This window comes from Pinus tabuliformis, chromosome 1_1, assembly GCF_031772625.1.
Source record: "Pinus tabuliformis cultivar Carrire ecotype Pingquan chromosome 1_1, CPIR1, whole genome shotgun sequence".
Taxonomy (NCBI): Eukaryota; Viridiplantae; Streptophyta; class Pinopsida; order Pinales; family Pinaceae; genus Pinus; species Pinus tabuliformis.
This window is the reverse complement of record NC_142297.1, coordinates 97,179,599-97,251,687: the sequence shown is the minus strand read 5'-3', so window position 1 is coordinate 97,251,687 and position 72,089 is coordinate 97,179,599. Positions and strand designations below refer to the sequence as shown.

The 72,089-nt window shown below is 37.6% G+C and overlaps 1 protein-coding gene across 1 annotated transcript; it reads right to left on the bottom strand.

Annotated features, from left to right (window-relative positions):
• Window positions 1-19,445: 19,445 nt before the first annotated feature.
• Window positions 19,446-21,207, bottom strand: LOC149211834 (uncharacterized). The gene is made up of 3 exons (XM_089390483.1): window positions 20,133-21,207; window positions 19,947-20,039; window positions 19,446-19,774 (listed from the first exon to the last, which is right to left on the bottom strand). Exons 1-3 carry the CDS (start codon window positions 20,259-20,261, stop codon window positions 19,577-19,579), a joined length of 420 nt encoding a protein of 139 aa, XP_089246609.1. The 5' UTR covers window positions 20,262-21,207; the 3' UTR covers window positions 19,446-19,576.
• Between the last annotated feature and the right edge of the window lie 50,882 nt (window positions 21,208-72,089).

The following is a 72,089-nucleotide window of genomic DNA, read 5'->3' as shown; positions in this document are numbered from 1 at the left end:
AATAGGTGGAGCTGGTACTGGATTGCTTGTGATAATCATTGTACTTTGTAATGTTACATGATTCAATCAATATAATATACAAATAGTGTGGGGTTTTTAGCGAGATGCTTTCCCCGGGATACATACTGTGTTAATGAGTTTGATTGATGCTTCTATGTGCGCCTGTGAATGTTTCTGCTTCTGTAAATTGATGATCAACGTAGAGGAGGTTATGTATTATGCATGTTCCGCTTATAAGTGTATAATCAAGATAATCTCTATGAATATGTGTCATATTATTCAAAATTTCTACATGGTATCAGAGCTAGCTGATTTGTAGAAGAATTTCTACAAAGAGTAGTGATTTTTCCATCGCAGAGGCCATGAAGAAGAAATACAAGCTGGAAAAGAAGAAGAGGGGCTATGTAATCTCCAGTATCAACAACAAAGTAGTCAAGGTGGAGACTCAATTACTGGCAGGTAAAGTTATGCGGAAGTGTCGTGTGGGTGAGTTACCCGCGCTGGTGGTGGCACTTGGTGGGCAGTGCGTGGAGGGGGTCCAAATTAACTGGTCTGAGTTCTTATATAATGAGTTCCTGGCGAGGCATAAGAACAAGGAAAAACATTCCACTACACATGGATTTTACTGTCCATAGTGCTGGTGGCAGGGGAATTGTCGGAGGACAGCCAGTTCCCCACAATTGACAGGGATCTATCGAAGGCCACGAAGTATGCTTCTCTATGGGCCATTGTTGGGTTGTTTTATATTCTTTCCACAACCAGCTGATGTAGTTAACCGGGGGGTCAGAACGGGGGTGGATCCCCCCCTTCGTTGCACTAATTGCGTAGCGGGGGGTCACAGGGGATTTGAGGGGTATAGGAAATAGTTTGGCTGTAGAGATTGTGTTCAAGTATGGGGTTAGTACAAGGATCTATAAGGATAGAGTGTGACAGCCAAAGTGAAATTGTCTTGCCAAAGAACCCTACATATCATTCAAAGACAAAGAACATTGACGTTCAGTAACAATTTGTGAGGGATATGATAGAAGACAAAAAGGTGTTGCTGGTAAAGGTGGACACTTTGAAGAATACTACAGATGCATTGACAAAATATGTGAGCTCTGAGAAGTTCTCTTGGTGTAGAGAAACAACGGGTGTTGTAGGGTTGGATAAATGACTAAGCTCTCCTGTGGCCCCCTGTGGAAAGAAAACAACAAGTGGGATAATGTTGGGTTGTGTTATATTCTTTCCATGACTAGCCGACGTAGTTAACCGGGGGGTTAGAAGGGGGGCGAAGCCCCCCATTCATTGCACCGATTGCGTAGCAGTGGGGTCACAGGGGGTTTGAGGGGTGCAGGTAACCCCACTCTATGGGGTCTAGGGCAGCGCCCCAGAAAATTTTGTTTTTGGACCCTATATTAGGTTGGGCGGACCTACCTATGGTTTTGTGTATGATTTTTCACAGATGGTTTTGGATGCGATGGTTTTCGGTCCATGGTATTGGATGCTTCAGCATGCATAAATATGTATTGTAACATTGAAAGGAACATAATCAAAAATCAAGCTGGTAGCCCCAGTTTTGGGATCCAGGGGAAAATATTTATGTATATGTGTTTTATGTGTTATGCTCTCGCTATTGTTTATTTTCTGTGTTTTAGAATTCGTATGAAGGTAATTTATGTACGGGGTTAAAACCTACATTTGGCATCAGAGCTATTTTTGGCTTCAAGGGGATGCCTTTATTGCTTAGGGCGTTTGCTCGGGCCTATTGTAAACCCTGTTCAGTGGGAGATCTCCGAGATCGATTTTGGTGGTGAAAGAAGATGGTGAGCGGTGGAAAGATAGAGATCGAGAAATTTAATGGTTAGAGTTTTGAGTTGTGGAAACTCAAGATGGAGGATCTATTGTTGGATAAATATCAGTGGATCATGGTAGATCCGGGTACTAAACCAACAGGAGTGTCTGATGAAGAATGGAATAAGTTGGATCAGAAGGCAAAGAGCATAATACGATTGTGTGTCTCAGATTCAGTATTGCTGAATGTATCAGGGGAACCTATGGCAAAGGATTTTTGGGACAAGTTAGGGACTTTGTACCAATCTAAGTCTCTGGTGAATAAATTGTTCCTACGTAAAAAGATGTATAACCTGAGGATGAAAGATGGAGACTCAGTGACAGAGCATCTGAATGCTTTTAATACTGTGGTAAGTCAATTACTATCTGTTGATATTAAAATTTTAGATGAAGATAAGTGCATCAGTTTGTTATGTTCTCTACTAGATTCGTGGTTGCAATAGGTAGCAATGCAACTACCTTACTGTATGATGAAATAGTCTCATCCTTGCAGACTGAGGAAATGAGACGGAAAAATATGGAGAGCCAAAATGGTGATGCCTTGTCTGTATGAGGACAGTGTTATGAAACCAGCTCAAGAAAAGATAGAAAAGATAGATCAACGCCTTAGAATTCAGCCTCTTCAAGGGGGCAACCTCCTTTACATTACATAAATGAAAAATTCTTGGATGATACAAATGAAAAGACCTCGTTTCTATATATAGGAGTCTAAGGGGTCATAACATAATCAGAGCTGACATAACAATAATAATGTAAGGGCACAATAATAACAATAGTGGGCTTCTATGGGGCACAATAGTAAAAATATGGGCACTACATGGGTACATCAATATAATAAGTGGGTTATACTAATAACAATAAGGGGTTACACTAGTAGTATAGGGGCCTAACATGCCCCTCTCCTTCAAAAAGCGTTGTCCTCAACGCTTGAGTAGTTCTTGATGCTTCTGTATAAAATTCTTGTCCTCCCATGTGGAATACTCAGCGGGTAAGTTCTTCCACTTGATGAGATACTCTGAAATTGATCAATTTCGTAGCTGTCGGGTTCTTGTTTCTGTGACTGCTCCAGGTTCCAATATGATTTTTCCTTCCTCTTTAATTTCTGGCAATATTGTTTGAATTGGGATCTTTTGCAACTTTTGAATAAGTGGCCATACTTCTTCTTCCTTCTTCCATTCATCCCTTGCTTCGTTTATCCAATCTGGTTGGATAATATAAATAGCACAAAATAATGCTTCCACATCCTCATCCTTGAAGAGTCTTCCCATTCGGTAAGGTCGCCATTTTTTAAGTGCCTGTTGTTTCGTTTGGTTTTGCACCGAAGTGGCGTTATCCTTTAAAAGATGGAGAACTTGTTGTTGATGCTTGATGTGATCTTTCACTGCTTGAACCTTTTTCTTCTTGATATGTCCTTCTATCTCTAGAGTTTGAGGAGTGGTAATTTCTTCCAATCCTTTACAAGATATGGTCGGATTTATTTCTTGATGCTCGATGTAATCTTTCACTTCTTGAACATTTTTGTTCTTTATATGTCCTTCTATCTTGATAGTTTGAGGAGTGGTAATTTCGAACAATGAATTACAAGATATGGTTGGATTAATTTCTTCTTTCTCGATGTGATCTTTCACTTCTTGCAGCTTTTTCTTCTTGATATGTCCTTCTATCTTGAGAGTTTGAGGAGTGGTAATTCTTGCCAATGCTTTACAAGATATGGTCTGATTCATTTCTTCTTTCTTTGGGGTGGGGTCCTGGCGTATATCTTCTTCTTTTGTTATTTCTTGATCCTTTTCTTCCTCCTCTTCATATTCTATGTAAAATAATTTCTTCTTAGCACACTTATGAACTTTAGTGCATTTGCTATCACAGTTGTAACAAAGCCCTTTTTTCTCTTTTTTCTTCCAATTGTTGTGGTGTAACCCTTGTAGGTTGTGGAAGGCTAGGAGAAACAACACTTCCATCTTTATAGTTGTGAGGGGTACACTTCCTGGTTTCCATAATTTTTCTTTCTACTATGTCACAAAGCCCTTTTACTCTTTCCAATTGTTGTGGTGTTGCTCTAAAGAAGGTGTTGCTCTTTGTATCCTCATAATGTGCTATCATTTCCTCTGTGAAAATTGACCACGTAACAAGTTGTTTACGAGAACAAAGCCCTTTGTACCATAAAAATTGATCTGGTTCTAAATATGAATATGAAATATGTACCTTTTTTAACAGTTGTACACCATGTATATCAAAATATTGCTCCATCTGAAGTATCCAATTTACCGGATCCTTGCCATCAAACTTCCTCATCTTGCTTTTTCTTGATTTTAGGAGCTCTACCTTGAAACGACTGTAACTCTGTACTTTCATATCTTTAAGTTCTGAAATTGTGACCTGTAGTAGCCCTCTGTGTCCTCTTTCCAATGCCACCAGTATAATCCAAATTGGATTCTCCAAGAAAGAGTTAAGCACAATCTCCCAAGATGACCTGATTATAAACTAGTTCAGTAGAGCTAACTTGTATGACGTGCCACGAGTCACTGTTTCAACCTTTGGATCTGAAAAAAATATACAAGAAACTGTAGTCTGTCCTATTTCTGTACCTTCTTACGAAATTTCAATCTGATTCCCAGAGAGAAAGTTATGACGATTTTCCCCAAGTCACTGGTTTTGAATGTAATTCAGGAGTCTGAAAAAATACCAACTTCCTTAGATCATATCTCCGCAAATATCGTGCTAAAAGCTCTGAAATTCGGACCTATGGTTCAACGCGATTTCTTCTCAAATGGGTTTTTTTTGCGACTTCTGAAACATTACAAAAAAAATGTTATAGCGAAAATTCCACGATGACCTGTTTGGAGCAGCGAAACCCTAGAATCCAAAGCTCTGATACCAAATGTTATGAAACCAGCTCAAGAAAAGATAGAAAATATAGATCAACGCCTTAGAATTCAGCCTCTTCGAGGGGGCAACCTCCTTTACATTACATAAATGAACAATTCTTGGATGATACAAATGAAAAGACCTCCTTTCTATATATAGGAGTCTAAGGGGTCATAACATAATCAGAGCTGACATAACAATAATAATGTAAGGGCACAATAATAACAATAGTGGGCTTCTATAGGGCACAATAGTAACAATATGGGCACTACATGGGTACATCAATATAATAAGTGGGTTATACTAATAACAATAAGGGGTTACACTAGTAGTATAGGGGCCTAACAGACAGTCCCAGAATAGAAACAAAAATAATTCATCGAGTAGGAGATCTAAATCTAGAGTAAGATCTAAATATCTAGGAAAACTTGTAAAGGTGGTGTGCTGGAAATATGGAAAGGAAGGGCAATACAAAAGGGAATGTAAATCTAAAGCTCCTAATAAAGGAAATGGATATGATGACGCTCCTTTTGCAGAGGTGAAAACTACCTCAGATGAAGGTGGGGTTGTGTACTTGGATTCTTCAAGTACACATGTAGATCATGAGGCATGGTTGATTGACTGAGGTGCATCCTTTCACTTCACTCCCCGTAGATAGTGGTTCTGCGAGTATGAGAAATATGATGGTGGTGATGTCTTCTAAGGGGATGATAGGAAGGCCAGAATCATTGGTCGTGGAAAAGTAAAGTTGAAGTTGCAAGGTGAAAGAGTTAGAACACTTCCTGGTGTTCTGCATATTCCTACATTGGCCAAAAATATGATTTCTGTAAGCTAGCTAGATGGTGCAAGTGTAAAAATAGTGTTTAATAAGGACACCCACAAGATGGTTCAGGGATCATTGGTATTGATGCAGGGAGTTCAGATTGGAACTCTTTACAAGCTACAAGGTAGCACTGTTGTTGATGGGTGCAATAGTTTCGTGGTTCCTGAAAGTGGAGCAGAAAATCTAGTGGTCTCTGGAGAGAAAACCATGTTGTGGCATCAAAGGCTTGGACATATTGGAGATAAGGGCCTTCGAATACTTCATGGTAAAGGTATGGTAGAAGGTATGAGTAATAGCTCTCTGGATTTTGATTTCTATGAAAATTATGTATATGGGAAGCAGAATCGGGTGGGTTTCCCCTCTAATGGTAAGAGGGCAAAACAAATATTAGAACTTGTGCATAGTGATGTGTTTGGACCTGTGAAGGTTCCAACACTAGGTAAGTTTATGTACTACGTATCATTTATATATGACTTCTCAAGGAATACATGGATATATTTCCTTAAGAAGAAATCTGAAGTCTTTGACAGGTTTAAAGAATTTAAGGCTCTGGTAGAAAACTAGACAGAGAAGAAGATAAAGGTGTTGAGGACAAATAATGGTGGAGATTTTTGCAGTAAGGAATTTGAAGAATTTTGTAAGAAGTGTGGTATAACATGACAGATGACTACTCCATATACACCTCAACAAAATGGATTTGCAAAAAGAATGAATAAGACGTTGATGGAAAGGGCAAGAAGCATGCTCATTGGTGTCGGGTTAGGACAAGAATTTTGGGCAAAGGCGATGGAGACTGCATGTTAACTGGTCAACAGATCACCTTCATCAGCGTTGGAGGATAAGACTCCACAAGAGGTATGGAGTGGTAAGAAACCCTCTCTTTCACATCTTAGGGTATTTGGATGTGATGCATATATACATTTTCCAAAGGAGAAAAGAACAAAGTTGGATAGTAAATCTGAAAAGTGCATCTTTATTGGATATAAGGATGGTTTGAAGGGTTATAAGCTTTCGAACCCAGTAACAAGGAAGGTTGTGTACAACCGAGATGTGGTGTTCAGAGAGGTGAAAGATGTTATTAAGCATGAAGTCCAACCAAAGGAACCTGAGAAGATATAGTTTGAGGTTAAGGAGGAAGATTCAAACTCTACTACAGAGGAGGAATCAGAAGATGAAGAGCCACAAACTCTGGGTGTGAGAAAATCAGTTCAAGAAAGAAGGCAGCCAGAAAGGTATAGTCCATATGCTTTCTATTCGAATTTTTCTTTATCTATTACTGATGATGATCCCAGAACTGTGAAGGAAGCAGTAGATTCAGAGGATGGAAATCTCTGGAAAGAGGCCATGGTTGATGAAGTGACATCTTTGCACAAAAATGAGGCATGGGATCTGGTGGAGTTGCCAGCTGGAAGGAAACCCATTGCTAGCAAATGGGTGTTCAAGAAGAAGACAGATGGAGAAGGAAAGGTGGAGAAATAAAAAGCTCGGTTGGTAGCAAAAGGTTATTCCCAGGTGTCGAGAATTGATTTTGGTGATATTTTTTCTCCTGTTGCCAAGGTGGCTTCTATTAGATTACTTCTATCTGTTGTTGCTGCTTCTGATTTTGAGGTAGAATAGATGGATGTGAAGATAGCATTTCTTAACAGGGATTTGGAAGAGGAGATCTACATGAAGCAACCTAAAGGTTTTATGGTGAAGGGTAAGAAAGAACGGGTATGCAAGTTAAAGAAGTCTATGTATGGGTTAAAACAGTCACCAAGGATGTGGTATCAGAAATTTGATACACTTATATGAGGACTTGGCTTCACGAGAAGCAAAGCAGATCACTGTGTGTCTTTTAAATTAATTGGTGACCATGTTATTTATCTGGTCTTAGATGTGGATGATATGTTGCTGGTTGGAAATGACAAAGAAATTACCTAGGATTTGAAGACCCATTTGTCCTCCAAATTCAACATGAAAGATCCTGGTGCTGCATACTATATTTTGGGCATGGAAATTAAAAGAGATTGGACAAAGAGGAAGATCTCATTAAACTAGAGGAAGTATGCCGAGACAACATTGCAGAGGTTTAATATTCAGGACAGTAAACTGGTGAAGGTTCCTATTCTTGTAGGTGTAAAGTTATCTGCTGAACAGTGTCCCAAGACACAAGAAGAGGAAGAGGGCATGCCCGTTGTTCCATATGCAAGTGTAGTCGATAGCCTGATGTATGCGATGGCCTGTACTAGACCAGACATTGCAGATGAAATGGGAGTATTGAGCAGGTTTATGTCAAAACCAGGGAAGGAGCACTGGACAACAATGAAGTGAGTTTTAGGTATTTTCGTGGCACTAGTGATTATGGTTTGTGCTACCAAGGAAGACCAAGATTGGGCAGAGTGTTGGATATTCGTGGCTTTGTTGATGTATACTAGGCTTGAGATATGGATCAAAGAAGATCTACAAGTGGGTATGTGTTTAACCTATTTGGAGGTGCAGTCAGTTGGATGAGTAAGAAACAAGCTGTAGTGGCACTATCAACTACAAAGGCAGAATACATGGCAACCACTCATGCAAGAAAGGAAGAAATTTGGTTGCAGATATTGTGTTCAAGTATGGGGTTAGTACAGGGAGCTATAAGGATAGACTATGACAGCCAAAGTGTAATTTTCTTGGCAAAGAACCCTGCATATCATTCAAAGACAAAGCACATTGATGTTCAGTAACACTTTGTGAGGGATATGATAGAAGACAAAAAGGTGTTGCTGGTAAAGGTGGAAACTTTGAAGAATACTGCAGATGCATTGACAAAATATGTGAGCTCTGAGAAGTTCTCTTGGTGTAGAGAAACAATGGGTGTTGCAGGGTTGGATAAATGACTAAGCTCTCCTGTGGCCCCCTATGGAAAGAAAACAACAAGTGGGAGAATGTTGGGTTGTGTTATATTCTTTCCACAACTAGCTGACGTAGTTAATTAGGGGGTTAGAAGGGGGGCGGAGCCCCCCTTTGTTGCACCGATTGCGTAGTTGGTGGGGGGGGGGGGGGGGGGGGGGGTCACAGGGGGTTTGAGGGGTACAGGAAACCCCACTCTATGGGGTCTATGGCAACACCCCAAAAAAATTTGTTTTTGGACCCTATATTAGGTTGGGCGGACCTACCTATGGTTTTGTGCATGATTTTTCTCACATGGTTTTGGAAGCGATCGTTTTCGGTCCATGGTTTTGGACGCGATGGTTTTCGGTCCATTTTATTGGATGCTTTGGCATGTATAATGAAAAATCAATTTGGCAATCCCGGTTTTGGGATCCAGGGGAAAGTCTCTGTGTATATGTGTTTTATGTGTTATGCTCTCGCTATTGTTTATTTTTTGTGTTTTAGAATTTGTATGCAAGTAATTTCTATACGAGTTTAACACCTACAACCACTAAGGATGTGAACCAGTTCCGCGATAGTAAGATATTCTGGGTGTTCATGGAGATGAACATCAGAATGGAGATTAACTACAAGCCGTGGTTATCACCCACTTTCTACAACAGCATGCAAACTTTTAAAGAATTTAAAGCAGACTTCCACAACATATATCTTAGAGTGCGCAAGGACTCAACCAAGAGCTACCCTTCATAGCCACCAATGATGTGATTTTCTATGTACTGGAGACATGGCCACCGGAGTGGCATGGCCCAGACATCGCGGTAGTGGAGAAGTATGTTGTGCAGAAGAAGAAAGAGGAGGCCAAACTACGCATGGCATAATTGGAAAAGAAGAGAAGGCAAGAAGTAGTGGCAATAAAATCCCAGGAGGCACAGGACGCTACGCATACAGCAGCTGAACAGAAAAAGGCCACATCAACAACAGCACAGGAGACAACCAAGAAGGTGCACAAGGGCCAGAAGTCACCTTCGCATGGGAATGAGAAAGAGATGGAAACAGTGGAAGAGGAGGGCAGCGCGAACTCACAAATAGTTTCAAAACAACTGAAGCGTCAGTGCCCAAGCAAGTGGACAGGTCCATGCAAGAAGGTCAAAGCATTGAAGCTGACTATCAACACAATCACCCTTACAGAGGGGGATTTGAACGACATAGGCAAGACGGTGTGTGACGTCACCTCCAAGGCCCTCTAGAACATCATGTAAGAGAATCAGATTGTGTTGGGGGCCCTCCAAGAACAGCTTCAGGAGTTGCAGGTGCACACTCCTCAGGCTAGTACCCTTTCGACCAGCCTCGTAGTGGGGACAACTGTAGACGAGAAGATGTTGTGTGCTCAGAAAACAAACATAATAGTGCTACCAGAAGGGGCACTGGTTAAAAAAAATGAGGCCGATGGGCCTAAAGTTAGTTCACTCAAAGGGATAGGGATCAACATGGCTACGCTCCCATAGGAGATTCTTTATGTTCTGTAGGATGGGATTGCTGCAGAACTACGGGCTAGGGAGAGTTGTGCATTGCAAGTGTTGGGCAAGAAAGAGATCAACATGGGGCAGTTGAGCTTGCAGCATGATGAAGTGGTGTCGTAGAACAAGCAGATGGTACATGTACTAGAAGAATCCTGCCAGATGGTCCCTGAGTTGGCCATCCTAGCAGACACACTAGCAGAGGCGCGCATCCACATATTAGCCGTAGCGATGCGTGAGGCGCGAGAAGAAATGACCAAGGTTTAGCTAGAGCTGAACCTTCAGATAACAGAGCTATGGTTGAAGGTGTAGCCGTCCACCCCTCCAGAATTCAGAGAATAGCGCACCAATGCTATTACATCGAGGATGGAAGAGATCAACAGTGTAGTAAGGGACTGCACCAAAATGTTGGAGGATTCATTTGAGGTCCTAACCAATCGGCAAGAGGACCCTAACATCCAGCGCTCAGAGACAGATTCACGTGAGCTCTAGCAGTAGTATGACAGCGTCAAAGGGACCAGGCAAACGGTGGCCCTCACTCAGAAGCTCACGCGAATGCACCAGGCCAAAGCATTGAAAGAGTAGGTGGACTCAACACGACATAGAGAAGCATTCTTGAAGTCGCGCGTTCAGCCTTGGATCGACGAGGCCTTCATCATTACAAAAAAAATTGAAGGTAAGCTCGCGCAAATGTAGGGGACATAGGAACAAATGCAGGGAAGCAGTTCCGACATCGGGGCCTCAGAACAACGTATATAGGAGATTTAGTAGGCAACCACTCAATGCGCTACTGACCTTACAGTTGTTTGTGCAGAGTTGGAGGGTCTCCACGTGAAGATCTCCACACCGACAGAGTGCCTCGAGGGCGAGTCACGATGTTTGTGTTGGGGGCTTATTGGGCGTGGAATCCCCCCAAGGCATGTTTTGGGGCCTAAAGCCCAAGTTTCGACTAATTCCATTGTAAAGACTCTGATTTGTGGGCACAGAGTGTGAAGCCATAATAGAGTCACAAGGTTGTCTACCCTTGTTTTTGTAATATAATGTTAGTTTGAAAGATCTACCCATGGTCTGCGGACCATGGGATTGTATAAATAGAGCGAGGTTTTAAGTGTAGAAAGAAGAATCTAAGATGAAGAGAGGAAATTGATGAAGCATTGAGTCAAGTGTAAATCATGTCTTTGGGTCTTAGAGTAGGAGAAGGCTCTGCAGTTGAGTGCGCAGAGGCCTAGTAGTCCACAGCTGAGTTCGGAGAACCCTGCAGCTGAGTGCATAGGGCAGGTCGATTCTATAACCGTTGGAATAATTAATAAAGAGAAGTTTTACCATATTTCTGTGTATCTTTTCCTATCTTATGTATTATTGAGTATGAATTGTAAATTTACTGTTTATTTACTGCACGAACTCATATGAATGTGCTAAACAAGTAAATATAACATAAGGTGTCCGATTGCGCAAAGATAACTAACATGTATAAGAAGATAAGTAATATCTCGGGTGTGATTTAGGGAAATAGTGCAGATCGATGCTCCATCAGCATGAAAGTCCCTCAGCCTCTAGTTAGGGTTGTGCAAAGGTGAATATATCAGGGCATGAAGGCCAGGAAAGTGCGCGAAGGGACTCACAGTTGGACCAAACCAAACCCTCAGACATCTCAAGGGTGCGGAAACCTGGTTCCAACACCCCCCCATACTACTTCGGGTGAGACCTCAGTCCACGCTCCACGGACTGTTGCCGAAAGGGCCAGTAGTATAGGGATTTGTTTGGCTAATTAACTCCAAACCTGGGTTAGGCCCCAACAAGCCAACAAACATTACGTTATAACAAAGATTGTCTTGAGATGAAAACCACAATCAACCATCGTGAATTATGGTCAACCATGGTCCAACGTCGCATTGTAACAAAGATTGTCTCAATATGAAAATCAAAGATGGTTAAGGATGGTCATCGATATTTATTTTCCGATTTATAATATTTATCATGGGGTTTAAAACTTAGATTTATAATATTAATCCATTAGGGTTAAAATATCAATCCTTTCCATTTTTAATATTGACCCCTTGCATTTTTTGATCCCTTTGTTTTATAATATTTTTCTCTTGGGTTTATTTGTTCTTTGAGTTTATAATACTAATAATTCCTTTGGTTTATCATTTTATCCCTTCGGTTTATTAATCCCTTGACTTTAAAATATTAATTGCTAGGGTTTATTAATCGTTTAGGATTTTAATATTAGTTTGTTGGGTTTATTTATTCCTTGGGTTTATTGATTGCTTGGGTTTATTAATCATTTGTTTTTATAATATTAATGCCTTGGGTTTATAAAATTAGAAATGCATTGGATTTATTCATCCCCTTTATTTATAATATTAATAATCCCTTGGATTTATAATAATAATAATCCCTTCGGTTTATTAAACCCCAATATTAAGGGTTTAATCCATTAGTTTTATAATGTTTGTCCCTTTAGTTTATTTATTCTTTGGGTTTATAACACTAACAATGTCTAAGGTTTATTGATCACTTGGGTTTATCATATTAATAATCATACGACTTTATTAATCCTTTGTTTTTGAAATATTAATTCCTAGGCTTTATGAATCTCTTCTGTTTGTTATATTGATCACTTGTGCTTCTTGATCCCTTAGATTTTTAATATTTATCCCTTCGGTTTGCTAATTCATTGGGTTTATAATATTAAACGGTTGGGTTTATTAGTTCCTTGGGTTTATAAAAGTAATAATCCCTTTGGTTTATTAATCCCTTGAGTTTAAAATATTAATCCTTAGGATTTATTAATCTCTTTAGTTCTTATATTGGTTTTTTGGGTTTATTAATTCCTTAAGTTTATTAATCCTTTGTGTTTATAATATTATTTTTTTGGGTTTACTATTTCCCTTTGGTTTACTATTTTCTTGGGTTTATAATATTAAATGATTAGGTTTATTTGTTCTTTAAGTTTGTAATATTAATAATTTCTTGGGTTTATCATTTATTCCCTTTGGTTTATCAATCCCCAATATTAAGGTTTAAATAATACTCCTAAGGTTTAATATTAATCCCTTATGTTTGCAATGTTTATCTATGGTGCTAGTAAATTCTCAGTGCGTACGCAAACCATTCATGTAGCCTGAGATAGCGGGTCTAGCCACAAACAAACAATCTATGGAAAATCTCCTTAAGCTAGAATCAATTAAGAGGGCCTACCTCTTAGAATGCTATTCCACGTGGTGATGATCCTGCTTCCTCACTCCAACTATCTTCTGTTTCCTTCCTTCGAATACCTGAAACAAGTAAACAACAACAACAACAAACGTGATAGCATACAATATTGTATTTAGCCTACTTAATAGGCTAGGGAACATTAAGCCATCAAGATGTAAAATGACACTTCATGTAGGAAATCAATCAATAGTTGCATTTATATAAATCAAAAATAGATTACAACCAGTGCCTTGACGTTGTTGGTCTCCTCCAACATATCTGGGTTCCCACACTTCTGTTAGCACTTCATGGATAGCCCCGAGAATGGAATTTTTAAGGCCTCTTTCCTTATAGTCTCAAACCAAACCAAAATCACACTATTCTCCCTCAAACATACAATAGAAAGCTACAAGCTATAGATGACTTGCGCATTATTCAAACTTGCTCCAAAATTCCAACTAGCTTTTTCTTGGGAAAAAGAGAGGTTTTTATAGCTTGGATGGATGGGAGATGGTTCTCTCTCATCATGGCAGAAGTTCTTATCTCTTGAGGTTGTTCCATCCTAATAAGGGAAAGGACCCAAACAGATTTCCTCAACTCTATCTGGGTCAACCATCTACCAAACTTCCATTACGAAGCTTCTAGACATCAAAGCTTCGGCTCCTTATTTAAAAAACCTTCCAAAGGAGGATTGGTGCGACTGAAAAAGGGTTCAGTCTCTCCATACGGTGCTAGGGTTAGTTTTAATCTCTGCAAATTGGCAGGAGGAGGAAACTAGTTAGTAGCAATGGTCTTGTAAACTGGGATAAAAGGAAGATTCCTGGGAAATGGTGTAAAGGGGAATTATTTTGCTCATGAAGAGGACATACTTGGAGTTTTTTCATGATGGGAAAGCATGTCAGGTTCACTGTAGAGGTCCTCCAGGATCGTAGATGGGGAGTACAGGTATAGTGACAAAATTTCATGTAACAGATGCCCCCTAAAGCGTGAAGGCCGAACTAGAGTGAGGGGTGAAATGCTTTACAAGTAGAAGTGGGGAACTAGAGTTCGTCATCAGAAAACCTACAAGTAAGAATAGATACATATACATCACTGAAAACTCTAAATAATGATACATGAATCGTGGTATGGATGCAACCATCCAAAGAATGATCATGTAAATGGATCCAAGGCATCAGCACAACCATCCAGTAGAAAGGATCATAACGAAACCAAGGTATGGTCGCAGCCATCCAATAATGAGAAGGATCACGTATAGCAACTCATGGTATGGTTGCAACCATCCATCTGAAAGAAACATGTATATCAACATGACCATGTCACATCGCCTCACATTCTAGACTTGTGTAATCTTAGCTCAGGGTCTTGCACTCCAAACGACCCGATCAAAGTACAAATCCTAACATGTGAATGAATGTGTTGAAGTCGAACATGCTAGGAAGTCGCTTGATTACCGGTCAATGATGTGAATCGTTAAAAGCGTGAGAGAAACCACCAATAATAACAATGGCTCTTAAGGTACCAACATCACAATTCATTGGGTGTGAATAAGGAACTGAAGTTGAACACCCATGAAATTATTCTATCGAAGGCCAACGATGAGAACCTATTGTCGAGTGCGAAGAACTTTCATTGAGGCATGCAAGCTCTAAGGTACTGGAAAGGAGTTTCTAGAACAACTTCCTGGATAATGAGCTGAAGTCGACAGGAAGCGATCCATTGAAGGAAGTTCATAATAAATCCTTCATCATTGGTACGAAATGGGAAACACAATGAATGAGAGTAATCCAAGATGATCAGACAATGTACAGGTAGGAAAACTTCTCTTGAACATATGGATGACATGACTCCGGAGTTTGGCAACATTTGACATCATAGGATCAAAGGTCATGGTGACATGGAAAAGATCATATGAGAGGTTTAAAATGGATAACCTAGAACCCAGGGAGGCAAGTGAAAAAGTGAGGATGTCCCAAAACCCGACACGAAAAGAAGATGAGTGTCAATGTTCAAGATCGACAGGTTGCCTCAAATGAATACAACTAATGAAATACTTCCATTTACCCCCACCATTTCTAGTAGGTACCCCAATTATTTTTTATCACAAGCTTGAATGGGATATCATATGCTTGCACTTGTAAGTTCATACTTCGGACGAATCCATCCTAGTAAGTTTTACGAGCCCTAGGAAGGAGTAGCTTGCCCTTGTCATAATGACAAGTCTGATGTCGTTTAATGTTTTAACGAGTCTGAAAAAAGTGTAACTCAGTATCTTTTTCATGTTTAGATATTTTGAAAAATATATAGAAAAGAAAACTCCAGATGGTCCCTTTTCGTACATTTGTGTCTCTCGAGCCCAAAAAAGTAGAAAATGATACTTGAGAGAACCGCTTGACCATTTCATTCAAGGAGTACCTTTTTTATAAATAGTGCATCCCAACCCAAAAAATGGATAAACGTATACTGGGTGAACAACATTTCACAGCCTTTAACAAGTTCAAAAATGACAATAGCTTGTCAATATTTTTGTGTTTTAAGAGTCGTAAAAGAGCTGCAAGCAGTGCCCCCATTTTTATTCTCTTTAACGGGTCAAAATAGGGAAAAAATACTCGGCAATCTTTTCATATTTTACGAGTTAGAAAAGAGCTTAAATATGACTTGTCCTGGAGGAACGATGATATAAAGAGTAGCAACTGGCTCTGGAAATGGAGGAACTACTCAAAACATGTAATGGTCAAGAGGCTGGCTAGTAAAACCACTCATCACTGCGGTCCCTCAGGAAAGGAAAAAAAACCAAGTGAAATCATATGATCGGACAAAGAGATGGTGGCAATGGAATGAATCAACCAAGGCTCATCTAGCAAAAATTAGTTGATAAAAACAACAATCACGAGATGTAAATTAGGCATGGGTTCATTTTTGCACAAGCTTGAACCATGGGGAACTCTGCTTGAATTTGTTTTCATTTTTACACAATCTTGAAACAAAAAACTATGCTTGAGGTAAGTTTGCATGCCCCCAACATAATCACTCAATTCGAGGTATATGCCCCCAGGCTTCATTGCATTCAGCTAAGTGGATGGAATGAAGGTTCACTTTCTAGATCTAGGAAAGAATCGACTGGGATTTTACGAGATCTAAATCAAAGACTTGATTTGGAAAAGGGAGTTGCTTCATTTTTTAACGAGGTTGACATAATAAAAGAATTATCCTCGAGACCCTTATTTTAGTTTTTAATGAGCTTGCCGCAAGACAACAAACTATGCTCATCCCTTTTTTCATTTTTTAATGAGGTTAACACAAGACCAAGAACTATCCTCATGACTCCTTGTTTCATTTTTTAACGAGGTTTACACAAGACCAGGAACTATCCTCATGACATGTATTCATGACCCATAAGAGAACATGGCTGCCAAGATGTCTTCACTAGACGGAAGAACCATGCTCTTGGTGGAATACATGTTAATTGGTACCATAGACAGATCGGGTTCCATTGCCCCCGGTACATAATGTACTATACCAACTGTTTGATCATTAGTAGATGTGGAGATAGAACGGGTAGCCACATAATTGACCCATGGCAGGGAAGGTATTTCTTGCAAACAAGAGTCGATAGAGGATGATGGTTGCAGAGGAGGCACCTGGTGACCAATGAATGACAATTTATCAATAGTCACAATTCTCCCTTCGTGCGGAAAAAAACCACACGGAAAAGTGAGGAAACAAGAGCTCCCATGACATAAACATAGTCACATCCAAGGAGAATATTGAAATCTAAAGGACCTTGGACTACCATCATGTCTATATAGACATACTTTCCTCCCAAAGTGATAAGGAACTTCAGAAGGACCCCCAAGGGTTGACTAGTTCCTTTGTTGAAAGCCAACAGATTCTGAGTGACAGGAACAATTTGTGGGGAGCCCAAAGATTTCCAAGTAGTAGAAGACATGATGCTAACAAACACACCTTCATGTAATATAGTGCCATGTACTACCATATGATAGGCTTGTACTGTGATCTGGAAAGGCACATAAGATGGAAGGCGGAAAGCAGTCAATTGACTCCAATTAAAAGAAATGATAGAACTACTTGCACTACAACAAAACCAACGATTTGCACCAGATTTAGCGCCAGATTTTAGTGCAAGTTTTTTGTAATTGTGATGAGCAACCTGGCGCTAAATCTGGCTCTATTGTACAATTTTTAAAGCGTCCTTTTTTGCACTTGATTTTACATCCTTTTTCACGCTAGATTTTGCATCATTTTTTACACCAAACTATGCATCATCTTTTGCATCAAATTTTGAACCAATATTTGCATCTTATTTTATGACAGGTTTTGCTTCTAGTTTTGTGTCATTTTTTGCATCTATTTTTCATTCTCTTTTGCTTCCTATTTTTTTTTCCAGGGGAAAAAATGGTAACCTTTTATTTAAAAAATGAAAAGTTACACTAGCAGATGCATTGAAGCATTTCCATAAGCTGCCCATTTGGGCTCGAGTGCTTTCGCACCCCACGCAACGTTAACAGGCTAACGTTCATAAAGAAGAAGAAGAAAGGAGAAGAGAGAAGGGGGAAAGGGGCAAAAAAACTGATTTCCGGCAGTGAGTAAAAAACTCACGCTTCAAGTTTTTCTCCCCTTTTTCTTTTCGACCTTGCGCCACTCTCCTTGAGTGGGCTCGATCGAAGCTATGACTAACTATGTTTCTGCTTTTGGCGAGGCTGTTTCCTTGTCTGAGTCTGAAGTATCTGAGTGGTGATGCCGTTTGATCCCTTTTGCTTCCTATTTTGTGTCATTCTTTGCTTCCATTTTTGTGCCATCATTCGCATCAAGTCTACACTGTATTTTGAATCCAATTTAACGTCTTTTTATGCATCCATTTTGTGTCAGTTTTTGCATCTAGTCTTACGCCAGATTTTGTATCTAGGCTTACACTAGTTTTTGCTTCTATTTTTGCACCAGCTTTGGTGCCTATCTTTGCACCATCTGTTGAATTTTATTTAGCACCAAATTTTGCATCCATTTTTGTGCCCATTTTTGCATCTTTTTTTGGACCATTTTTTACATCCACATTTACGTTTGATTTGTCTCCATTTTTCCCATCTCATTTTGCACCATATTTTGCGTCATTTGTTTCATCCAATTTTGCATCATTTTTAACACCATCTCTTGCATCTAATGTTACATCATTTTGAGCATCCAAATTTTCATTTATATTTGCATCTTATGTTGAGTCATGTGTTGTGTCCACCTTTGCATCTTATTTTGTGTCTAATGGTACATTCAATTTAGAGCCATTTTTTACGTCTACTTTTGTATTTGTTTTTGCACCAAGTTTTGCATCCAATTTTAAGCTATTTTATGCCCCTTTTTGCACCATTTTTTTGTGTCTACTTGTGTCCAATGTTGCACCATTATTTACACCGACTTTTTCATCCAATTTTGCATTTTTTTGGTGTCTAGTTTTACATCGTTTTCACCATCCAAATTTGCATCTTTTTTTGCCTCATTTTGTGTCCACATTTGCATATAATTTTGTGTCTGAGTTCGAGCCTAAATTTGCATGTGATTAGGAGTCATTTTTTACATCCAATATGGCATCCTTGGTTTCACCTTTTTTCAGCCCCATTTTGCATCTTGTTTTATGTCTTTTCTTACATCTTTTTTTTTTCCTTTTTTGCACCCAAGTTTGCATCCCAAATTTACACCATTTTTTCATCATCATTTGGCATATTAATTTGTAACGTTTTTTGCTTCTTTTTAACGCTCAACTTTGCATCTTATTTTACATCTAGTTGTTGTCTTTTTTTGCATCTAATTTGGTGCCCATTTATGTGTCCTTGTTTTTTCCCAATTTGATATCCTTTTGTATGCCATGTTTTGTTCCCTTCTTTATGTCAACTACTGCACACTTTTTCACTTCTAATTTAAAACACTTTGTATGTCAATTGTTTGCATTTTGTATTAATTCCTAGTTTAACATCAATTTACTTTCAATTTTACATCCATGGTTACATCCGCATTTGACTTCTTATATAGAGTATATTTTTCTTTACATATATGACCCCCTTTATAGATTCATAGTGAAATATATGATAGTTTCTAAATATCATTAAAGCAGATATCACAATTCAAAATCATTTGTAAAGAAATTTAAGAGAAATTGACAACATCCATCCAAAAAAATAACAATGTGTCATTAACAATTTTCAAAACATGTATAAAATAGCAACATAATACTAATAAAATCAGTATTATTTTTAATCAAAACAAGTAAAATTCAAATATGATTAACAAATCAAAATATTTCATAAATATCGTTATTCTACGATAAATTAACAACATACATAAATCAAACTCATCGTATGATTACAAAATAAAAATGTCTCATTGATATAGGGTAAATTCACAACACCCATCTAAACATAACAATGTCATTCTACACAATAATTTCTTCATAAAAAACAATGCATGTGCATGCCTAGCTACCACCACCAAGATCATCCTCATGATCATCTTGACCATCCTCATTACTCTGATCCACATCATCACCAACACCGCAACTATCATCATCATCTCCTCCTTCACCACCATCATCCTCATCCTCATCCTCATCATCTCCTGATATATGTTGAACATAATTTGGATCATCGTCTTGGCAATCATTACCTATAGCATTCTGACAAAAAAAATCAATATTACATGTTAGTATTAATTACATAACACAACACATGTTTTTGTTATACAATGTTAACCATAAAATGAGGTAAGATATAATATCTAATAGTACTAAAAAATAAAATGAAAATATGGTTTAAAATTATATTGGAAATCCAACTAAGATTACATACCATAGAGTCCATCCAAACAACAAATTCAACCCATCTCTTTTGCTGCAGAACCTCCTTTTCCAAATGATTTGGAGGTCTTCCATATTTTAGTTCCTATCAATCAGTAAATAGGGAGAAATTAGACAATAATGACTTTCTTCTAGTACAAAATTTATTAAAAAAATATCACATGTTTAATATACTTACAAAGGTTGTTATCAGTGCTTTTAAACCTTTCTGGCCACTACGATGAGTGACTTTTGTCTTGGTTAACCTCGCCTTGGATGCCTTGTCCTTAAACATAAACCAATTCAATTTATTTTCACACAAATACATGTCTAAGATACTTATAAGTATTAATACATTCTAAATAATGTTTAATGAAAAATTCAATACCTGAATGCTCTCATTGCTGGCTTTTCTTTATGCATCCAACTTCTCATATGATTTTACAAGTTCTTTCCATACTTTAAAAGGTATGTCAATAGGTCTTTGTTTCAGTCTTTGATCTTGAGGCATTTTTTTAATTTTTCTTGTTTGGTTAAAAATTTTGGTTAAAAAAAACTGAACAAGTAATTCACATCAATGGCATGGGGACTCTATGGATATGTGTAAAAAAATGGCTATAAAGAAAAAATCCAAAAAACATATGAGCTCTCCCTTTGATGGTCACTTGGGGCATATGGCTGGAAAGGAACAACTCCATTTTCGAAAATCAAGGACAATCCTTTCTCAAAGTCCTTCCTAATATTTGCTCCAAATGTCTTAAAATGAAAAACAAAATTCAAACGTCATCCTTAAACATCTCCCTTAAATATAACATTGGACCATAAATTCTTCACTTTTATTGTTATCGGCTCTGGAATGATTTTTCTATATGCAATTATATAATGAAATATGTGTGCACTAATGAAAAAACATTGAGTTTCATTTTTCATAATCACAAACAATGAAAAAAGAATCACACGTAACTAGCATCATTTTGGAAATTTTATATTTATTAAAAATCTTTAACATGTTTTCCTCCCATATCTCATAAAAAGGTGTGAAATTTTTTATATACTCTACAATAAGCACTACAACAAAACCAGCGATTTGGAGGTTTTACACTAAGTTTTTCAACATTGAGCTTACTAGGGCTTGCACCACCGGGGTTATTAGTAAGAATCTCATGAGGTTTGCATAGCCATGATTATTAGAATCAAAATAGTAGGATTTGCACTAAAAAACAGTTCATAGAGCTTTCCTGCTGGGGAGAAAATCACAAGTTCAACTTCTGCAGTGCAGATCACCGAGAGCTCGTAAGCTTTCTTCAGCAATCCACCTACGTTTGGAAAATGTAGCCTGCCTGCTGGCGATGTTCTCAATCCTCTTCCTCTGCATCTTTCCCCTCACTATTCTTGTATGTCCTCTTTCGTTTTTCCCTCCAAACAAACCCTCTCAAATTGAGAAAGCAGAACAACTCACTCGATGAGAATCCGAATCCAATTATCGCTTCTAACAATAACCCAATACGATACCAGAAGTGATTACACAAAACCTCATTGACTCTTCATTTGTTTGGAAAAGAGCCAAGCATATACTTCTAACGAGGGTTTCCGTCTCAAGTCTGGCTCGCAGGACGTCGCTTAGTCAATTGCAAGAAAAGTTTTCCACCTGCCTGTCACATATGGTTTGTCACACTATATATTAAAATAAGGTGATCATACTAACAATAAGGTTGTATAGTTTAAAAGGAGGGCTCTCCTGACTGCATTTGGTTGGTTTATAGAAAAGATTGTTCGAATGTGTAATGTGAATGCTCTGCTAACTGTTTTTTAAGCATTTGGAAGTATTAAAACCCCCTAGGATAATTAATGTAAGACCTGTTAATTAATGTGTAAAGATGGCTATTGTCCTTGGGCTACCTTAGCTGTTCGTGTTTAGTGATCTGTGGTATTATGACTCCTCAAGTCACTATTAAACCATGAGAACCATGCCCAGGCAGACTAGTGTGACATTGTGGATGAGAACCAAAACTAGACTCCTATAACCTCCTTTTTCATCCTTTAAATTGCAGAATTAACTGATTGTTCTAGTAATCGTTCTTGAGCACCTGAAGATGTGCACCCTAAATAATAAGAATAATACCCTGTAACATATGAATAGTCCATCCTGTGCATGTAGGATATGCACATGAGGTCCAATAAAATCACTAACCAGAATACCAGGTGTTATTAAAGCCTCTACAGGTTGATATATATGAATGTTACAGTGTGCAGGAGTATGATTCAATTCCATACGAAAATAAAAAACATCTGATAGGATTTCCTTATACCTCATAGGCAAACAACCATTGTCCCTTCTATAGATGAGCAGAATAAGTGCTTGGTTCTCTACACTAAATAAAGACAAAGTATAGTACTTATTGCTGACAAAATAGGATTTAAATCGCGGTTCAATTGCTTGACATTCAGCTGGTCACAGAATTGTAGAGTGCATAATCATAAGTGATGTTGCGAGCCTCATTTCTCAAAGTCTAAGGGTCTTGCAAGCCATAATCACAGCCATGTATGGCATATCTTGTGATTATGGCATTTTATGAGGTCAATTCTTGTGAAGACATTTCAGTTTATAATAAATTTTGAACCTCAACAGAGTTTTGGCAAGACCCGGCTGAGCTAGGACATCAACAACACAGCTGATATGAATGACATAATCTAGCCTCAAGAGGGAGCCTCTTTTGTTTCATCACTCTAACAATCTATGAAGTGGTGGAAAGCATAACAACTTCCCCTTGAATATGACACCTAAACTGAGTACAAATCCTAAATGATGCAGCCCTTGGTGCATGTCTCTCAAAGTATCGATATTTCAAATGTTGAAAGCTCTTGTGCCCATTTGATATGCACTCGATTGCAGTTCCCCTGAAGAAAGAATCTTATAAAGGTGAGGCCATGGCCAATATGTTAGCCATATCCATTGGAGCTGCCATTGCTTGACAACTTTAGTGTGATCAGTCCCACCATGATTCACATGGGCTTCTACTCAACACTGGCTGTTGCTATTGTAAGAGTCTTCAAGCTCGTTGAACCCATAGTATTGATAAGTGTATTCTTTGGGTCTCTGGTTTTCAAATTCTGCCTATGTTTTCCTCTCAGTATCATTATTTCAAATGCTAAAAGCTCTAATTCCCATTGTTGTGTATTTGATTGTGGTTTCCCTGAAGAAAGAAGCTTATAAAGGTGAGCCCAAGGCCAATATGTTGGCCATATCCATTGGAGTTACTATTTCAGCTTATGGGGAGGCCAAGATGAATGCATGGGAGGTGATTCTCCAGTTAAGTGCAGTTGCATGTGAGACTACCCAATTGGTTCTCATACAAATTCCACGAACATCAAAAGGGATTAAGTTGAATCCCATCACATATTTGTTGCTCCTTGTTGCCTTGTTTTTCTCAGCACCCCCTGGGCCTTAGTAGAATACCCATTTCTGATAATCAGGGTCTCTTCCTTTGATTTGGATTACATGACATTTCTGCTTGTGCCTTGGCTCTTAATCTTGCAGTGTTTCTTCTGATAGGAAAGACTTCAGCCTTGACTATGAATGTTGCTGGTCTTGTCAAGGACTGGCTGCTCATAACATAATCTTTGTCTGTAATAAATGAAAAGGTTACAGTCATAAACTTGAGTGGGTGTGGACTGGCTTTTCTGGCTGTCTATTACTATAATCATTTGAAACTTCAAGCTCTCAAGTCCAATGACAACCAACCAAAGTACCTCAGCAGTGCAACTGATGCCAATAATGAAGGAGAAGGTTTGATAATGATGAGTGGGAGATTCTCAATCAGAGATTCAGAACCAGTAGAGAAAAATCAAACTCAAGCTTCAGGATTAGGTATTTAGATCATTAATATTGTCTTGTGCTAGAGATTACTATTCTTGGATTGGCTCCTCTATGCCCAGATCTATTTGCAGGGAACAGGCCAGTCATTCACAGTGAATAAGATAATGACAAGATTAGTGTATAATGATGGACAGGATGGTGCCATGGTGCCAACCTAAATCTCAAGTAAGGAGACATCTGTTCATCAATTTGTCAAGAAGCATGGCCTACAATTCAATTTCTCTAAGCCTATCACTTCTTCCACCTGTCAAATAAATTGTTTCCTGTTTGTTTAGTTGACTATGGTTCTAATAAATATACTATTGTTTGATGTAAAAAGACAAAACAAAACAAAAAATATGGAAAGTTGTGACCCCATTTTCTAACTACGAATTGAAATCGGATTACCATAGTGACCACCTCTGCTTATTGGAATAAAAAAGGGGGTGGGTTATGCACAATCTTCCGTATCATTTGCTATTACCAAAGATAATTAAAGCCACCCTAAACTCAAGTCTTAACTGTGCTAATTAAAGACTAGGATCTGCTAATGACAGATTGCTCACCCGGGGTCTTAGGATCAGCATGAAAATATTGAAACCATATTCCACAGAAGTGAGATCTTGAAACCATCCAGCATTCTCTCCCAAGTTCCCAGCATCTGGGAGATGAAGGTTGGTATTTCAAGTCCTTCACTTTCATACCTCCGATGAGTGTATTATCCAGAACAAGGTTTCGAGAAAGCCAGGCAAAAAAGAAAATCAGAGTGTTTTTTGTATTCGGTAGCATCTGAAGTTCTGGTCTCCAACAAGCTAATCACTCCCACTAGAAAGCCATAATGAAATTTCCATATGTGATCTGTATGTTTCTACACTCAACATCTGCATTGCACTCCTTATAAACCATCTCCTAAAACCACTGTATCAATGCATACTAAGCTCACCAGAAATCTTTCTAATAATGACCATAGCTCCTGTAGGGATGGTATCACCATAATGCATGCCACAGCAGTAACACACTAAAGCCTACTAAAAGAGAAAGCTTTGATTGTGGTGTGACTCCCTAGCATATGTGTTATACAATAATCCACCTCTAGCCCTCTAAGTAGCTCTATAATGTATCTTACAAATAGCATGCACTTTCAGAACCTAGTCAAAGAGCCCCCAACTCCAATGGTTTTTCAGACTGGTTATGATTTGAAACCCTGCTTCGTCTGAAACCCCAAGTGTAGAAGATAGTTTTGATTTTGAAATGCTAATAGTATTGATAGTGGATGTCAACAATATCACTGACTGCCAGAACAATCTGCCCATGCATATGCTCTTCCTTGATTATGATATTGAAGATAGGCAAAGGAAATTATACCAATGAGATAGATCTATGCTTCAGAGAATGAAGATCAATGGATACTCCTAGACTTATTATGGAGACTGAAGACACAGCAAAAGTATGACATTCCTTAGAAGTGAAGTCAGATGATCTTTGGTATCATAGAGATTTGTTCCTTTCACTTCTTCATAGGCACCTTACTAGCTAGTGCCAGTGAGAAGTATCAGTGAGTTCTGAGGGAGCAACATATCTTTTCTTACTATGCCAACTATATGCCCTAGACTTGAATCTAAACGGCGAATTGTCAACAATGGTGTCTTGTCACTTAGTTTTGATTTTGAAATGCTAATAGTATAGACAATATGAGTAATTACAGCAGTTGCCTGTATGCATTCACTAAAAAGAAATAATGCTTTGCTTGCTCAATCGACTAGTAATAGTCCACATCTTACACTTTTGAAAGCTTTCATGTAGTCAAACACACATCCATTGACCACCAACCGTCGAAACATGTATCGTATTATGAACGAATTACTAGATCCCCTCCATAAGTCATATGCAATTATGTTATAACCAACCTAATGAATGCAGAAACGATACAGAATGCTGTGAAATGCGTCTCACTCTTGCTTAGACCCGCGGGTCACGAAGAAAGAATTATAGATCTTATTCATAGCAAGTAGGTGTATACTATGCATCCATGGATGGAAAGACAAATTGCACCGGTGAGACCAGGTGATGCCTTAGAAATTTTTGCATACCTCCCACCCAATCCAATTTGTTCAATTTCTCATCGAAAGTAGCATAGATCACAAGAAAATGTCGGTCACTGAGAACATCAAAATGACTATTGACCCACCCACCCCAATCCCCGAACGAAGTCACTTGTCCGCATCTTGAAAGGATATCTGGCTGTCAAAATGGATGTACTAGGACCCTGACCAGCTTGTGCTTGCCTGAAACCCCCAACTCCAATGGTTTTTCAGACTGGTTATGATTTGAGGCGTTGTGGGGGCCAAATATGATTATGTGGCTAGAATTATAGCTTATAGAGTAGCTTTATGGTATGGTCAATATTTTGAGACGCTAATGGTGGTGACCATTGAGAGGGATAGATCTATAAAGATCTTAGAGGCTAGATCAGTGTGAAAGAGGGAGAGAGCCAACAAGTACCATGGATAGTGAGTAGGTTTCATATCTATAGTCTCTTTATTACAGGATGGTATAACATTACTAATCAGTGAGGCACATAGACCAGTGTACATGTTTCCACCAACAAAGCTCATAACACAAAGACTAATCGCCCGGTTAGATTCTTCCCTGCACCTGCTTTGGCTGGATCGAATCCCTATATCGGGAGTAGTGCCAGCGGGGAGGTGGGCCGGCATCTAGCTAGTTCAAATCATCCATCCAGGCACATCAATCTCAATTTTATGTTTGAAGTGACAGGCAGGCCCCTGACTTATAAAGGGTTCATTCATGCGCTCGTTCTCACTTATTGATCGGATTACCTTATGGATGCTCGACACCTTGATGAGGTCTGACCTAGATCGGATGCCCAGCTATATCGGATGGGCGGTGAGATGAGGGATGTTTTTGCTCAAGCATTGATTGACTAAGCCAGTTTTTTCCTACAGGATTCCAATCGGGGCCAACAAGATAGATAGATTGGGTTGATTCCATCCATAGGTTCAGATTAGTGCGTCACCCTACTTACTATTATTAGGCGACCCCTATTCTTATTTGAGCTCTTCCAACCTTTTCACAATGGCAAGAAATTACCGAATCCATAATGGCTGGCAAGAGCGCCCCCAGCTTATTCCTATAGCTATGGCCAGATCTTCCAATCACCTGGGAAAGCCGAACAAAAGAAAGTGAGGGGCCCTACCGTTCCAGGAGCAATCAGCCAACACACCGGTGCTCCACCTACTGGCCAAATTAGTATAAAAGGAGGAAATTAATACCAGTTCCCCATTCATCCCAGAATTCAGATCTTTTGACCGGGAATAAGAATCTCGCTTGACCAATCTTGCACATAAAGACTCGTTACGTAACGTATCCTCTCTCTTACAACCGAAAGGAGCTAAGGAACCAGTCACTAAGATGGGTGGGGTTCATGAAAGCAGTAAAAGGAGCTAAAGAGGGATCTCCTAGTGTCCAAACAAGACTAACTGCTTAAAGACTGGGATGTTCTAATGATAGATTGCTCACCCGGGGTCTCAGGATCAGCATGAAAATATTGAAACCATATTCCACAGAAGTGAGATCTTGAAACCATCCATCATTCTCTCCCAAGTTCCCAACATCTGGGAGATGAAGGTTGGTATTTCAAGTCCTTCACTTTCATACCTCCGATGAGTGGATTATCCAAAACGAGGTTTCGAGAAAGCCAGGCAAAAAAGAAAATCAGAGTATTTTCTGTATTCGGTAGCATCTGAAGTTCTGGTCTCCAACAAGCTAATCACTCCCACTAGAAAGCCATAATGAAATTTCCATATGTGATCTGTATGTTTATACACTCAACATCTGCATTGCACTCCTTATAAACCATCTCCTAAAACCATTGTATCAATGCATACTAAGCTCACCAGAAATCTTTCTAATAATGACCATAGCTCCTGTAGGGATGGTATCGCCATAATGCATGCCACAGCAATAACACACTAAAGCCTACTAAAAGAGAAAGCTTGGATTGTGGTGTGACTCCCTAGCATATGTGTTATACAATAATCCACCTCTAGCCCTCTAAGTAGCTCTATAATGTATCTCTCCTCGCATCAGTGCCAAAATATGTCGCAGAGAAGCAATGTAGGTTGATGCCATTCATTCAAACCGACTTTGTTGTAGAGGAACGTGTCAGTCAACCTGTGTGTTAATGTTATACATATTGCAGAGGAACAAAGTCTTATACATCGTGAGCCATATGAACTGTGTAGAGCCAAGAGCCATCGGTAATAGAATTGGCAGTAACAACAAACCAAGCAGCTCTGCTACTGCTGTTTAATGAAGCTATGAAGATGAGCTATGTAGAAATTAAATTAAATCTCTGAGATATTTTTTGGAAGAGAATCATCAATACCTGAACAAAATGATGCATCATTACTCTCCATAAGATTTGGCTTATCTAATGGATCACTAAAGTCCAGTACCAAACAAAGAATTCAAGCAAGAAGACATATCAAGGCCTTCTGTAAGCATAGGCATCTTCAATGGAGTACCCATGTTAGAAGGTTCCTGGTTGCTAGCCACTGTGTCTACTTTCACAAGTTGTATATTTTCTCCAACTTTGAATTCTTGTGTCTCTTCAGCTCCATTCTGTACAGATTGTTCTTCCTGGTCATCCTTACTACCATACTTGAAACAAGTCATTCATACTACTGAAATGGAGCAGCCCCGCTGCTAGATAAAGCTCAAACTTGATGAAGATCTTCTTACTGTTATTCAAAACTTTTTGCAGGGTTATGATTTGAAACCCTGCTTCGACTAAAACCCCAAGTGTAGAAGATAGTTTTGATTTTGAAATGCTAATAGTACAGACAGTGGATGTCAACAATATCACTGACTGCCAGAACAATTTGCCCATGCATACACTCTTCCTTGATTATGATATTGAAGATAGGCAAAGGAGGTAATACCAATGAGATAGATCAATGCTTCAGAGAATGAAGATCGGTGGATACTCCTGGACTTGTTATGGAGATTGAAGACACAGTAAAAGTTTGACATTCCTTAGAAGTGAAGTCAGATGATCTTTGGTATCATCGATATTTGTTCCTTTCACTTCTTCATAGGCACCTTACTAGCTAGTGCCAGTGAGAAGTATCAGTGAGTTCTGAGGGAGCAACATATATTTTCTTACTATTCCAACTATATGCCCTAGACTTGAATCTAAACAGCGAATTGTCAACAATGGTGTCTTGTCACTTAAAAAAAAAACTCAACAGTGCCTTGTGTATCTTAAATTCAACAAGTTTATTTATGTTGATCTCTGTAAGATTACAGTCTTCATTAGGAGTTCTTTCCATGGTCATATAAGATGATGCCATTTGATGCTATTGGTTAGATTACATATAAACATCGAATTCTCAACAATGGTGTCTTATCACTTAAAAAATACTCAACGGTGCCTTATGGATCTTAAACTCAACATGTTTATTTATGCTGGTCTCTGTAAGATTACAGTCTTCATTAGGAGTTATTTCCATGGTCATATAGGATGACGCCATTTGATGCTATTGGTTAGATTACATATATATGGAGTATCAATTCCATATTAACTATGCATTAGTGCCAAAATATGTCGCAGAGAAGCAATGTAGATTGATGCCATTCATTCAAACTAACTTTGTTGTATAGGAATGTGCCAGTCGACCTATGTGTTAATGTTATACAGAATGCAGAGGAACAAAGTCGTATACATCGTGAGCCATATGAACTGTGTAGAGCCAAGAGCCATCGGTAATAGAATTGGCAGTAACAACATACCAAGCAGCTCTGCTACTGCTGTTCAATGAAGCTACGAAGATGAGATGTGTAGAAATTAAATCTCAACTAAATTTGGAAGATGAAGATCTTATTCAACTTCTGTATTTAGTTTCATGTGGCAAGATCGAGATTCTTCTAAAGGAACCTAGCATTGCAACAATATCTACAAGTGATAATTTTGAATTCAATCCTCCCTTTTCGCACAAGTTGAAAAATATTAAGATTCCACTTACAGATATGAATGCAAATGAGAGGAATAGAGTGATTGAAAATGTAAAAGAAGGCAGACATTTCTGAATAGATTCAACAATAGTTCTCATCATGAAGGCTAGAAAAATCTTACCTCAGCAACAACTATTGAGTGAGTGTGTTGAACAGTTCCAAAGCACATTCAAGCCCGAACTTAAAGCAATAAAATCCAGAATTCAGGACTTGATCTCAAAGGAGTACCTGGAACGTGACAATGAAAACAATAATTTATTGAGATATATAGCCTAATATCACTGATTGAGATGCAAGTCGAAAACAAATCTGTAATGCAACATATGGTTAATTTTGTTTTATTTTAGAGAAATAAAACATATCACAGATTGGATTTTCCATGTGAGTTCAACTGACTAACATAGAAATACTATGTTTTGCAATAGAGGATGAAGAAGTTTTCCAGGTCAGCTAATCAGTCACCCAGTTCTACCTTAAAGAGGAGGGACTTAGATAATGCACGGTTTTTGTGCCACAACTCATCAGAGGAGAGAACACTGCTCGACTCATGCTATTGTTCCTTAAAAATTGTTTTATGTTTCAGACAGGGAGTTCCATCCCTTCGTCTACAAGGAAATAACATAAAGTGGCAATGGATCGATATAGAAGTTAAAATTATTTGGATCTAAAGGAGTGGTGGTTTTATCCACTACTCCAACTAGTGCCTAAAAAATATAAAATTTTGGATTGGTGGCTGTGAATTCCATTGTCACTGAAGGTAGGTATAGCCTAATTTTGGTGTCCACCAGAAACCTATCAATTACTTTGGCTATACCCTCTTTACTCTTCCTTTCATTACACCAATCTTACAAATAGCATGCACTTTTAGAACCTAGTCAAAGAGCCCCCAACTCCAATGGTTTTTCAGACTGGTTATGATTTGAAACCCTGCTTCGTCTGAAACCCCAAGTGTAGAAGATAGTTTCGATTTTGAAATGCTAATAGTATTGACAGTGGATGTCAACAATATCACTGACTGCTAGAACAATCTGCCCATGCATATGCTCTTCCTTGATTATGATATTGAATATAGGCAAAGGAAATTATACCAATGAGATAGATCAATGCTTCAGAGAATGAAGATCGGTGGATACTCCTGGACTTATTATGGAGATTGAAGACACAACAAAAGTCTGACATTCCTTAGAAGTGAAGTCAGATGATCTTTGGTATCATAGAGGTTTGTTCCTTTCACTTCTTGATAGTCACCTTACTAGCTAGTGCCAGTGAGAATTATCAGTGAGTTCTGAGGGAGCAACATATCTTTTCTTACTATGCCAACTATATGTCGTAGACTTGAATCTAAACAGCGAATTGTCAACAATGGTGTCTTGTAACTTAAAAAAAAAGCTCAACAGTGCCTTGTGGATCTTAAATTCAACAAGTTTATTTATGCTGGTCTCTGTAAGATTACAGTCTTGATTAGGGGTTCTTTCCATGGTCATATAAGATGATGCCATTTGATGCTATTGGTTAGATTACATATAAACATCGAATTCTCAACAATGGTGTCTTGTCACTTAAAAAATACTCAACGGTGCCTTATGGATCTTAAACTCAACATGTTTATTTATGCTGGTCTCTGTAAGATTACAGTCTTCATTAGGAGTTATTTCCATGGTCATATAAGATGATGCCATTTTGACACTATTGGTTAGATTACATATATATGGAGTATCGATTCCATATTAACTATGCATCAATGCCAAAATATGTCGCAGAGAAGCAATGCAGATTGATGCCATTCAGTCAAACTGACTTTGTTGTAGAGGAACGTGTCAGTCGACCTGTGTGTTAATGTTATACATAATGCAGAGGAACAAATTCTTATACATGGTGAGCCATATGAACTATGTAGAGCCAAGAGCCATCGGTAATAGATTTGGCAGTAACAACATACCAAGCAGCTCTGCTATTGCTGTTCAATGAAGCTACGAAGCTGAGCTGTGTAGAAATTAAATCTCAACTAAATTTGGAAGATGAAGATCTTATTTGACTTCTGTATTTAGTTTCATGTGGCAAGAACAAGATTCTTCTAAAGGAGGAACAAAGTCTTATACATCAACCTTGTGTTAGTCAACCTGTGTGTTAATTTTATACATAATGCAGAGGAACAAAGTCTTATACATCGTGAGCCATATGAACTGTGTAGAGCCAAAGACACATCTATATATATACAGAGGATAGTGAGACACATATGTGCAGTGAAGCCTACTATGTCGCAAAGGAACAATGTCTCTATGTCAATGTGATCATTGATGAATGGATGAACAGTGTACAATGTAGTATACAAGAGATGGGAGACTGTAACTGAGAGCAATAACAAGGTCCCTTAAGAACAATAAAGATTTAGAGCGAGAGACTTCCTGTGGCAAGAGTCATGTAAAAAAACCTAAAAACTTTGTAACCAGTCATTACATCAGAGGGAACAACACATCAGTACTATCATTACTGAAACAATCCATCTTTTATCTGGAACAAAATCATACATATCTTGATGAGAGAACACATTCTTGCAGTCTACAAAATCGATTGAAATGTCTACTTCTGTTTCAAGAATAGAATCAGTTATACCTGAACAAGGGAACATATCCCACTACCTCCCTGACCCGTGCACTTTCCTTCTCTCCTGCCACCAATAGCTTCAATAACTTCAATCTAACGATGATCTGGTATTGCTGGCCCTTTTTCGTTCCCATCGCGTCCTTTTCTGTTTTTGGTAATCCTCCCAAGTCCCCTCCTTCCACCTTTTTTCCTATTCCAAATCAGGGTTTTCCAAGAGCGAATGTTCTATGGTCAGCATATTGAAGATGGAGGAGATCCATAGGTTCCAGCGATGGCCCTTTTTCGTTCCCACCGCATTTTTTCTGGTTATCCTCCCAATTCCCCTCCTTCCACCTTTTTTCCTATTTGAAATCGAGGTTTTCTGGAGCGAATCGGAGTTTCCTACCGCGAATGATCTACGAAGTTTTCTGGAGCGAATCGGGGTTTTCGTGTGCGAATGATCTATGATCAGCACATCAAACATGGGAGTGAGATCCATAGGTTCCAGCACTGGCTTTTTTTTCATTCCCACCGCCTCTTTTTCGGGTTATCCTCCCAATTCCCCTCCTTCCGCTTTCTTTCCTATTCGAAATCGGGGTTTTCTGGAGCGGATCGGGGTTTTCTGGAGTGAACGGTCTGGTCAGCCCATTGAACATGGAAATGAGGGGCGGATCGGGGTTTTCTGGAGTGAACGGTCTGGTCAGGCCATTGAACATGGAAATGAGGGGCGGATCGGGGTTTTCTGGAGTGAACGGTCTGGTCAGCCCATTGAACATGGAAATGAGGGCCATAGGTTCCAGTGTAGTTAGGGCAAGCCAAAAAACAAAAGTCATTGTTATTGCCATCTATTGAAATTACAATAATATGTGATAAATACATAAATAAATAAATATATATATATATATATATATATATATATATATATATATATATATATATATATATATATAGATATATAGATATATATATATTCATGATCTCTAATTATTTTTTTAAAGAACTATTAACTTAACAACTAATTTTATAATTCTTTTTATATTTATATATATACATATAATATATTTATATATATACATTATTATATATATATATATATATATATATATATATATATATATATATATATATATATATATATATAGTTAGTTAGTTAGTTATACTTCTATAACTAGTTAATTATACGTTTTTTCTAATATTTATATTTTCTATGTATTTATTAAATAGTTAATACTTTTAGCTATCTATTAACTCAACAACCAATTAAATTAAAATTACTTTATACATATAATTTATATATTTATTTAAAGGTAAGGTCCCTTATTAAAACTAACTTCCATTTAATTTATTAAATAATTATTTTATTTTTTTTATCTTGGTCCCAAGTCAAATTTAACTGTTGATCTAGTTAGCTGTTGGAGGCTCTGCTCAAACTATTTAACATGCAAAGTTGGATCTGATTCTTCAACTTGTCCTGACGATGAACCACACTGGTTGGTTCGAAACGCCTAAACAAATGATATATCTTGTGATTTACGCTGGAAAAAATTCTCGTAAACTACACATTAAGAAAGTTTGTGCACTCCTATATGGATAAACATGCTTATTATCTTTCATGAGTTTCATCAAATATTTAACATATTATTCATCAACTTTATTTAGATATTCATCATCTCCAATTAACAAATATACATTAAGCAAGTTCATGCACTCTTATATCGATAACATGCTTATCATTTTTCATGAGTTTCATTAAAGATTTAACATATTATTCATCAACTTTGGATTTGGCGAGGATGAATTCTAGTATATTACCAAGTGTGTTTTTTTCAATTGTAGTTCTTACTTTCATGATTAATTTGGTTGTAATTTTTACTTCCACGATTAATTTAGTCTAAGTTCTCTAGGTAGTCATTAATGATCTATTCAGTGCTATGTGGGGGTTTTACTTTTCAACAAATATGAAGTATCTATGTTACATTGGGACCTAGTGACCTTGTTGAAAAACCCTAGCAAACATCTTTGAAACCATTTACTAGCACTAGTTGAACCTTTTACAAGTTCACTTGTCATTGTCATTGTTTTTTAAAATGTTAAATATTTTCACGCATGATATACTGAATAGTTAATGGACACTACAAATAGTTTCCACGGTTGATATTATTCTACTTATATGCTCTTTGTAACTGAACAAAATTATTAATCTTGTCTTGAAAATTAGACTTGTAGCACAAAGAAAATGGTTGGGAATTATTTAATGACTATATCAATTCACAACTACTAACAATTGTTTTTGCTTTCTCCTTAAGTTTTGCAACCCAATTTGACTTAAATTTGCTTAACAGTGAAAAAACATTTGTCAATACTTCAGGTTTTACAAAATTCCTATAAACAACTATATCTACTTGGTAATCTAAAAAATATCAACAAATTCACAATCTCATATATTAGTCAGAAGAGGCCATCGTCAAAGTGAATCAAATACCAAGAATGATCTATGTCTGCTAAAACCTATAATCACATTGTTTCCCTAATAGCAACTAAAAACTTCTATACCCAGTTGTTGAACTTTTGAAACCAATTATAAACCTTCAACAAGAAGTAGTTTTCTAACGAGAATTATTGCCATATCTTCCTTGGTTTTACGAGGAAAAAGAAATAAAATTTCATTTGTTATCAAAGGTAAACCAAATTCATTATTTGCATACTTCCAAACCTAGGGTTTCGTATCCAAAGTAAATCCTAACCACATCAATGAAACAAACTTTGTTTTTAATGTATCATCCAAACATTATGTACAATTACAGACTCACCTCTAATCCATTGTTTATAAAAATGTTGAATATTTTCATACATGATATACTGAACAGTTGGACAATGAAAATAGTTGTCATTGCTATTCTTCCATTTATATGCTTTTTGCAACTTATTTGAAAGAGCAATTTTGTCCCAACAATTAGACTTGTAGCATAAAGAACATGGTTAATACATATGATTAGACCAAAAACTAGTTACTACCAAAATTCAACCAAAAAAAATATTACTGCATAAAAATAGAATTAAAAACAAAAAATATAAAAACAAAAATTTCCCAAATTAAAAATAAATAAATGATAAACTTTTTTTTACCAAAATTTAGTGATTTTATTGGTGCTAATACTAACATCTCCATTACAACAAGATATTTTTCTAGTGCTAATACTGCCATTACAACAAGATATAAGAGGGATATAATGCAAAAAGTTTAATAATAATATGTATGTATAAGATGGTCTTCAGACTAGTGAATTCATGATAATCAATGGGACTACAGTCAAAATAATTGGATGTTATTTACTTTTTTACATAGATTGTCAAAATAATTGCATAAATCGGTTTTTTTAAACCAAAATTTAACAAAAACTTTGCTAGTGCTAACATTAGAACCACCATTACAACAAGATATCTTTCTAGTGTTGACAACACCATTATAGTAAGATACCTCAAGAGAGACAGAAAATCTAAAAAGTATGATAGTAATACGTATCCAGAAGATGGTATTGAAACTAGTAATTGTTCACGAATCCATAAGATTGTAAGATCATTATCATTATCATAATCATTGTCATCATCATCACCATCATCCTTGTCATTGTTATTGCCATCATTACATTATCATCATAATCACCATTCATGCCATCATCATCATCATTATGGACATTGTTTGCAATTGTTCATAATTGTAGATGTTGTAAGAAATATCATCAACCCAAAAAATGTGATCAGTGCTAGAAAAGGGTTGTTTAGGACACATTGATATACGTAAGAGAAATAACAACTCTATTTTTGACAGATGATCGATGATGATCATCATCACCACCATTATCATCGTCATTGTCATTTTTATCATCCCCATCATCATCATTAATGTAATTTCTATCGACATTGTTGTAATCATGCATCATCATCATTCATGCCATTATTGTTTTTGATGATGACCTAGATGAAAATGATGATCATGACACCAAAGATAATGCTTATGATTATGACAATGACAACATCTAAAATTGGGAAGATTCGCCAACGTCATTAACATCGTCATCATCATAATCATTGCCATCATCATCATTGTCATTGTAACCACTACCGTCTTTATCATCATAATCACAATTCATGTCATCGCCATCATCTTCATTTTCATCATTGTCAATATTATTGACATTGTCATCAATTGTTCATAATTGTCAATGCCATAAGGAATATCATAAATGCAAAAAATATGATGAGTGTTGGAAAAGGGATGCAAAAGCGAACATAGAAATGGGGGCAACAATAGAAGTAAAATTGGATGAAAAGTGGATACAACATAAGTAGATGCACATCAACATGAAAAACCTGACACAAAAGTGGATGCAAAAGTAGATGCAGTTGTCAATGCAAACTTGGATGCAAACATGAAGGCAAAAGTGGAAGCAAACATGGGTCCAATGGTAGGTGTAAAACTTGGCACAAATTGTGGTGAAACAAATTTGGATGCAACAACGGAAACAAAAGTATATGCAAAAATGGATGAAACAAAAGTGGATGCAATAGGGGATGCAAATGTGGAAGCAAATGTGGTTGCAATGGTAGGCGCAAGATATGGTGCAACAAAAGTGGATGTAACAATAGACAAAAAATATGCAAAATAAGATGCAAAAATGGATGTAAAAGTGGAAGCAAACATTGATGCAACGGGCAAAACAAAATTGGATGCAAAAAATGGATATAATGTAAGTAGATGCAAAAGTAGATACAAAACGACATGCAAAACCCAATGCATAAACCTGACATAAAAGTGGATGCAAAAATAGATGCAATATTTGATGCAAAAGAGGATGTGAACATGGATGCAAAATTGGAAGCAAACGTGGATACAACAGTGAGTGCAAAACATGGTGCAAATTGTGGCATAACAAAAGTGGATGTAATGATAGATGCAAAAAAAGAATCAAAGTATGATGCAAATGAAGATGTAAAAAGGGATGCAAAAAGTGAAATTTAAAATGGGTGCAACAGTGGATGCAAAATTGTGTGCAAAAGTGGATGCAATAGAAGTCGATGCAAAAGTAGATGCAAAACGAGACACAAAACCCGATGCAAATCCCGGTCCAAAATTGGATACAAAAGATGCAAAAATAGATGTAGTAGTTGATGAAAACCTAGATGCAAATGAGGATGCAAACGTGGATGCAAAATTATAATCAAAAGTGGGTGCAAAAGGAGGTGCCAAACTAGGCGCTAATTGTGGCACAAAAATATTAGATGCAATAGTGGGTACAATAATAGATGCAAAAGAGGATGTAAATATGGATGCCAAACAAGAGGGCAAAGTGGATGCAACAAAAGTAGATGCAAAATTTTATGCAAAACTAGACACAAAACACGATGTAAAACTTGGCGCAAAAGGGATGCACAAATGGATGAAAAAATGGATGCAAAAAATGATTTAAAAAAGGATGCGAAAGTCGATGCAAAAGTTGATGCAAGTGTAGGTGCAAAAAGTGGATGCAAATGAGGATGCAAAAGTATGTCAAACAAAATTAGGTGCCAAACTTGATGCAAAACCTGGAACAAAACCTGGTGTAAAGGATGACACAAAACTTGGCATAAAATTTGGTGCAAAACGTGGTGCAAAACCTATTGCAATACCTGGTGCTAAACTTGGTGTAAGATTTGGTGCAAAACTTGATGCAAATTTTGTGTCAAGTTTTGCACCATATTTGATAAATGGATGCAAATAGCACCAAAAATGGGCTCTAGATGCAAAAAAAGAAGTAAAAAGGGACGGTAATTGCTGGTTTTGTTGTAGTGTTGGTGGGGGTATCATATGATTGCCCCCATGCCGTGCAGAAGAAGGAAAAGGACTCTCTTGAACAACTGGGATGGGAGGATCACTCTTTGATTCATGAGAATCTGAGGAGATAAGAATAGCATGAGTTGTATGATCACTACTCTCTTTGGGAATAAAGTGAGCAACTAAAGGTGAAGCCAAGTTGACACTCTTTTCAACCAATGGTCGGTCGGTAAAAGACACAAGAGATTGATGCTCAAGAAGAGTAGGATGGGAAAAAGATGAATCCAAGTCAATCCCTTTACCAACTAGGAGAGTGTTAGAAGAAAGCCTCTGATAGCCAACAAGAAGTTGGGGTTGAGGAGTTGCAAGGTTTTCCAAAACTTTGGAAGCTTTATCCATAAGAGGACATAGGTGAAGAAGATGCTCTCCTTCACATAACCTACTGGGGAATCTAATCTTCCCTTTATTCTTACCATCACTAACCGAGGGTGCAGCATCGACATGATCTCCAAAGGTTGATGGGGATGGTCGATCTAGATTTTGAGACCAGACCTCTAAGACTCTGGGAATACCAGGACAGTCACGAAGGAGATGGTCACCCTTACATAGCCTACAAGGGAATTTTACCTTTTGTGGAGGAGTGGAAGGTTTGTCTATGGTAGGTGCATTTGGAGTAACAACTGCATAGTTGGCCTCTTTCTTATCTAACTTCTTCTTCTTCATCTTATTCTTCTTCTTCTTAACCTCCTGGTTACTAGATTTGAAACTTTCACCGGGTGAAGTAGAAGAGGAGTGTGAAGAAATGGGGGAAGAAGGCGAGGGGTCAATGTTATAATCATCATGACATGATTCGAATGAAGTAGATGTTTGGACAGGAGTCGGGACACTCAAGACCATCGAGGTAAAAAAAAAACTAGACAGGTAGACCAATAATTAACCCAGAAAGGGACAACGTCGCCATATAAGGAGCACCAACGTTTCCAAAAGAAGTAAAAGGACCAGGATTCCCATTTGAGGGGAATCCTTGTTGGTAAACTCTGTAAATGTTGCCATTGGAATCGACCCTAAAGAATTACTAAGGAATATAACTTTAGCCAGGAATATTTCGTGGGAAGTTAATTTTATAACACTGAAACAAAAATTTGTCTTTTCATGTTTTAAGAGTCAAGAAAAGGGAAAAAGGTGACTCTAGTCACTTTCGAATTTAACGAGCTCTAAAGGACAAGTGATCGATGATATTTTAAATTTAAAGATTCAAAAAGGCCAAAACGATTTCTCGATATAATCTAAGAAAAAGGATTACCAGGTAACCGTGAACTGCAAAATACCTCCTGCCGAACCGAGAAGTACGGGAAGCCAATCTCCCCGAACAAGGCGTCGGACTTGGATTCCTATGGATAAAGTATTGCAACCTAGTGGGGTCTCCCTTTATATACTCGACGGTATGGGGAGCACAAGTCCGTACTAGCATTTTCTAGTGCTGAAGAAAACGACAATTGCTAGGTTTTAAGACACAGAAACATGTCTCTAGCCTAGACCTTCTAAAATGTTACCATTAAGTTTCAATGCTTCCTTAGGTTAATTCGATAAATTATAACAGTTGATCTTGAATTAGGTTTCAATTTTTAGGCCTTATCGATGTGATTCGAAAAACACCTATATGCAGCTAAATGAGACAAGACACTTTCAATTCGATGAATTTTCTACACTAATGAGAGTAGAAAACATACTCAAATGCAACAAAACAAGCAATTGAAACAAAAATGACTTTTTCACTATTTCTCTTTTGAAAATGAAATGATGGAAAAACTCTTTCGAATTCCTAACTTTCCTATCAAATGCACTTCACGTAGCCCTTTCACTAGTAAACAGAATTCCTTCTTTTCAAATGCAAGTGATGATGCAACTCTAGCCTTCAATGATGCTAACTGACGTAACATATTGATTCAACAAACTAGAATTATGTATTTTTCAATGAAATGACGGAACAAATATTTCACAAGCACTTCTCACTTCAATGAAACATTTCCAATACAGTCAATCACATGAAAACACAAAGCACAAAAGAGAATTCCTTTCAAAACTAATGAAGCAAAGACTGAACCAAAAACAAGATGGGCAATGTGATCTATGCTCGAAAAGAGATGCTCAAACACTAAATGAAACTTTGAAAACTTGTTAAATGGAAATCAAAGCAACAAAAGGACTAATCAAATGAAATGCAAGGAGAAAAATTGACTATCAACTTGACTTCTTAAGCACGCAAACAAGTCAATGGGTGATGACCTAGATGCCCTAGGGTTATACACCATCCAAGAACTCAAGAAACCAAGTGAAGAAAATGCAAACCAAACAAGCATATAAACCAAGCTAAAATAGCTTTACAGTCAGGGAGAACATAGTCAAAACAAGCTGAGAGACAGAAATGAGAAGGGAAATACACGCTGGCTATGATATAGGGTAAACCCTAATCTTCACCTACAGGATTCGGTGCAACTACCTAATTGACAACACATGCCAAAATGGGGTCGACATGACTACCTAATTGAAAACACACACCAAAATGGGGTCGGTGCGACTAAAAAAAAAAAAATCAAAGGCTACACCAGACTTGCCACTGTGAATTTCAGGCTTAGAGCAGTAAATCAAGAAAATCATAAAACACTAAAGGGAAATGGTGATACTAGAAAAGTTCACACAAAACCATAAAATGACAATCAATCAAACAGAAGGATTGGCTCCCAACCAGAGTCGCCAATTTGTGGTGCAGGTAAATTCTCAGTGTGGACACAAACAATTCCTTTAGCCTGAGAGAGCGGGTCTAGCCACAAACAAACAATCTATGGAAAATATCCTTAATCTAGAATCAATTAAAAGATCCTACCTCTTAGAACGTTATTCCACTTGGTGATGATCTTGCTTCCTCACTCCAACTATCTTCCATTTCCTTCCTACGAATACCTGAAACAAGCACACAATAACAACAACAAATGTGATAGCATACAATATTGTATTCAAGCTACTTAATAGGTCAAGGAACATAAAGCCATAAATATTTAAAATGACACTTCATGTAAGAAATCAATCAATAGTTGTATTTATATATATCAGAAAGAGATTACAACCGGTGCCTGGATGTTTCTGGTCTCCTCTGACATATTTGGGTTCCCACACTTCTACTAGCACTTCATGGATAGCCCCAACAATGCAAGTTTTAAGGCCACTTTCCTTCTAGTGTCAAACCAAACCAAAATCACACTATTCTCCCTCAAACATACACTAAAAAGGTACAAGATATAGATGACTTGTTGATTATTCAAACTTGCTCCAAAACTCCAACTAGCTTGTTCTTAGGAAAAAGAGAGGTTGTTATAGCTTGGATGGATGGAAGATGGTTCCTCTCATCATGGGAGAAGATCTTATCTCTTGAGGTTGTTCCATCATAATAGGGGAAAGGAGCCCAAACTGATTTCCTCGGCTCTATCCGGCCCAACCATCTACTAGACTTTCGTTACAAAGCTTCTAGACATGGAAGCTTCGGCTCCTTATTTAAAAAACCTAACAAAAGAGGATCGATGCTACTGGAAAAGCGTTCAGTCGCTCCATACGGTGCGAGGGCTAGTTTTAATCTCTATATATCGACGTGAGGAGGAAAATGGTTACTAGCGTCGGTCTTGAAAACTAGGATAAAAGGAAGATTCTTGGAAATGGTGTAAAGGGGAATTATTCTGCATATTGGGAGTTTCTTCATGATGGGAAATCATGTTGGGTTCACTATAGAGGTCCTCCAGGATCTCAGACAGGGAGTACAGGGACAGTGACAAAATGTTGTGTAACAATATCCCTTCAATTTATTAACCTGTTGCTTTCATAATATTAACAATCCATAGGGTTTATTGATCCCTTAGGTTTATAACACTCATAGTCACATGGGTCGATCAATCCTTTCAGTTTAAAATATTAATTCTTATGTTTTATTAATCCCTTTTGTTTTTAATATTGATCCCTTGCAATTTTTTATCCCCTGGGTTTCTAATATTTCTCCCTTGCATTTATTAATTCCTTAGGTTTATAATATCAAATTCTTGGGTTTCTTCATTCTTCAAGTTTTTAATATTAATAATTCATTTGGTTTATCATTTAATCCCTTGGTTTTATTAATCATGTGAGCTTCAAATATTAATTCCTGGGGTTTATTAATCGTTTGGGTTTTTAATATTAGCTCAATGGGTTTAATGATTCCTTGGGTATATTGATCCCTTCCATTTATTAATCATTTCTTTTATAATATTAATGCCTTCGGTTTGTAATTATGCGAAGAAGCACTCTACAACCCAGTATGGGGGTAGATCTCAAGTAAAAATGTAAACGTAAACCTATGGTGTAGATATCACCTAAAAACTTAAACATGTAAATGTAAACGTAAACATAAACTTAATGTTATTTGAAAATTTAATCTAATGAAATGGGGTAGATCTCATGTAAAAAAACATAAACATGTAAATGTAAAAGTAAATGTAAATAAAAGATCTCACCTAAAAACATAAACATGTAAATGTAAATGTAAACATAAACTTAATGTTATTTGAAAATTTAATCTAATGAAATGGGGTAGATCTCATGTAAAAAAAACATGTAAATGTAAATAACTGTAAAACATAAGTGTAATGTGAAAATTTAATCTAACTAATCTAATGTTGGACCTAATAGAAAAACACATCTCTCCCTAACTATATAAATAACACAAAAACAAAGTGTCCAATTCTATTTATGAGGAAGCATACTGTGAAAATATTTGAAGGTATGTGCAAAGTGGGAAACGATTTCAGTGTGAGAAAGAACTGCGATTTCAGTGTGACAAGGATTTATAGGTTTGGTTTCTTCCTCCATGCATTTTATTTCTAGGTTTGATTTCTTCCTCTGTGAATATTTTTAATTTTTATTCAGAAAACATGAACGCAGCGATTCTTTTTGGCATGTTCTGTTCAATCCAAAGGGTTGTCTTTATATTTTATCTTTTTTCATAATGAATTTTGGTTGGGTTGTCTTTATATTTTATCTTTTTCATAATGAATTTCGGCTCACAATAAACATTTTTCCCCGAGGCCTGCAAATTTGTTTGTTCAAAATGGACAAACTTTTACTTCACTCCAATTTGCCCCGACACCTGCAAATTTGTTCATTCAAAATGGACGAATTTTAAAAGTAATCAACCAATTCCAATTTTAAACGAATAAATATAATTAATAGTTATTCGTTTACCAAAGAGTTATTAGTTTACCAAACATTGCATCAAGATAATTTAATGCAATCTAAATAGTAGGAAAAAACAAAAACAAAAAACAAAAATATTGTTGACTTGAGCTTAAAAGTTCACCGTTTAATATAATTATTTGTAGACCATGGGCCAAATAATTAATTAATAATTTTTAATGCAAATACCATCAGTCAAATACCATGGGCCAAAATACCATAGGCCAAATAATTAATTGAGAAAAAAACCATAGGCCAAATAATTAATTGAGAAAAAAACCATGGGCCAAATAATTTTTAATGCAATGTTTAATATAATTATTGGTAGCTCACGGGGCTTTGGATTGACGGTGAATGGGTGCGCTGTTAAGGCACTCCTTGCGATAGGTCATCGGTTCAAATCCCCCGTGGGTACTTAGGTTAGTCTTAACTAGAAAAAAAAAATATAATTATTGGTAAACCAACCAAAATACAAAAATTAAATGTTTGTGTTTCATTCTCGACCGTAATGCCAATGTTTCGTTCATATAATATAAAGCATCCAAATAAAACATTGATAATTGTGTTCCCTTGGGCCAAAAGTTCACGTTATATATATTTGGATTATTTCTCATTATATATAACTTGAGTCTTAAAGGACTTCCTTAATGGTAGTTGAAATTTTGGTCATTCAAAATTTTAATAGTGTTTGCGATAAATACATTTACAATTTGTTTTTTAACTGTGAGTGATATGATTTTTATGTTAATGATGATGAAGTAGAAGTTTGTGATAAGTATGTTTTGTTAATATTAAAATTTTATACCAGCCTAGATCCATCTTAACTCCAGATCTATCAAGAGCTAAGAGGGATCAAATCTCTCGATGTGCAAACCTCTTTTTTGAGTGAAAAACTTGAGGAAAGGTTTGCACCTCAAGAGATTTGATCCCTCTCAGTACTTGACAGATACAGAGTTAAGATGGATCTAGGCTAGTATTAATAATCCCTTGGTTTTATAAAACTTCAATATTAAGGGTTAAATATTTGTCCAACTATTTATGATTATGTCAATATCACAATAGATTAATCTAATATGGAAATCAACCATGCTCAACCATGTTTATTTTAGGGTTTATAATAGTCATGTTAGGGTTTATATGCGTTGGGTTTATAATTTTTATCCCTTAGGTTTATTATTCCCTTGGGTTTATAATATCAATCCTTTCAGTTTATTGATCTAAGGTTCATATTCCTAGGGTTTAATATTATTCAACAATGGTCAACAATAAATAACCATGTTCAACCATGATCAACTATTGTCTAACATCAATCACTTGGGTTTATTATTCCTCGTTCAACGATGGTTATTATGATGTCAACCATGGTCCAACATGGAATTCTGATAAGGATTGTCTCAATATGAAAAAAAATGATGGTCAATCATGTTTATTTTAGTGTTTATAATATTTTTCTTAAGGTTTATATATGTTGGGTTTATAATATTAGTCCCTTGGGTTTAATATTATTCCCTTGGGTTCATAATCCCTTGGGGTTTTAGTATTAATCCATTGGGTTTATTATTCCTTTGGGTTTATAATATCAATCCCTTGAGTTTATTATTCCCTTAGGTTTACAATATCAATCATGGTCAACCATTATCAATCATATCCAACCATGGTCAACCATGGTTGAATGTTGCATTATGACAAGGATTGTCTCACCATGAAAATAAACCATGTTTATTTTAGTGTTTGTAATATGTATATTGGGGTTTACCAATGTTGGGTTTATAATATTAGTATCTTGGGTTTAATATTATTCCCTTGGGTTTATTATTAGGTTGGGTTTATAATATCAATCATGGTCAGCTTTATTAATCTCTTGTGTTTGTAATATCGATCCCTTGCACTTCTTGATCCCTTAGGTTTTTAATATTTATCCCTTGGGTTCACTAATTCATTGGGTTTTTAATATTAAACGGTTGGGTTTATTAGTTCCTTTGGTTTATATTATTAATAGTCCATTTGGTTTATTAATCCCTTGAGTTTAAAATGTTAATTATTAGGGTTTATTAATTCAACCATGTTTATTTTAGTATTTTTAACATTTATCTTAGGGTTTGTATACCTTGGGTTTATATTATTAGTCCCTTTTGTTTAAAATTATTCCCTTAGGTTCATAATCCCTTGGGTTTATTGTTCGTTTTTGTTTATAATATCAATCGCTTGGGTTTATTGTTCCCGAGTCAAACATGGTATATTATGATGTCGACAATGGCCCAACATGGAGTTGTGATAAGGATTATCTCAATATGAAAATCAACGATGGTCGATCATGTTTATTTCAGTGTTTATAATATTTATCTTAGGGTTTATATACGTTGGGTTTATAATACTAGTCCCTTGATTTTAATTTTATTCCCTTGGGTTCATAATCCATTGGGGTTTTAGTATTAATCCCTTGAGTTTATTATTCCTTTGAGTTTCTCATATTAATCCCCTAGGTTTATTATTCCCTTAAGTTTATAATATCAATCATGGTCCACCATTTTCAAACATAGCCAACATTGGTCAACCATGGTTGAATGTCACATTATGACAAGGATTGTCTTACCATGAAAATAAACCATGTTTATTTTAGTGTTTTTAATATTTATATTTGTGTTTACCAATATTATATTTATAATATTAGTCCCATGGGTTTAATATTATTCCCTTGGGTTCATAATCCCTTGGGTTTATTATTCCTTTGGGTTTATAATATCAATCCCTTAGGTTTATAATATCAATTATGGTCAACCATTGTCAATCATGGTCAACCATGGTAAACCATGGTTGAATGTCGCATTGTGACAAGGATTTCTCACCATGAAATTAAACCATGTTTATTTTAGTGTTTGTAATATTTATATTTGGGTTTACCAATGTTGGGTTTATAATATTTGGCCCTTGGGTCTAATATTATTCCCTTAGGTTCATAATCTCTTAGGGTTTTAGTAATAATCCCTTGTGATAAAATTTCTTTCAATTTATGAAATCAATTCCTTGGATTTATTATTCCCTTAGGTTTATAATATCAATCATGGTCAACCATTGTCAATTATAGCCGACCATGGTCAACCATGATTAAATGTCGGATTGTGACAAGGATTCTCTCACCATGAAAATAAACGTTGTTTCTTTTAGTGTTTTTAATACTTATATCTGGGTTTACCAATGTTGGATTTTTAATATTAGTTCCCTGGGTTTAATATTATTCCCTTGGGTTCATAATCCCTTAAGTTTTAGTATTAATCCCTTGGGTTTATGTTTCCCATGGGTTCATAATATCAATCCCTTGGGTTTATTATTAAGTTGGGTTTATAATATCATTCATGGTCAACCATAACCAACCATGGTCAAGTGTTGTCAATCATAGTTTGATCTCACATTATGAACAAAATTATCTCCACTTAGGGTTTATATACATTGAGTTTATAATATTAGTCCCTTCGCTTTAACATTTTTTCCTTAGGTTCATAATCCCTTGGGACTTTAGTATTAATTCTTTGGTCTATTGTTCCTTGTGTTTATAATATTAATAATCCCTTTGATTTATTAATATCTTGAGTTTAAAATATTAATTTTTTGAGTTTATTTATTTGTATTTTTAATATTTCTATAACATTGTTGTGTGAAAAAAAAATTAGTTGTGTAAAAGCGTGGTGGAAAAGATCAAAAATCTGAATAAGAGGTCACATAATGTCGATTGTGAAGCCCATCTAAAGTTTTTATGTGGCCAGCGTAGAATGTGAGGGGCCTATATTGGTCCGTCCAAGGAGAGTATCAACTTCGAGTGCTCTTCTTCTGTGTTAGGAAGCATTTTTTTAAGAGCCCACGACAAGCATTTTGCTAATGAGATTAAGGAAGAATGGGCCCTCACCTCTTGAGGAATGGAACATGACATATCGCAGGACTTTGGGGGTGGAAACATCTGAAGTATTGGCAATGCAGGGGCCGTGGTGGGCGGATCAAAATTGTCGGTATCCCGCTGCGAATGGCACCCCTCCACAGTGTCGAGGCTGTTGGACAAATACAGAGAGAAATGCAGCAACATCAAAGGCTAAGTCAAGATCAAGGACCCAGGATCAAGGACTAGGACGACATTGTGCCCACAGCCAATGCCCACCACAACGCCTCGAACATCGCTCCGAAGATCATGAAGCAATGTTGTAACAAGGTTGAAAATCTTAAGCATCGTTACAAGCTGGAGAAGCCTGCCATTACAAGCTGGAGAAGCATCGCGCTGCGAACAAAGACTCAGCTCCGTCGAATGGTCCTTTTTCACAAGCTTAACGAGATCATGACCATGGCTACAACCACGACCACAGAATTCGACAAGAGCACGAGTTTTCTGGAAGCCTTCCAGTCATCCTTCGAGCTCAACCAGGCCGTTGACTGCGAGTTGTCGGAAGGGCTTATGTCCACAAATTTGTTTTGACCAAATCAAAACGATAAAGGAGAGCTCTCGACAAAGTGGCAGATCGAACTTGTGGACGAGTTGGTGGCAATGTTTTGTGGCAGCTACATGCAACCACGAAGGTATAGGTAAGATCGGTTACAATGTAGGAATTAACTGTCGAGCATATAAAAAGAATGCGTGGGCTCGTAATAGACAAAAATGACACTGAGGCAAGGAGAATATGTGAGGATATGAATAAATTGATGAACCATTTACCTGAAATGAACTTATGGAGGATTAGATGGGTTCTTTTTATATGGACATTGATATCATATGTACAAATATTTAAGGAAATGTGAGAGAGGATGTGTTGAGATAGCAGCAATGTAGAAACAAAAAAATATATTTATTATAATGAAGTTAATTATTGCATGTAAATGGATATATGGTTGTAAGACCTGGTAAAGCATGCGTACCCCTAAGTAAATTACTGGTAAATTCTAGATTAGACCTAGGTGAAGGGGGGATGTCAGGTTAACAATACCCTTGGTAAAAGTTTTGAGGGGGTAAGGGCTAGAGTGAGCAGGGTTGTACCCTAGGTAAATTACTAGTAAATTCTGGATTAGACCTAGGTGATAGGGGAGTGTCAGGTTAACAATACCCTTGGTAAAAGTTTGAGGGGGTAAGGGCTAGAGTGAGCGGGGTTGTCTCGCTTAGCAGGTTTGGATGGAGTTAGTCAAGAAACCCCAAGTCAAGTTTAAAGGGGGAATTGTTAGGAAAACTTGACTCAGGATATAGTCAAAGATGACGAGGTTAAAACCGTGATGTTTTGGGCACATGGTATAGTGTACCCATGGTATTATGGTCTTTGGTATTGGATGTAATGGAGCTTATAAAAGGTTGGGAATACTTCATTGTAATGGTGGCATGGAGGTGAGCAGTGAAGACTCACTTGCCTGATTGGCCAGGGTTTTGGCCAATGCTAACGAGATCTCATTGGGTTGGGTTTTTCCCAGATTTGAGGTTTTCCCAAATAAACTTGTGTGTTTATGTGTTTATATGATTATTACTGGTTAGTCTCTCATGGTAAATCTAGGTAAAATATTTTTTCTCTCCAACAAATTATTAACCAAAAAAAAAAGATTCTACTTCATAAAATGTATAATTAGGCTTCATAAGCATATGTAAGAAGGAGAGACTACAAGGAAGGATTCTACATTTTATTTGCATAATCATGGCTCTAATTTTAATAATTTCAAGCTCTAAACATTGCTTTCCAAAATTTTCCTTGTGGATAAATTATGTCAAATTCTTCTTTTACAACTATAATTTCTTCATTTCTTGATATATAGTTTCTAGCTAATGTAACCTCAACGTTGCAACCAAACATTGATGTCGTAACATAAAATACCTAATAACCTCTATGCATTATTGAGGCAAGGTACTCCATATTCACACAAGATTAACACTAAACTTTGCTCGAGTACCATTATACAATGCATTTAGAATTCCATTCTCTAAGTTCCCTATTTTGATACCTTTTCTCACCATCTAATTATTAATCATTTAACACTTGAAGGCATCACAATACAAGCTCATGCAAGTATAATTAAACCATTCAATCACAATGGGACATAAGTTATAAATGTAAGCTTAAACATGTAAATAAAACTAAACAAACTAGAAGCCAATTCAATTCTTGTTATAAAAATAATAATTCAATACATTCAAAAGTAAATCAAGAACATTTGTCTTTCGGAAATTATTTAATAAATAGTTGTACGAGTAAGATGGTCTACCAAACCATAACCTCTTTCTTTCACTTAATTTTTTTGCAACAGAAGCCACCCTTGTGTTGAGGTTGTAAGTCCACCAAGGTGAATTTCCTCTTTCTTTCACTTAATTTTTTTGCAATAGAAGCCACCCTTGTGTTGAGGTTGTAAGTCCACCAAGTTGACTTTCTTGATGGCTTGGCTTTAGTCTATTCATATTGCCTAATTCCCAGAGTTTATATGTTAGCTTCCTCTATAATGATCCCAATCCATCAACACTCCTTCCCATCAGCATGGACTACCTAGGGAATCCTCTTCTTTACTAAATAGGCCCTTGGATTATCCCACTTACCTCTTGGGCTCTAGCATAAAGTAGTAAGAAAATCTCACTACGAGGATTCTAGGGATTATTAGTTAGTCAAATTTCCTCAATAGCAATGATTTCCCCTTGCATATGATCATAATACCCTCATATTTTCATGATAAAAACTCTATAATATTTTATTATATTAGTACTATTGTAACTAAAGTTTACATAGAAAAACCCAAGGAAAAATGACCATGAATAATCTCTTACATACCCAAAGATCATGGGTTATATTTTGCATGCACAAGAAATACGACCACTTGCCTTCATAAGAAGCCCACATATCTCTCTCTGTTGGAAACTAATCCTAAGGTTAATAACATAGGATATTAATAAAATAATATTATTCTCCCCATTAGCCCCTAACCCCCCTTTCCTTCCCTTCTTGTGGACTCATAGGCACCTATATTTTTTTTTCTTTTTCAACCCATGATGTATATATATTATCATTCAATGTACAATTTACGACTCACCTATGCTTGTTTTATATCGATTTCATCACATACATATACAATAATAATCATATGATCAAAACTGGGGTATAGGAAATGAAACCTTCATATCCTCAAATCACAACCTTTTAGTTTTGTAAGGATGTAGGCCTTCTCAGAATACATTGAATATGAACAGTGGATATCATTCTCAAACTAGTGGTCAAACAAAAATAGTCAACAAGTGCTTAGAACCTATTTGAGATGATTTGCTTTAAAAAATCTACACTAATGGACATAATGACTTCCCCTTGTTAAATGATGACACAATAACACTTAACACGAAGCTACCAAAATGACACCATATAAAAATACGTATACCCAAAACCCCCTATTTTTAACATTCTATATTAATAAATAAAAAAAATTGTAAACCACTTATTAGTAAATAATTTTTTTAAACAATTAAATATATTGTTGTGGAAATTATAACTTCTCAGGTTATGAAAAGGATTCTTAACATCAAATAAGAAGAAAAACACTTACATAAAAATGTTAGTTGTAAATTTTAAAATATATAAATCTATCTAATTTAAAACTAATTATTCTACCCCTTCCTATCCAATTCAAACCTTTTTAGTATATCATTTTAAACAATGTATTATTTTATTAAAATTTAGTGATTTATATTTTATTATCCTATATATTTCCATTTATGTTTGGCTCCATGTTAAAAAGGATCATATCTACTTTACATACAGATCCTAAGTTACAATTTAAAATAAACCATAAGCAACATTAATTCCTTAATATGCTTGTATAGTTGTGTGTTATATGCACTTTCCCATCATATTTTCTGACACACATATCCTAAGTTACAATTCAAAGTAAACTATAGACCACATAATTCCTATGGTAGTTGTGTGTTGTAGCTCCATCATATTTTGTGATAAGGATGTGATGTCCTGTGTTTGTTTGAACAGAAAAAGTTAAGTTTCTTTATTTAAAGACAATGTTGTCATGTTCTCAAGGTAGGACACAACATAGGACAAATGTTTTAATTGACTTTGTCCATCATTTCACAAAATTCATTAAATCCAAAGATATGGTCATGATCTCACTTTATTTTAATGGGATTCTTGTGTGACCATTCATTGAATTATTGCCATGTGCATCTCCTTTCAAGATATTTTTTTATTATTTTAAATTACATCTCCTTCATTATTCAGGTTGCGTGATATGGATGCTGTGGTGGATTGCAATGGAACAAGTTGCTGAGAGTATGTTTTGTTGCGAAAGAGTTTAGCTTTCGGGTTCTCTTTTTTGGTTTATATTTATTATTAAATATATTAAATTAAAATTAATCAAAATAAATCGGTGAAACGTTTGTATTTTGTTTAAAATGTTAGAAGTTAGTTGGTATTCATAATACTTACATATACATATTATTATTATGTTAATGGGTATTTTTTAATTCAAAAATTTAATTATTGAATTTTGAAAAGTATGAATCAATTTTTATATTTTAGTTATTTTTGCTTAATTTAAATATAGTTAAATTAGAGTGAAAAACAATAAAAATACATAATTTTATATTAATAAAAATTACAATTAAAATAACAAGATAATTAATGATTGCATTTTTTACTTAAGTAGAAATTATAATAACTTTATTTGTAGTTGATTTTTCTTGTAAACTTTAATACCATACTTGTTCATTTTATCTATTATTTGTATAGATTTGTATGGAAAATTTATATTTTATTGGACAAAAGGTACAACTGTCTTCTAAGAATGCTCTCATGGGAAAAGAAAGATGTGTAGTGTTCAGGCTACCAAAGTATTTTAGTTGACAACAAAATGTTTCCAAGGAATATGGTAATGTCATTGCTCCCTTGTTTAACATATATTTTTAAAATTTGCCGGCTATTGGTTTAAATGTGGTAGAGGTCATTTAGCAACTCACAAGTTATTAACCATTTGAAATGTTTCATCCCACTTGCCTTAATGTTAAAACATAGAGGTATAATGTAACAAATGAGTTTTAACAAAATCCTATACCATGTTTCAAATGTGAAAGTGGCATATTTTCACTTCAAAACCTATTATCTATTTTTGTGTACGGAAATTCAACTACCAATGTTGCAATTGATTGTTATGATTGTGCAAGCAACATTCATCTTTGTTCCAAAGTTGCAGTTACCTTAATAAAAGTTTTTGGGAGCTTTATCTCAACCCAAAATTATTAAGTGTTGACAATGTTGGACCTGCCAACATTCAAGGAATCTCCCCGGTATGAAGTCCCAACTAGGCCTCACACTGTTTGGTGTAGGAGTCTCATTTGGTATTGATGGGCCTCTAAATTAGACATAAATTAAGGCCCATGTCTCTAAATTAAAACATAAAGTAAGGCCTATGACCATCCTTCAGCACATTAAACTTATCTTTATGCATTAGATAATTTATTTTTAACTTTAATTTATTCATTAGGAATGTTCATGAATAATTGTATATTTGTGTCTAATATTATTTATTTTTGTGTAATATTATGAGAATATTGGGCAGATTATGAAGATTTGGAGGAGGAGATAATCTAGGGACTTGTTCCCTACTACAGGACAATCAATAATAAATAATAAATTAACAAGATATTATGGAATTATGGCACAGATTGTAGAACTTCAATGATTGAGAAAATCTAGGAATGTGTTCCACTAATCAAGGGACCAGATCCACTAAGCAGGGGATTTTGGTGGGGAAAGCTTCCTCCATTCATGGGGAATGATTCCTAATCAATTTTTATAAATACCAAATCAAATCTTCCTCTAGATATAGATTTTTATTAGTGTTAGTGTGGAGAGAGAATGTATTTTTGCAGCTCCATTGTAGTTTCTTGTAGGGATGTAATTCTATTGATCAAAATAATGAAGATTGGTGTCATGTTCAGCTTTTAGATCTTATTATCCTCCATAGGTCTCTGGATTTCCTTGGGCTTGGCCATCTCAGGAGCCTCAAAGCCCTTTCGTATCATTTTCTTTCCTTCTTTTCACTGCTTATTCACATGCATCTCTAGTTTTTATTTCTTTCTGCTTCTGCATTTATTGTTAATGATTTATTGTTGTAGGATTGGGTTAAATTGTTAATGAAAGTTATTTTGCAGGATCACAAGCATTATTTCATCCTTGGAAAAGCTTTGGAAGTTCATAGTATTATTTAGTTGCTTGGATTAGTCTTCTTATTCCCAAATCTAGAATTTTGGAACTCCTTTGTGGCAAAGAATAGTAAATTTATGATATTTTTTAGAGCATGCTAACAAGCTTCAATCAAGTTGGTTTCATTTGCATTAAATCACAAAAACATTCTAGTTCATAACGAAAATTACCCCATTGAATTTGCACTTGATTTGATTAGGCATTCTTAAGATTTACTAGCTCACTAGTTCTAGAATTTCTAGATTTTCAACTAGTACTGTTTTTTAATTTTTCCGCATGGGTTAACAAAGGTCTTTTTGAGTGATTCCACTTGGAATAGGGACCTAAGACATCCTAGTTTATAAAAAATATTTTCCCATCCAATTTGGATTCGATTTTCTTGGTCATTAAACCCTCACCAATTTCATCATTTCGCAAGGAAACTTCTCCAAGCTTTTTGAGCAAATCCATCCGTCTCCCAACTTTGGTTTTGAGCTCTGAGTGATCCCCAAGCATTTTCTCACTCCATTCCATCCACTAACCACCTTCCCTAAGCCTTCCATCACCTCCAACATTCATCATTTTTCTCGGTTGTATCTTGTAGAAATACAGGGAATCTTGTAGGTTTTTAGTACATCCTGTAGGTTTTCCTGTAGTGGCTTGTTTTGAGGCTGAATTGAGGGAAAACCTCAAGGAAGCCACACAAGGTCACCTAAGGGTATCTCAGGCCTTTCAACCATCCACCATCATCTCCAAGCCACTGGCCACATCACCAAAAGAGATTAGCTTTCACTCTCTCACATGAAAAAAGACAAAAAGAAAAACAAATTTATTTTATTCATTTACATGCACAACAGTAGAAGGTTTGATGGTTTGAATTTGCATGCTTAGGATAGTAGGATTATATACATGTTAACTTAGCATTCTTTTGAATCAAAGCTTCTTAGAATTTAGTTAGAAAATGATGTGTTTTAGCATTTAATTTCAGTCTCTTTCCTTATACTTTCTTTCTCTCAATAGGTTAAGGTTCCATTTCGAACATTTCATTTTCTGCAATTAGTTTAGGATTTGACTTCAATACATGCACTCTATTACATCATGACAGCAAAGGAAGGACACATTGTATTATGCACATATAGTGGCAATACCTCTTAAGTTTGTAAGAACCTCGAGTTGATAATTAAATTCAGTAGCCTTGGGAGTTGTAGCATTCTTGTTGCAATATCAAGGCTTCATTTTTTGGCATCGTTGTCGGGGAGGTGTCAAAGTTTGCATTGTTTTCTTCCCTAGTTGATTAATTTCTTTTTTACTTTTTGAAAAAACAAAAAAATAATTGCATTAGGAATATTTCATTTCAAAAATAGGAAAATGCATTGCATTAGTGTTTTCATTCAATCATAAAAACAAAAAAAATCTCCAACACCAACCCACCCCCCCATTTGATCACATGGTGCAGTAATAGCCACATCACCATTCACTTTTGCAGGTAGAATAAGAAGATGGAAAAGAATGTAGAAGAAATGGATGGAGATGATGACAATGAGTAAGATCCTATTGGATTTCCCATTCAAGATACTAATATCAATGTGCACATGAAGAACATCCCTCCATATTTTCTTCCAAAATTTCATACTCTAAAGTCAGAGGATCCCAAAACCTTTCTCTTTGAATTTGAAATTGTTTATAGATCTTATGGTTACTTATTAAAAACTCAAAAGTTCATGAGTTTAGGGACTAATTCAATAAGATCATGGAATGATATGCAAAAAATATTTATAGAAAGAAAGAACATGATCTTAAGGAAGAAATATTTAGAATGAATCAAAGAGAAGATGAGAGCCTTAAGGATCTAATAGAGAGGTTCATGTATAATGTTAAGAGGGAAAAACTATATCATTTAGGATCTAACACCCTAAAAAACCTCTTGCTTAGAGAAATTAGGGATGAATGGTGTTGGCTTGTTCGAGCCTAACCCAAGTTCGGAGTTAATTAGCCAATAAAATCCCTGTACTACTAGCCCTTTCGGAAACAGTCTGCAAAGCGCATACTGAAATCTCACCTAAAGTAGTATGGGGGGCTGCTGGAACCAGGTTTCCACACCCTTGAGATGTCTAAGAGGTTGAATTGGTCCAACTGCCAGTCCTTGCACACATGTTGCTTCACGCACTTCCCTGGCCTTCGCGCCCTGAAGGATTTTCCTTTGCACAGCCCTAAACAGGGGCCGTGGGGCTTTTGTGCTACTGGAGTAGCGTTCTGCACTATTCCCTTAAATCAAACCCGAGATCTTACTTACCTTCTTCCACCAGTTAGTTATCTTCGCATAAATATAAGCCTTGTGTTGTATTTATTTATACAGCACATTCATATACATTTGCACAACAAATAAATAGTAAACTTGTAAATTATACCCAATAATACATAAAGCAGGAAAAGATATACAAAAATATGGTAAAAATTTTCTTTATTAATTCTTCCCATGGTTAGAGACTTGACCTACCCTGCGCACTCAACTGCAGGGGTCCACGCACTTATTTGCAGACTATTAGGCCTCTGTGCACTCAGCTACAGAGCCTTCTCCTACTCTACAACCCAAAGACACACTTTACACTTCGACTCACTCTCTTAGACTTATCATGCTTCTCTTCTATTCCTCCATTCGCTTAGCTATCTTTTACACTTAGAGCCTCGCTCTATTTATACAATCCCATGGTTTGCGGACCATGGGTAGGTCTATTAAGCTGACATTACAAAAACAAGGGTGGACAACCCTGTGACACTATTATGACTTCGTGCTCCGTGCCCATAAATCACGAAGCCTTTACAAAGGACTTGGTTAAAACTCGAGCTTTAAGCCCCAAAACATGCCATGGGGGAGATTCCATGCCCAACAAGTCCCCAACACAAACATCATGACTCGCCCTCAAGTCACTTTGTCGGTGCGGAAATCCTCGCATGGAGTCCCTCCAACTCTATTCGAACCACTGCAAGGTCAGCAGCACACTGAGCAGTTGCCTGCTGAATCTCCTATACCCGTTGTTATGAGACCGCGGTGTCAGAACTGCTTCCCTGGACTTGTTCCTGCGTTCCCTGCATTTGTGCGAGATTTCTTTCAATTGTTGCTCTAATTGTGAAGGTCTCATCGATCCAAGGCTGGACACACACCTTTAGGACTGCTTCTTTGTGTCGTGTTATGTCCACCTATTCTTTCAATTCTTTGGTGTGTTTCATTCGCGCGAGCCTTTGAGTGAGGGTCACCATCTGCACGATCCCTTTGATGTTATCATACTGCTGCTGGAGCTCACGCGCTTTTGTCTCTAGGCATTGGATGTTGGGGTCCTCCTGCAGATTCATGAGGACCTCAAATGACTCCTCCAACATTCTGGTGCAGTCCCTTACTTCACTGTTGATCTCTTCTAGTCCTAATGCAATAACAATGGTGCGTAGTTCTCTTACTTCGGAAGGGGTGGACGGTTGTGCCTTTAACTGCAACTCTACTATCTAAAGGTTTAGCTCCAGCTAAACCTTAGTCATTTCTTCTCGTGCCTCGCACACCCCTGCTGCTAGCCTATGGATGCGCACCTCTGTTGGTGTATATGCTGGGATGACCAACTTAAGGACCATTCGATAGACTTCTTCTAGTACCTATACCATATATCTATTCTGTGACACCACTTTGTCACGTTGCAAGCTCAACTACTCCATGTTGACCTTTTGCTCGCTCAGTGCTTGCAGTGTGCAACTCTCCTTAGCCCGTAGTTCTGCATTAATCCCATCCTGGAGAACATAGAGCGTCTCTCATGGGAGCGCATCCATGTTGATCCTAATACCTTTTAGTGCTCTAATCGTAGGTCTATCGGCCTCAATTGTCGTCACCAGTGCCCCTTCTGGCAGTACTATCATGTTTTCCGTCCACGCACGCAACATCTGCTCGATTGCAGCTGTCCCTACTGAAAGAGTACCAGCCTAAGGAGTGCACACCTACAACTCCTAAAGATGCGCTTTGAGGGCCCCCAACACAATCTAGTTCTCTTACGCGAAGTTCTGGAGGGCCTTGGAGGTGACATCGCACACCATCTCACCGATGTCATGCAGATCACCCTCAGTAAGGGTGATCGGTTCAATAGACAACTTTGAGGCCTTGACCTTCTTGCACAACCCAGTTCGCTTGCTTGGGTGCTAGCGCTTCAGCTGTGTTGACACGGTTTTTGGGTCTGCACCGCCCTCCTCTTCCTCTGTTTCTTGCCCATGTGAAGGCGACTTCTGGCCCTCGCGTGCCTTCTCGGTTGCCTCCTGTGTTGCTATTGTTGTTGTGGCCTTTTTATGTTTTGCTACTATTTGTGCAACATCCCACGCCTCCTGCAATTTGGCTATTGTTGTTTCTTGCCTTCTCTTTTCTACCAACTACGCCATGCATAGTTTGGACTCCTCTTTCTTCTTCTGTGTCGTAGACTTCTCCATTACTGGGATGTCTGGGGCACGCCACTCTGGCAGCCATGTCTCCAGTACATCGAAAATTACATCGTTTATGGCTATGAAGGGTAGCTCACTCCATTTCTTAGCCAGGTCCTTGCGTGCTCTGATGTATATGCTATGGAGGTCCACTTTAAACTTTCAAAACTTTGAAGGCTATTGTAGATAGTGGGTGATAACTGCGGTTTGTGGTTAATCCCCACTCTGATGTTCATTTCCATGAACACCCAGAATATCTTATTGTCGCGGATCTAGTTGCATCCTTCGTGGCGCATACTGAAGCATACTTCACGGCCTTTAGCAGATCCCTATCAATTGTGGGGAACTGACTGTCCTTCGGTAATTCTCCTGCCCCGAGCACTATGGACAACAACAGCATGCATAGTGGAACATTTTTCCTTATTCCTGGCCTTGCAGTAATTTTCTAAGAACCCTTTACATAAAAACTCAGACCAGTTGAACTGGACCCCCTCTGTGCACTGCTCAGTAAGTGCCACCACCAGTTCGAGTACCTCATCCACGCGACACTTCCACATGAGCTTACCTGCCAATATCTGGGTCACAACTTTGACAGCTCTATTGTTATTGCTGGATATTGCGTAGCCCCTTTTCTTCTTCGCCATCTTGTATTTATTCTTCATGGCCTCCGTGATGGCCAAGTCATTGCTCTTCACCTCCGAGACGTCTGCAGGGTCCTCTCCTTGAAGCCGGGTAATGTGGTGAATCAAGTGGTCCGTGATGGGGATGGGCTCCTTGAGCCAAAAACACCCACCATGCACTAGGTAGAGCAGCTGCTTGATGATGAAAATTATTATTGGGGCGTGTTGGAAATGCGGCACCCAGAGCAGGTTTAGTAACTCTTCCTTTTCCACTCCATGTAAGCACTTTCCCAGCTCCAATTCGGTAACCCCTGCCACGGTGTTCTACTTGACCTTCATGAGTTGCGCGGTCTCTAGGTGAGAGAACTTCTCATGATCACTGAGATCCCAATCTTCAAATTTCAAGCTAGGCACCTATCCCAGGTGGATTCCCTCAAAAATGATGTCATCTGGGAGGAGCGGGGCCTGGAGTGAGCTCTTGCTCTCATCGAGATCCTTGGGCACTTTTGTTTTCCCCTTCCATGAGGGGATATAGATAGGAAACTTTGTTGGAGGGTGTGCAGGCTCAATTTCTTCCTCCATGCCTTCATCCTTGTCTTCTTCAATGATAAGGTCATCCAAGTCTTCCTCCTCCTCACCTGTTTCCAAGCTAAGACTTTCCCTTTCTCCTCCATCGTTAACCAGGTGCGCAACGAGTTTCGCAGGGACATACGCACAGGAACCATTGACTGTTTGTCTTTCTTCGGCCTCAGCATGCGCGGTTATTTAGGGATTTTCGCCATAATCCCAACACCTTCAGGGGCATCCCCCATAGTCAGGACCTACGCGGCCTCTCTGACGGTCATCTCTGCAATTTCCATAACTTCCTCAGATGCTGCCATCATGTTCATCCAGAAATCTATCACGTGTGTAATCAAGGGCTCTATAAATGCTCTACACAAGTGAAACAGGGCAATGCTTAGATTGCGCGGGGTATACAACAACTCAATTCGCAAATGACCAAGTGTTGTTTGTTGGGTAGCCCTTTGTAATTTATAGCACCTTTTGAATTTGAATTCAACCGTTCCCTCGAAATTTGGTTCATTAATGCTCCCTTGGCAGTAGATTTCCCAAATCTTGCCCATAAATCGTGTCTTAAATTCTTTCCACCCGCTTCATTTGGTTTCAAATCAAGCATGACATCATGAATAGTGACTCCAATGGTCACTTTCCGGCCAACCCGCATGGCAGCACAACCCCTTTTGCGTGGTCGCGAACCTTGTGACACTTTAATTCCGCGCGCAACTCCAACATCGCACAACTCTCGGGTAGAGTAGTTTATAATTCCGCACCTTCTTTCAACTGCCTGGAGTGCTAAGATTGTACATACCATGGTTAGTCAGGTGGTCATGCCACCTGTATAGGGTTTCATCCAATCAGCCATCATTTTTCCTTGAACATACCCATATTTCATTGTTACTAACTATGTTTCGCACTTGATCATCAGCATCGCGCCACCATGGTTGATCCGTTCAGTGATATGTGGTCCAATCCAAGGCATCAGACTAATCAATCTTCGACAATAGTACCCAAATTCATCTATTTGATCGTGCGCACCTTGCTTTGTTATCCTAGGTTCTTTATCGAGAAAATCCTTCTTGATCCCGTCCTCCAGCTTCTTGGCTTCTGCTTCCAGCAGAGCTCTTTTCTCCCTTAATTGCACCCTATCGTTCATAAGTTCTTGGATCCTAAGGTCACCTTGTCAGATTTCCTCGTCAGGTCCCAAGTAATCTGCTTCGTTCCGCTGGGCTACCCCTTCTTCCAAGGTTCCGCGAACCATCGTATCTGCCGGTGGTGCCATTCACGAACTAGCCATTTTATGTTCAATGGGGATTACAACGTTCGCGCCATACTCTAGCCTTGAAGGCACTTGCACGGTCAGTTTCTTGCACGTGGTCCTATAAGCCCATAGACCCGCTGGTACATGTAGATCTTAGTCAGTCCGCTGAGCATTGTGGACCTTGTTCAGTGCTTCGCTACTTCGTTAAAGGCTTTTGCATGGATAACTGTCTACATGTTGGGTTTTTCCATACTTCGTGGTTTCAACCAGAGGGGGTCCTTCGTTCCATTGCCTCGCCGACCCAGGCTTACTGACCGTGTCTCCTAACGTGAAGATCGTGTGCATCTGTGCAGGTTTTAAACCATATACCTATATCCATCTAGACCGGTGGTCGCGTGGATCGTTTCGTTCGGAAATCTTATCTGTTATTCACATCTAAGGGCATCATTCTCCTAAATTCGCACCAGTTTCCAAAGCTTCTTTGGTGCGTACCCCACCACCTCACGGTCGTAGTGCACATTACCCATTTCAAAGGTTCGAAACGTTGTTGTTCTCGCACCTCTCTTTCAAATCTGTTCAGGAAGTCATCCACCTCACCTAAACCATCATACGTAGGCAGATCCCTTACCTTCGTTGATACGTAGTGTAGCGATCTCATCATCATGTTACAATTCAACGTGGTTACCTCGTGTAACTGATTCAGCCATCGTTCTATCTCCTCATCAAAATCCGATGTGTAGGAGCTTTCGTGCTCCCATGAGATTCGTCCATCCATGGTTGGATTTACTCAGTCTTGCTCCCACGCATTTATCTTGTAGATGTAGTCCAAATCGTCGTCATTGTTGTAGTCGTGCACTGGCTCCATGTAGCGCGATCCTTCTGCAGGGTCCAAAGATGCAACTACGTGCAGAGACTTTTTCTCAAAACTCATCTTGCACTTCTTCAGATTTATCGCCCCATTCATGTCAGTGGCCCAATCTATTCCTAATAATGTGGGGAAGGGATTGATGTCATCAACAATCTCTATCACTTCAAAGTCTACTAGCGTGCTTGCTCCTTCAATATCCACTATGATTCCCTGCAATCTTCCCATAGGTAGGCTCTTTTGCTGGTTCGCCATTTGTAGTTGGACAGGAGACCATTTCATTGTAGGCCTTCCCATGCGCTCCCATGTCTGCTTTGGAAAAACGTTCGCATATGATCCTAGATCCAGAATCACTTGGTCCATCTCATATTCTCCAATCTCTACGGTCAATCTCATTTCCCTTCTTGTTCATGTCGTGTGCTTTTTGAGCTTTCGGACTACGCGCGATTCTCCTGGTGTGGTCCTAGCACATCTATTTATGAGTTCTTGTAGTCCCTTTACAACCTTGCTATCACACAGTAGCTTCATGCATGTTTCCAGGAACGTTGTGAACATGGATGGGTCCATTTTCTGGCTCTGGTATGTCTTTGCTTCATGCAGTGGAGGCATTAGCAAAGCTCTTCTTTGCTTCCATGAAGGTTTCCTTAGCATGCTCCAAATCAAACTCTGGTTCCTTCATTGGAGCCTTGCGAACCCAAGTACATTCTTCGAGCTACTTTCCTATGTCATCCCCTATTGTAATTCCACTTCGAAGCACAATATTCACATTAGGGTCTTCCTCGCATGGCTCAAACCTCATCATTCACAGGTTTTGAGTCAGGGGAGGTTGGAGCGCTCCTTTGTCGTGTAACCTCGCTATTAGTGTGGGGTAGTCCTCTGTCTCATGATCAAACAATGTACAATATAGACACGACGGACGCGTTGGATTCGTACAATCACGAACGTAATATCCTGGCCCTCTGTAATTGTAACATATCTGCTGTCTGTGACCTCTTCCAGGTCCTTCTCCACCTCGACCTCATCTACGCCCCTGAAATCAGGTTCGCGCCATCCCTGCGTTCTAGTCAAGGGGCCGCGTTTTGGCCTGAACTCTATAGGTAGGAGTCCTATCCATCATCAGCTCATAACTTCTACAGGTGCGCTCATCATGTCCCATAGATCTATAAGAATTACAGAACAACTGATGTGAATTTTGCGTGTACTTCTAGAATAAATGGCAGTTGTATGTGGCATGCTTTCCTCCTATCTAACAAATTATGCACCACAATGCAAGTGCCACGCTTGTTCCTGCTTGTGCGTCTGGTCTTAACAACATTGTTCCTCCTCCCGCAAGGTAATTCGTGAAATTCGGGCAGTGGTTCTTGTCATTTCCCTGACCCTTGCATTTAACACACTGTACCTTGTCGCGCACCTCTGAGCGAGCTATCCTGTCCTATTTCAGACTTTGCATCTCAAGGAACAAGTTTTTCAACTGCGCGTGGATCTACCGAACTCCTAGGTTAGAATCCTGTATTGGGGTCTCATGCAACCTCATCGCGATCTCCAAGGCCTAGGCTTGAGTGCTTAGCCTCTGTTGTGACATCATGTTCCTTAGATGCGGTGTTAGTGATGCTACAAACCATGTGTGGTGTTGTCCATACGTCAATGTCATATTAGCTTCGTGAATTGTGCACTTCATTCTCTAATCCAACTCCCAAGGGGTCTCACCTGGAAGTATTGCGATCTCCTTGAACCCAATGATCAACTATGTCTTTAACTTTCACCAACTAAATTATTTGTTCAACGCAACTTGGATATCCACGATCCCTGCATTCGGATTGTCATTGGAATGCTTAATGTACCAGGTCAGCACGCGATCCTGCAGAGCGCTGACAAACGCTGCCTTCTTTATATTGTCATCTGTGACTCCCTACGCTTCCAATACAGCCTTTATCACGAACCAAAACTGGTCTGGATCTTCATTTCCTACTCCCTTGAACATTGGAAACTTTATCGCACTTGCCATATTAACTCGCGGTGGTGCAGAGGTGGTATGGGTGAAGACGGTGAAACTGGTGGTGTTGTGGGTGGGGGTGGTATGTGCAGAATCCTATACCTTATCAAATTTGATTGCACTCCTCGGTGAGACCTTTGCGAGCTCTTCTTCGCTTCCTCGTGGAGGTGAAATTAAGGGGCTAGTTTCTAGTTCTGCACTGCCTTCGTTTCTATAGATTCTCCCATTTCACGTAGCCTGTTACACAAAATATTTTCACCATGACTATTTGCAGTCAGTATGGGTCTATCATCATTCATACTGTCCTCTTTAGCAAGTCTCAAATCTCAGCTCTCCATGTCAAGCTTTAAAAATGAGAGAAAGTCCTTAAAAATCAATAAAACTCTCGTTCCACACTTTCTCTTACCATTACCTGCGGTCCCACACCCCTTGATAATGTTACCTGTAGACCTGCCCGCTCTGTCTCTAAAGGAGTGGGTGCGAACCCCTGTGAAAGTCAAAAAGGCACAAGTTTATTCTTAAAAACTTAGTTGTGGTTAATTCTGGATGCTTCTAGAAGGATTCTTGACATGGATGGTTCGCTCCTAGGTGGTTCATGCATCCCAAAACTAAAGTAGCTAATCCCTTGATAAGAGGATTTTATCCCTTTGAAGGAGGAGCTTATCCCTTTGAAGGTGGACCTAGTAACTTCCCTCCATTGCACTATAAATTAAGGCAGTGGGCTAGTTGTTGGGGAGGTTAGAAGCTAAACATTTTTAAGGGTAAATGCTGGTGGAATTAAGACTTCCTAGTTAAGCTTGAGAGGAGAGATTACATACCTTTTGGCTTCATTGGGAAGAGAGTGAAACTTGTTCAAAGTAGAGGAGATTCTTGCTGGACCCTGGGAGGAGCTTGTACAACATCAAAGCACCAAGGTTGTAAAGTTCTTCTTTGATTAAAGTTAATACAATTAGATTCATTTTTCTCAACAAATTGTCTTATATGGTTTGTTTCATAAATTCCTTGATCATTATGATAAATATGCTTTGTTATATTGGCTTTTCAGGTGCTATTTAATGTGTGTGCTTGTTTGTGTCTACAGATTCTTTACAAGGGAGCTCATTTGGATCAACGGAGCGTGGCTTCTACAAACTTGCACTGGACCCAAGGTAGGCCTAAAACACTTGTTTGCCTTTATTTATAAATTGCATATTTAGAGAAAGATAGAATTTGTTTGGTTTGCTTGTCGCTAGATATCATTAGATACTAGGGAGGTCGGTCTTGTCCGCAAGAACGACTTATCCGGCCGACATAGCCCCAAACATCAATTTATTCACATAACCGGCTTTTCACACAGTAGCATTTTAATCCAAGTGTTCAAAGACTTAACGTACTTACCTCGCGGTCCCTTGAGGAAGTGTCGTTCTGCCTCGCTATAGCTGACTGAAATATGTACCGCGAACTTAGTGATGAATCCTCTTATAATTCGATCGAGCCAGTGATAAACAGCACACGAGATATTATCCTCCAATGCTTCCAATCTACGCACCAATTCTGGAGTCCACACAATAGTACTGTTGTGTTTTCACCTTCCTTGGCTATTTGTTAGCTTTGTGATCCACTCGTATAGCTTGGTAGGGAAATATGTGAAGAAAATTTCGTAGATCTTTGTGTATAAGTAGTAGTCTAACCACTCTTCCTTTGAAAGTCACGGATTCCTATTTTCCTGTATTTTGAACTCGTGAATCTTCCTATCTAATCAATCTTCAATTCCTTTCTTTTTTGGATTCCAGTGATACGACATCAGACATCTCTATGCAGATCCCGTGTCTCAGCAACTGAACCATTTGTTGGCTTGTTGGGCCCTGACCCAGGTTCAGAGTTAATTAGCCAAGCAAATGCTTGTACTATTGGCCCTTTCGGCAACAGTCTACAAAGCATGGACTAAGATCTCACCCGAAGTAGTATGGGGGGGGTGCTGGAACCAGGTTTCCACACCCTTGAGATGTCTGAGAGATGTAATTGGTCCAACTACTAGTCCCTGCGTGTAGGTTGATTCGTGCATTTCCTTGGCCTTCGCGCCTTGATAGATTTTCCTTTACACAACCCTAACCAAGGGTTGTGGGGCTTTCGTGCTGCTAGAGCAGCGTTCAACACTATTCCCCTAAATCGCACCCGAGATCTTACTTACCTTCTTACACCAATTAGTTATCTTCACGTAAATATAAGCCTTGTGTTATATTTATTTATACAACACATTCATATATGTTCGTGCAACAAATAAACAACAAACTTGCAAATTATACCCAATAATACATAAAACAGGAAAAGATACACATAAATATGGTAAAACTTCTCTTTATTAATTCTTCCCACAGTTATAGACTCGACCTGCCCTGCGCACTCAGCTACAAGGGTCCACGCACTCAGCTGCAGACTACTAGACCTCTACGCACTCAGCTGCAGATCCTTCTCCTACTCTATGAACCAAAGACACACTTTACACTTCGACTCACTCTCTTAGACTTATCATGCTTCTCTTCTATTCCTCCATTCGCTTAGCTATCTTTTACACTTAGAGCCTCGCTCTATTTATACAATCCCATGGTCCGCGGTCTATTAAGCCGACATTACAAAAACAAGGGCAGACAACCCTGTGACTCTATTATGACTTGACACTCCGCGCCCAAAAATCGTGGAGCCTTTACAAAGGACTTGGGAAAAACTTGGCCTTTAAGCCCCAAAACATGCCTTGGGGGGATTCCATGCCCAACAAATGGATTGATCTCCTTAATCTCATGAGAAGAGGTGATGTATATCAATTATCATTTGAGGAAATTTATGAAACATGGACACACATATCAAGAGGAAAATAAAGAATAAGTAAATCAACATCGAGATCGGTAAGTCAAGCTAAACTTGGAAATTTGTTTGATAATTTTAAAACAAAAATTCTTAGTAGTCTAACAAAACAAGTACAAATGTTAAGAATGCAAGATGAAGGAAAATAAAATGCTGATATTTTTGTTGCAGAATCACATGATGTTAAACATTGTCCATCATTACCAAGGTTGAAGAAGTTTACCAAGAGGACAATGGAGCAAATAAATTGCCAATGCAGCTATGTTATGTAGCTCCAAGAGGACCATGGTAGCCTATTCAACCTGATATGATGCAAGAGCCTAATTCACATTTTCAAGGTTATGCATATCCACCTCAAAGTAATTGGAACTCACCCTTTCCTTGGCAACATTGGTCATCTCAACCCCAAAACCTATCTTGGCAACAAGGTTGGCAAGGAACTTATGGGAGCCATCTGCAATATCCTCAATATTTTCCTCAATATCCTCCATACCCAACTCCATGTTATCCCTACCATTCATCTCCACCACAACCACAACCCCATCCACATCCATCTCAAATATACACTACCACTCAACTACTTGTACCACCATTTCCAAACCCACACATTGAAGTAGCTTAGCTCACTTACAATGTTGAGGTACAATACTTCCAAACATCTCCTCTTGAGGTCAATGGTATTCACCATGGCTCAGGAAGAGTCTTGCAAAAAAGATATTATCTTGATATCATTGAAAGACCACATCCAGAAGAAGAAGATTCAAATGAGAAGACCACAAAATCATGGGTTGCAATTGATAAAGAGCAAACATCAAAATCAGAGATCGAGAAAGCTCCCTCATGGTTACCATCAAATCCTCCATGTATTCAAAAGATCAATTAGAAAAAAGAGGAAGACTTGAAGGTCATGATAGAAGAAGACATCCAAGATGGTCCAATTCAGCAAATGGACCAAAGGCATCACAACTATATTGAAATATGGTTTCAGACACTCACTAAGGTGCAATAACACTCTCTTCTTCAATTGCGCTTGATATCATCAAAGTCAAAGAATTTGATCACTCAAATCCACGTACACGTCAAAGCATACATTTCAAGCCTCCACATCATTTTTTATGTCATCTTGATGTGAACATGGCTCCATAGGAAGTATTATTATACTTGAAAGTGATTTTATTTTTCAAGTAGGGTAGGGTAGAAGAAAAAAAATGAAAAATAAGAGAAAAATAAAAATCTCAGGTGAAAATCTCCTTAGAGGCACTTCAGATTGGCTCATTGATTGAAAACCTCCATGAGGCGGTCAATGGGTTGGAAAAGAGAAAAAAGAAAAGATCCTAGGTGAAAACCTCCTTTGAGGCGCCTATGCAGACCTACTAGTTGAAAACCTCCTTGAAGCGTCTAGAAGGCCTAGAAGAAAAAAAAGGAAAAAAATAAAAAATCTTTGTTCCATGTATATTTATGATGAATGCATGTACTCTCCAACATCTGCAAGAAAAAAAAAAGTTGGTACCAAAATAAAAATTGATCAAGCCTAGTCAAAAGAAGTCAAATTTTGACTTTCTCCTCCTTTGATCAAATGCTCCAATAAGGTCAATACAATGCTAAGCCATCATCCTCATCTATTTTTAGCATCCACCCATAATTCTCTAGGTTCTACCATTCAGTTTGCTTGTTGTCCTAAAAAACTACAGGATGCTCTCTTTTACTACAGGATACAAAAATACATAGATAAGAAATTTTGTTTTTGACATAAATTGAAAACCATGCATCCATTTGTCAATCTGTTTCAGGGGGAGATGCATATATGATGGTGACATTCTCAAGCAATTTCTGCAAATTCCAGTACACAGTTTTCGAGAAATCAACCTCCATCACCTATAACCATTTTTGCATTTTCTCAATATCCGTGCATCCATTTAAAAATTGTTTCATGGGGAGATGCATATAGATGATCGTAACGTGCCCAAGCAATTTTAGCAAATCCAGTGCACAACTTCCAAGCAATCAACCTCCATCACCTTAAGCCATTTTTAGATTTTTTTGAGATCTGTGCATCCATTGACCAAAATTGTTTTATGGGAAGGTGCATAATGATGATGGTAACATGTTCAGAAAGTTTCAGGCCAATCCATTCTATTGTTTTGGAGATATGGACAAAACAAGTCGATGTCCTAAAAACCTACAGGATTCTCTGAGATCCTATAGGATACAGAACAAGACCTACAAGATTGGCAGTGTGCAATTTAAAAGGGAAAAATAGAGGTTGGCTTCATCAAGTAGTGTTAAGGAGGTAGGCTCTACATTTCCCCACATATTCCCAAGTGAAAGGAACATAAAAAACCCTTCTAGTTTTTTGAACGTGAATGCAGCATAAGGGAATTATATACACATAATTTTTAAATTTGGTATCAGACATATACAAACCTCCATCCATCAGAGAAAAATGAAAGGGGGAACCCATTAATGCAGTGAGGATTCATCAACACCCTCCTATACTAGAGATATTTACAAGGCACAATTGGATGGGTTTCTTTGAAAAATTGAGGGGATATGATGATGAAGAAGCCAAAGATTTGCAAGCAGCTTCAGCATGGAGATCCAAAGGTCAAAGAAGCTCCTTGAGAGCTTAGCAACAACAATAGGATCATCAACATCTTTACAAAGGCTTTGTCAAGAGGGAATTTTGAATTCCACATGTGTAGGATAGGTGTGGTTGATAATCCCTTTCTTGCTAACAGGGAGTGTTGAGAAGTGTAGCAAAAAAGTCTCAATTTGACTTTGCCTTGGTGAAATTGAGAAAATTTGAATTTCCACATCAGTAGACAACTTGGAGGTAGTTAATTTAGGTGACATGGCTCTTGTCACTCAGTTAGCTCAGTAAATTTGAGTTAGAGGGCTTGGAGATTAGTTAAGCATGTGTGATTGCTAAATTTTAGTAATCCAAGTTAGTTATTTCTAGTTGTGTTCAATTAAACTAGTTCTAATAGCTAATGGAACTAGTGGAAGGTTAGTTGTGCAATGGGACAACATTTTAACTTGGTGATCATCCAGTTAACTAATCAATCAACTCAAAATAGCCATTGCATGCAAGGAATTTGAGTTCCTCAGTTGTGGTGGAGATTCCAAGGCAGTGTAACAAGCAATTGTAAATTAGTTTGACTATACAGGAGTTGCATGCAATCAAATGATCAATCCTTGGGAATTGCATTATCAATTGGAGGAAAATTCCTAAATAATAGGGGCTAATACTTCAGGAATTGTGTAAGGAAATGGGGGCTCAAGCAGAGACATAAATTGACTAAGTCTGGGTCAAATCTTCTCATTAAGTAGAGAGACGGGTTATTCAATTGCAGGTTGAGCTCAGAGTGGGCAAGTAATTGTAATACATTCTCTATTCATCTAATTAATGCAAAGAGGCTTGAGGGGTTTTCCCAGTTGAGTTCCCCTAGAAAAAATATTGTGCATGTGTCGTTTTTCTTATTGCATGGTTGCGAATGTTGTTCTAAATTGTGAATTAAATTTCATAGATTAGAAGAGTAGATTTGTGTCTATCGGTTTTAGATTAAATTTCTTGATCTGTTGCAATTCTATCACCATATTTCTACAATTTATTTCCATTTGTAGAAGGAACATGCATTGGGCCACATAAATTAGAATGAACGAGTTCAAGCTTTCTATGATGATTATTTGTTATGCTTTCCTAAGATATAATCATCACATTGCTTAAGTTTCCTAAGAATTGTAGGCAAAATAATGACATCATTTTTCTTCAACAAATGAAGGTTGTCATAGTTCAAATGTCCAAATATAGCATTCCATAAAACACTTGTTGGAAGTGTACCTTCATCATAGTGAGAACTGTATGAATTTTTTTTGCACGAGCAAAGCTTCCTTGCAGCTTCAAAAGTCTTTCTTCTTCTACCCCAGTCATGACAAGTGAGTGATTTCAACCTTGCCATCAAATATGTGAATGTACTTTCTTTGCTCGCAGATGTGGACCAAAGACAATAAGTTTCACCTCAACTCTATGAGTTGCACAACATCATGTAGAAGAAAGTCTGGAAGACCAGGAAATTTGAGCCTGATGGTGCCAAGATGGCTTGAGTTTTGACTTATCTACAAAGTAGACTGCTCCATCAACATTGCCAATGAATTATTCAAAGAAATCTCTTTTGAAATTCATGTGGAAAGTTTCTCCTGAATCAAGCAACCAATCATCTTTCCATGAGGCAAGTGAAGAATTGAATATGCCTTCAGTTACTCCAATGTTGCAATGTGCCACAACATAATGAGTGGACTAAGGTACTTTTCCTTTTCCTTTACTGGGTGTTTTACCTTTTTCTTCATTTCTTTCCTACTTGATTATGTCCCAAGGAATATTACATGTGGAAGCATCATGCCCATTTATTTTAGACCGTATGTAATGAAGGTTAGACCTTTCTCCTTGGAAATGTATTCCCACCCTGCCTCTAAAATTCTTCCTTCCTCTTCCTATTCAACCACCTCTTCCTCTAGAAGAATCTTGTGCATGATTCTTCTCTCTTTGTGCAAGGCACATAACTTCATCAAAAGACCGAGGAGTTGTCTTCTTCCCAAAATCCTTCTCTCTTTTAGCAAACTGCTTCTCAAAAGAGTCAAAGGAAACCTCATTAAGTTTTCCACTTACTTGCAATGACTCAAGATAATGTGAATAAGTGGTATATAATGCCATGACATACGTAGTGAGAGGAACATCTATTTCAACACCAGTGGATTTTATGCCATGAATAATGGATCTTATTTTTTATGCTAAGGCAAGAGGGGCATTATTTTTCAACTCAAGATTGACAACTTGATCATCAATTGAACAACTTCAAGTTCAGAGTGTGAGTCATATAATTATTTTAACTTCTTTAAAGCTTCAAAAACATTTGAAAATGGCGAAATGTAACGACTCACCTCTTCATTTACTAACACTGCAATCAAGGCATATACCTTGATGTTCTTGTTTTTCCAAATGACAAGATCGTTGTTTGAAGTGGGATTTTCAAGTACATTGTCTCCTTCTCCTTCACAAATTCCTTTCCAAATTTCATTGAAAATGAGGGGTGTGTTTTACTTTCCTAGACCACTCATGATAGTTCTCTTTTCCAAAGAGAACTACTCCCACAATGAAGATGAGTAAGTGCATTCCAAAAAACTATCTTCTTTCGGAAAAAACACTATCTTCTTTCGGAAAAACTTCACTCTTTTTTGTGCATATGAATAGTCACACCACAATATAATATGAAATTTAATTACCATATAAATCCCATACTACATACCACTCACGACCTCCTTCAAAAATAAATTCAAATGTTATATTCCACATTCACTATAATATTTTATCACCTCATATATACTTCTTTTTTTTAACACTCCATTCAATTCAGAAGCACAAACATAATATGCCATATAATATAATCATACAAAATTCAACGACTTGTAAGTACCAAGCACGATCTTGAAAACAAGAACCAATGCATAATCTTCAAAAGAGGGAACTAATGCATAGAACAAATATAACTCCACAACCTCAAAAATATTCAAAACATAGTTAAAGAATATGCACTTATGTAGCAAGGAATTTTATCACAGTTCAACACATACCACGACCTTCAAGAAACTATTCAACGCAACATATATACCATGGCTTTCGCACACGAACTTTTCATAGTTCAATGAGCATATATACCACATTTTAATGTAGGACACACAATTTCCAGCAGTGACCAATGTTAAGAGCAGAGAACACAATTTTGCACAGTCTTCAAGTCCATGCTCATTGCACCATAAGCTATCAATTCACAAATCACACAAAATTCATTTT

Bases quoted from the DNA above. Each gene is read 5' to 3' on its own strand.
- LOC149211834 (XM_089390483.1), bottom strand. From the start codon at position 20,261: ATGTATTTGTGTGAAAATAAATTGAATTGGTTTATGTTTAAGGACAAG. The intron at 20,040-20,132 runs GTAAGTATATTA...ACTGATTGATAG, and splicing joins AAGCACTGATAACAACCTTT to GAACTAAAATATGGAAGACC. The intron at 19,775-19,946 runs GTATGTAATCTT...TTTTTTTGTCAG, and splicing joins TTGTTTGGATGGACTCTATG to AATGCTATAGGTAATGATTG.